Source organism: Nymphaea colorata, chromosome 2 (assembly GCF_008831285.2).
Source record: "Nymphaea colorata isolate Beijing-Zhang1983 chromosome 2, ASM883128v2, whole genome shotgun sequence".
Lineage (NCBI taxonomy): Eukaryota > Viridiplantae > Streptophyta > Magnoliopsida > Nymphaeales > Nymphaeaceae > Nymphaea > Nymphaea colorata.
In genome coordinates this window covers 21571879-21641199 of record NC_045139.1, presented here as the reverse complement: position 1 = coordinate 21641199, position 69321 = coordinate 21571879, and the positions used below count along the sequence as shown (strand labels likewise).

Below are 69321 nucleotides of genomic sequence, written 5' to 3'. Positions count from 1 at the left end.
CCATATACTTAAATGAAAGATTAACTAAATTAATCAACAGTTTAAGTGTAGAAACCTAAAACGTGGGAGCTCTAATACCAATTTTAAACAGTGGTACAAAATCTCTATTAAGACTTCGTACTTTTGGTGCATTCCATCTGCGGTCAGACACCATAATTTTAAAGGGCGGTACAAAATCTATATTAAGACTTCGTACTTTTGGTTCATTCCATCTACTGTCAGACACCATAATTAGAATGATGTTGATCTCTTAGCAGGGAGATTTTCATCCCGTCATGATCTTATTTCTTCTCAAAGAGACTGTTCGTCCTCTTCAAGGGATTGGTGTTTAAGTTCATAAGAAATAAACCTAATGAATTCTTGTCCATCTCTATTTTGATAGTGTAAAGCTTTTTTGGGAAGGCTAGTGGATGCTTCATCCTCTATGAACCTTCCTATTTCCCATTCTAATTCTGCAAGTTCCTCCGAGTTGTAGGATTTAGGCTTAATAAATTTAATACTTTGAGAGGCAACCACATCTACAATTCCGTCAATGTTCAAGTTATACCTAACCTGATCATTGTTACCTAATCTTCCTACTACGGCGATTGATACTAGAAGGTTGTCCCCTTCTGTCATATCTTTATACCCTCGTGTTTGGATTCCTACACAAAGATACTCATGAAAATCTCTAATACTCATATAAGTATTAGAGACCAGATATATGATCTCAGCACCTAGGTTGAGATCAATCTCCATTGCTCCCAAATTTGCTTTAGAAGCTTTACAAAAGTGTTTGTCAAGAATCATAACAAAACACTTGGCACTAGTTTCTTTCCTATGAAGAGGTCTAATCTTAATGGCGATTAATCCTATGTGAATTAGGTTATATCCCCTTTCTCTTATCCTATAAGCTCCTTCTAGACTTAATAGGTTTATAGTTTCTGTTTAATTACTCAACACAGGCATTACCACCTCTCTATTGTAGGTGTATCTTCCTTGCAAAGGCCTCCATTCCGTGTGCCTATACAAAATTTCAGGGTTAAGGATTTGCCTAACACCCCTTTCTTGCTGGTCTTCTGGGATCTTAGCAATTTCCTCTAACTGCATGTTATGAGAATACCTTGAAGATATTCTATCTCTATATTTTCTAATTGTTTCTCCTAAAAAGGTTAGGCAAGACTGATTTCCTAAGGAAGGACTTTCTCTAAGGGTTTTGGATCTACCATAAAATGGTAAAGTTCTGGTTTCACTCATGATATGAATCAGATAATTACCCTTCTCCTGTCTTCAAAGGGTTCGGAGTTTCTTAAAGATATTAAAATCTTTGAACAGTCATATCTGCAAGACTTATGCTTCTTTTCCTATTTCCTTTCTTATCGTTGTCTCTTTTATTCTTCTATTTTATCTTTCTTATCTTAAGACCTATCTATAGATTTTCGATAGGCTTTAGGGCATATACTGTTATTCCTTGCCTGAGGTTAAGTTACTGGTTTTTAGCTTACTTCTACTAACTGCGATGACGGGTATTTTCCCTAATGGCATTCTGTTGCCTTGGTGGTAGTTTACCCTATGGCACTTAATTTCAGCATAACCAATAGGGAACCCGAGACTGAAAGAAATCGAAATAAACAATGTTCATCATCCCTACAAAGAGTTGTCAGCAAATGCTTAGAATTCTCTATGCAAGAATATGGTTTTGATGCAAAATGAGAATAAAAGAAAGCGTAGAAGAAAGGAGGAAAGACTTACAGATACAAATATGTTTGCAAAGATTTTACATCTTATTGAACTTTTAACATCCTTCCCTCAGGCAGAAGGAGGTTACAACTCCTTAGCCGATCATGGGTATATGATACATATGCCCAAAAGGGCGACTCTCATATTCTTTATTCTCTCACACTAGAAATAGAAAGACTTGATCAGGCGAAAGGCCTTCTCCAGTCAGACTCTTCACTCCCTGTTTTCCTCTATCTCTCTTTTCTCTATGTTTCTTCTGACCCTCCTTATTTATAGGTGGAGGAAAGATACTATTTACATGATTGAGGGTTACAGGTTGACCCTCACCACTTCACCACTTAACTTTTATATTAGGACATTTTTGCTTTTGTGTGTCGCACTTACATTGGGCATCTTTATAGTGGGACCCTCCACTATGTTTCTTATTTCATCTTTTGGTCCTTGTCTTTTGCAATGATAAGGCTCCATTATTGTACTCAAAATCTTCTTTTTCTAAGTGCGGTTGGTGATGTCTTTTACCTTTATTAGTGTGATAGCACTATCCATTATCCTTTTCTAGAAAAAGTAGTTTTCTCTTTTTCTATTTGTTCTCCACATAATCTTTATGAGGACATGCTTTCTTCAGATGAATCTGGAAATGAGTTTGAGTGACATTTCCCTTTGATAGAGATGTCGCCACGTTTTTGGATGGTACTGGATCCTGGTGCCATTTGTCTAATTTGAAAGATTTTTATCTTATCATTTTCAAAATCTGTTTGCATGGCTTTTTCTCGACTGCACATGTAGCATGTCTTCTTTTCATTCTTCATAAGATTACAATAAAATTTTGCAGTTTCCTACGAACATGTATGGTCTCTTGAATCAATTCTTTTTTGGAATGTCTAGAGACAGGCCAAAGAAGAGGGATCCTTTCTTCTAGCTGTACTCAGTAAGGCACAATGGCTACTAGAGGCATTACGCCACCAAATATTATTGTCATTATAAGCTTTGCTTTGACTACAGCCTTGAGACCTATTGCTCTTCTATAATGGATTATTTCCATTATATCTTTATTGCAAGGGTACGCCTTTTTCTCCTGGGTCGTATCAAAGGTTAACTCATAATTTTTTCCCACAATTCCAATATGAGTCAGATGTAGGCTAGATTTTCTCTCAGGGGGGCGTTTTCTTTTTTAGTTATTTCAGGGCTTGCTGAGAAGAATTTTAAAGAAATAACATTTTCATTAGAAACTGCTAGATTATTGTTGGCAAATTAAATTCTTTTACCGCCTTCATAACTTCAGGAGGTAAAGGTTTTATTTCTTGAAAAGAAGGGGATATATAAATATTTCTAATTGATCCAAAATTGAACCATTTTGAAATAAATTCAGGCAAAGTACCTTGAAGGCAAATAATTCTAGGATAGATTCTTGAAAAATTTGTTAGAAAATTTCTTTGTGGGTCTTCTACAAGAGTTTATATAATTCTAAAAGATTTTGACAATATAAATCCACTATTTTAGGATTTTTTTGGATTTTTTTCCATTAAAACACCTGTTGGGTTTTGAATTCTCGCAGTTTAGGGTTTTAAAACTAGGTTAGTCATTGTAAATATAGAGGATTGTCCTTTATCTTTCTTAGTTTCCCGAGTCAAATGAAACTTTTCTTCAGCTATTGGAATCTCAAGGGTTTGAACTCTTTCTTTCCCAGCTCTTTGGGTCAGATGCATCTTTTGATCCTTAATGATTTTATCCATTGAAGGACTAGGTTTTGCAACCATTGTAACCACACCAGTTTTTATCAGGGAGGTTGTTTCTTTCTCCAAACTATGGAGTGATCAGTTGTAATGTCTTGGTTATTTAAAATTCTAATTGTTTTTCAAAGAATTCTATCAACAACTTTTGCTGTTGTTTTCTAAGCTTAAAGAACATATCAACAACCTTCAAGATTTCTTTAAGAATGCCTTCCATCTTTGTCCTGCAAAATAAGCAATCTGGATAAGATATCAACTATATTATTATCTTTTACTTTGATGTGCTCAAAGGTACATTGGGATTGGGAAGAATACTGAGTTACAATATCTCTAAAGTTAAGCCATCTTCTTACAGATGATCTTTTATGTGTTTCGTGTCATTTCGAATGAAACTTAAAAATGGTTTCATGATTAGTCTGAATTGTAAAAGCTTTTCTTAAAATAAATAATTCAAATGCTTTTAATCCATAAGAAATTGCTAATAGTTCTATATCTATTGAAGATATATTACCCTTTTCTTGAAACTTGCCAGAAGCATATCTGCAAATTTTTTCATTTGTCTTAGGATCATATTTTGAAGGTTTACCGAGTAATACTACTCCTCAACCAAGATACGATCCATCTGTTTGGATTACCAAATAGTCTGAACTATGTAGTAACCTTAGCGGTTTTAGTTGTTAAACTAATGCCTTAATTTTTTTAACCTGATTTACATCTTCTTCGTTGAAGAATAGGATACCATTTGGTCTTAATTTTGCATAAAGACCTGACACGATGTTATGCATTTGGGATGTAGGGTCTTGCATAATTCAAGATACCTAAAAATTGTTGAAGCATCTTTTTATCTTCAATTTTGTCGGAGAAATGTTTTATGATTTTCTCAACTATATGTGGCTGGAGTTTTATATATCCATTACCAATTTCTGTTCCTAAGAATTTTATGTGAGTTTTCATTAACTCCATTTTTTTCTTAGAAATGATAATTCCATTTTTCACAAAAGCTTCAAATACCTTTTTGAGATGAATAATATGATCACTTTTTAGTTTTTGAAAAAACTAAGATATCATGAATATATACTATGGAGAAGTCTTTACAATGTCCACAACAAGGTCCATATTTCTTTGAAAAACCCAAAGGGCATTACAATTCATTCGTAATGTCCTCGGGGGCATGTGAATGTTGTCCACTGTATTGAACTATCTTCCATTATAACTTGCCAAAATCTTCTTTTTCAGTCAAATTTTAAGAAGTATTTTTTATCCTACCGCTAGATCAAGGAGTCTTTGTGTGGAATGTTATAACCATCATCTCAAGTATTATCATTCAATCGCCCATAGTTAATAACCATTCTTGATTTTCCGCTCACCTGTTCAGAATGTTTATTTATTATAAACGATGTCGATCTGTGAGGGCTAGAACTCATCCTAATAACTTTTAAGTTAAGCAGGTCTTTTACATGGTTTTCCATATCCTTTTTTCTCTTCTAAGGAAAGAATGATATTAGTTGCTTTTTTCCTTAAGTCTGGATTCATTATGTCAAGTTTGCAAGTTACTAGAAGACACACAAGAGGATTTGGTTCATCAGGTATCTAAAACATACAAAGTTTATTTGTATACTTTTAGAAAGTAAGAAAGGTTATACTCTTACTAAACCAATAAAATCCAAATTACAACTTGGATTAAAAACAGAGAAGTTGGAATGAGGCACCAAAACTTGGTAACCTCATCCCAGACCAAATAATGAAAAAAATTGATTTGATGAGTTATATCCGGATCGGCCTGTAGAAAATTTTTTACTAAAGGGTAATCCTCTTCATCAGAAGTTAGATCCTTAGTAAAGTCATAGTCTTCTATGAGACAATTGAGTAAATAGACTTTGAGTCACTACCATGTTCATCTATGTTAATGAGCTCTTGATTAGTGGTATTTATTAATATCGTCTCCCCGGAATATGTATTGATTAATTTAGGATAGTGGCTGCTTAAATTATCATTATTTTTGCACATGATGCAACTTAATTTATTTTTATAATTTCGTTTTTTTCATATTTTTGGACATGTTTGTCCTTATTTAAATATGGTGTTTTACTTTCTGATTTCCTCAAAAAGTATTTCTTACTCGGTTTTATGGGTTTAGACTTTACTATCTTTTTGCCCTTTCTTCTAGTAGGCTTTCTCTTCTCAGGATTACTTCCATAATTCTGAGATGTGTAAATATTTCTACAAAAGGAATGGTCTCCTTTTGACTGTTTTTTTATTTTAATTTTTGTACATTTCTTCCCTAGAAATCTATAGATATATCCAATCCTGAATGCAATATTTTGCATAAAGGCAAGTGCTCTTATATCTTGGAGATAAAGGGGCCAGTTACAACTATTTTTTTGCCCAAGGATCTAGGCAATTTTCTAAAGAGCTTATCTCCTATATTATTATCATATGCATTCTCTGATATGGATGTGTAATAGTAGTAATCTTTTAGGAATTGCTTAATATGACTCCAACTTGTTAGAGTAAGTTGCTCTAACCTGTTAAGGGCATCACATTGAACTTCTATAGCTCCCATATTAGGGCTAGATCTTGTCAGAATAACTTGAATTCTAAACACGAAATTAAAAGGGTTAATTCCTAAGGATAATTCCTTTTCGTACTCTATAGGGTGGTTACATTTGTAGGCTCCCCACATTGCTCTAGCTGATTCACCTAAATATGTTTCCAAATAGGCAATCATTTCTCTGGAATCTGTATGGCCTACATTTGCTTTGAGTTAATCTTTTATTAAGATTGCACCCCACTGGTCAATAACCTGAGACCAAAGTTGTGGGTCTTGGGCCGCCTTGTTCAATAAGTTTCTTATGATCAGTGATTTCTGGAGGGAATCTCTTTCCCTTAGGTTTAAATTTCCACCCCTTCTCTTATACTTGAAAAGGGTTCTCTAGGAGGATAACCTATTGAGGTTCCAGTTTGCACTACTTCGAATTCTCTTGTTTCATCCATGACTAAATCCATAAAATTCTTCACACTTCTATTTGTCAAGAAGCTTTCTACTATAGATTCTTCATCTATAGTATCCAGGTTTTCTAGATCCGACATACCTTTATATCTTATTCTAATGTTATCTTCTTCGTCTGTATAGATTTCTTGGCTCTCTTGGATCTGTCCAAGAGATATTAAGTGGTTTTGAAGTTCTATTACTTGAAGAATGGACTTAATCCCAAATTCTAATTCTTTAGGATAGAGAATTTTATCCGGATTTGTTTGTTGATAAATTTCCATTTATCTTGGCTGTTCCATTAGTCTGTTCTTATTCTGCAAAAAATCGGCTATAGTATCAAATATTCTCGTATCTGATTTATCATTATCATTTAGGTTTTTGCCTAAGGAGTTTATTAGGTCGACTATTGTACTTAGATGAGGTTCATTACCATGGAACTCATGATAAAAAGTGTTTTCAAAATAACACTTATGGGAAATGTTACTTCGATTATTTCCTACTTGTCTGGAGTTATGAGGTAAACTTAGATCCAAATAATCAATTTTTTTCATCAGTCTGGGAAGAGGTTACCAAGTTTTGGTGCGTCATTCCAACTTCTCTATTTTTAATCCGAGTTGTAATTTGGATTTTATTTGGTTTAGTAAGAGTATAACCTTTCTTACTTTCTAAAAGATACAAATAAACTTTTTATGTTTTTGATACCTGATGAGCCCGATAATATATATCAGACATCTTATAACATCTGTATATATATATATATATATATATATATATATATATATATATTATATACCTGATGAGCCTGATAATATATATTAGATATCTTATAACATAATATATATATATATATATATATATATATATATATATATATATATATATATATATATATTACATATGTTTTAATATAATTACATATATGTTATATACATATGCATATAATATATGTGTTATATATAATATATAACATATGTTGATACATATATATGTATATTATAACATGTAACATATAGGTATAACTATATATATATATATATGTTAGGTATGACATGTATGTTATATGCATGACATATACATATACATATACATATACGTACATGAATACACATATATATGTTAGATGTGATATGTACTACATATTAATATATGTTTTATGTATTATATACATACACATATGCATATATATGTTATATTACATATTTCTAAATATATGTTATATACATATGTCATATTTTATATATATATATATATATATATATATTTATATATATAGGTATATATATATGAATGTATACACATATATACTATAGTATTACATAATATATATTAGATACATAATATAATATATAATATACATTACATACATGTATACATATAAATATACAAATATAATTCATATGTAGATATATGTAAAATATACACATATATATTACATGTTTTATAATGTATGTCGGATAGATGTCATATTATGTACATAAATGTAATACATATATATTACACATACATACATATTATATATACATATATTTTATGTATATATATAATATATACATAGTACATTATATATATGTTATGTGTGTTAATATTACACACACACACACACACATATATATATATATATATGTGTGTGTGTGTGTGTGTGTGTAACATATGTGTGTATAACATATAACTATAGGTACATTATATGTGTGTGTACATATTAACAAGTATATGCATATACAGATATGTACATCCAACATGTATTCATTTATACATATATGTGTAGGTCAAATTTAGGCAAATTCAGGTAAGTTTTAGAAATTCTGAGTTTATGCACCCTGTTATCAGAAAACATTACAATAAGAATTTTATAAGTTCGGTCCAAAAATTCTGAAATTATGAGGGTTTCAAGTTCAATACCCAACTTTGACCCACAAACCGGACAAAAATTGGTTCCTAGCATGTACAAAATCAGTGTTGGAACTGGAGGTGTTTTGTGCCAGCTAGAGGAATATAAACACTCAATTAAACAATCAGACTCAAATAGACTATTCTACTCTATCTCCCCACCTGCCTAATGGCCCCTTCTTGCATTTTAAGCTCTATCATTCAAGAATTCAAGCCAAAAATGACAACTTAAAATCAGTAGGAATGGAAACACATTGAAGAAAATGAAGAAGTGAACCCTATGCTTACAAACTACAAGATATACAAGCTCACACGCACAAAAAAAAAAAAATCCAAATCAAGAAATCAAGAAAAGTACAAACTACAAACATTTCCACCAGTGCCCCTGCATGGTTAATGAGAAAGATTACAACTTCTAAAAAAGAAAATGAAACTAAAAAAGCATGAATATTAAACAAGGTTGTAAATTCTACCTAAGAAGCAATAGAAGTAATATACTTTCGACATTCCCTGAAAATGGCAACAAAAATTTGATGTGATTTTTATGTTAATTCTCTTAAAAATGATATTTTTTGACAAAAACCAGTGAAGTCCACACACCAAATTTTAAATTTATAACCAAAATCCAATAAGTAGGAAGTCTACATCGAAGACAAGAAACAATCAAATATTATGATAGACCAAAAAAAGAACATTTACTACCTCAAATAGGAACAAGTCAAAAAGTTCACGAAATAATATTCAAGAGTGATGCTACTAGTTTAATTACAAAAAAAAAGAAAAATAAACAATTCCAAAACTATGGTTGCTCGGAAGGGCAAGTTTGTGCCAATTTAGATATTTGATTTGTTCTCCACCTCCTCCACTGGATGCATCCACCCTTCAATTTCTCCAAAAGTACCTGCGGCTGTAATCACAAACTTGGAAAAAAAATGACACCAAAGAAAAACAATGGCAATAACCTAGAGCTTAGACCCACTCACGAGCAAGAACTCTAAGCTGGATTAATAAACACTTTAATTCTAAGCCAATGGTTGCGCCAAGCATGGTGGTGCACCCACGTCGGTGCGGGAGTGTGTGCAGGTGTAGCCCAACACAGCACCTGACTCAGTCAAATAGAATCAGGTGCAGCTGACCCCAATCATTTTTCTTTTCTCTTATTTTTTTCCTTCTCTTATCTTTCCCTTTTCTTTCTTCCCTCTTAGCTCTCTCCTCCCCTATTTTATTTAATAAAACTTTGAATTGTATATGAGATTATGGTAACCTTGATTAAAAAAAAGTTCAAAAATGTATACAAATAAAATTACTTATATAACAAATAACATATATATATATATATATATATATATAAAATTACTTATATAACAAATAACATATATATATATATATATATATATATATATATATATATATATATATATATATATGTATGTATGTATTTATATGCTCTTACTGCACTCACACCCAATTTTTTTGGAACTTGCTGCATCCCGCACTGGGGCCCGCACCTCACACCCATGTGACATAGCTTTAATTTACTTCTAAGAATATACGTGAAGCAGAAAATAACCAAAATAATACCTTATTAGAAATCTATGCTCTTTAAACTAATTGGACCTGAATATAAAGAAATTTGAAAAACTGTGAAAGAAGCCTACACGATTCTAACTTAAGCTGTCACATCACACCTAAAATCCTAATCCATTCAAGTAAAAGATAGACCAGGTGATTGCTAGAAACTCATTTGGTTGCAGCAAGCAATCTAATTTCTGCATATATATGTAATTTTCTTTAACAAAAATTCTCTATTTTCAACATAAATTTTGAAACCACTGGGACAAATAAAATTAAGCTAAACCCAAGGGACAATAGGTCTTGGGAAACAACACAAATCAATTATCAAAGGCCAAAGACAACCAAAAATCCACAGTTTTGGAATAAAATTCTACAGCAATGTCTACACTTGGAGGAGATTTCTGGTTTATAGGGTGTGGTTTTCGAGCTCTCGTGCGAGGTACATACATAAGAGTTGGCTTCCTACCAAGTATGACAAGCTAATAAACATTAGACACAAATAAACAATGACACTACTTGCCTATCCTTGTGCAAGTCAATGTGACTTTTGCAGCCAACATTAGTTTCTCTTTCAGCCAAAATTTATGTAACTTCACGCAAAATGAATTGGATAACACAACTTTGTTGGGAACTCAAATAAAAACTTGATTTTGCAATAGAAAACAAGATCAAACTCTCATGCAACAGAGGAAGGTACAGCGTTTTGAGTCAGCTTTTCCAAAGCCAATGTACAATCACAAGAACACTGATGGGTTGGGCTGGCTTTAAACTTTGATATCAGGTGCATGAAGCAGAAGACACTCAATGTAAACAGGAAAAAAAATACTAATGCTAAAAAAATAAAAGATAATGACTCTTTCAAACCCTTCCCTAAGCAAATCTTAAAAGGACAATTAACAAGAATACTGCCTAGCCATCAAAAGAAAACAAATTATGATAAATTAGTGACCATGAGGCAGCAAACTATCATACGCTACCCTGAGGTTTGAAAATAAAAATAGAACGAGCTATACCAGAAAGCTAAACAAAAAACAAAACAGTGGTTGGCACAATTCCTAAAACATAGAAAAGATCCAACTCCAACTAGAAACACAAACAACAATTATTTTTTTTCTTTGGTGAAGAATATGAAAACAGCTTGTTCCTCACAGCAACTTATTTGTTTTTGTTCTTTTTCAATTAAAACAGAAATAATACATCAAAATTTCTATCTACAATGATCAAAAACTATAAAAATTATGCTAAATATGATTCCTACACTACAAAAGAAGGTACTTCCACCTTGTTATTTGGGGAGAAGCATGATGCTTCACCTCCTTCAATGAACACTCTGCTGCTCTCTTGGCTTGGGTGGAATGCACGAGAAAGATTGAATGGAACTAAGTTAAAAGGAGACATTGCAAGTTTTGGAAGAAGCCTCAAAGGGAGGGAATGAATCCCATGTCCCCTTTGAGAGATTCCAAAGCACCATGGCAATAGAAACCTACTTTTCACCTAAGTTGGACTTTGTTTGTTTCTAAATTTTAAGATTATCGGTGGATCAGATGACACTAAAGTGAAGATCTGGGTGTGATAATGACCATTTTACCCCTAAAACCCTACTTTCACCGTTTTGAACCTATTTTGGTATTCTAATTCGGATTTTCATAAAATTCAGATCATGGCTCCATAAAACCTATAACAACATCAACATGGGTGTAAAAGTACCAAAACGTGGATAAAAACATCCAAAGATGACAAATATTACACATTTCATGTATTACCTCAGCTTGGCCTTGTTTGCTTATTGTGAAAATGGAGGTGTTCAAATAAAGATTTGACAATATGACTTGAGTTGGTGCAATCTCTATTCCTACGGTTGCTAAAAGTAATGCAATCTTAAGATTTATATTTTTCACTGATGGCCCAATCATGTATGTCAAGGACAATGAGACTTCAGCTATTAAGGTCGATATTATGCTTTAGAGGATATCAAATAAGCTGGTGGACCATAAACTCTATTACCTATCACATGTAGGAGAACTTTTCCTGTTAAACGTGAGCTGACCAATATAAGCTAATTTTTGGTTTCCTCCAAGTTGTTAAGGACTACCAAGAAGGTATAACAATTTGTAGCTTATTAAACCTACTTCTTTCTAATGCACTCCACGGAGGAATATTGCCACACATCTAAAATTCCAAGAGAGTCAAAATAAAAGATATAGAAGATCAAAATCAAGCCTTAATGGCTCAGGAGGCCACTACAGCAATCACCTTGGAAAATGATTTTTTATTTTTGTTGTTGCCTGTTTTGTGGACAATGAGTCGATGAAAACACTGGATGCGAAGGAATGCCTATATATGCCTCATAGATTCTTCTTTCAAAATGCCAAGGAATGAAGACTCCATGCTTGCTAGAGTGTTTGCCCTTCTAATTCATAGGCACTAACAGAAGAGCTTTCCCTAGCATTTTCAAGGACAAACTTGGATGTGATCTGAAGCAATGCCTGAGCCACATATGGGCTGGCTGGTGTAGGCAATTGCCCTCACCACCCCCTCAATATTTTCACATTAACATCTTCGAATATTTGCTTTGTTATATATATGATTGCCTTTTTATATATGGAAATCTGTGCATGAGTGCCCCTCCAGAAAAGTTTTTTTGGCACCACCACTGATCTGAAGAAATTATGGGATCAAGTCACCATAGTAAGTGGACATGCAAACCAAGTGAATATGTCCATCCTTTGGATCCTAGTCACAATTTGGATTCTGGTTGGATAGATAGAACTAAGATATTTTACTAGACAAAATTGTTAATAAAGATTGTCATGTTACAACCTACTTGAGCATCCTGATTTGAGAAACACCATAGGGGTTTCAAAACAATGAACAAGGCAGCAAGAGGATGAACCATATGGATTGTCTGGTGAAGAGTTCGGATAATAGGGATAAACTAAACCCCATATAATCAACGACATCTGTTCTCCCCATATAATCAATCATATCTGCATTGTTAAGAGCAAAATCAGTCCACACCCTTCTTTGAAACCCAGGATAATCTTCAAGAACAAGCAAATGACAAGAAATGGTGACACTACATCTGGTCTCCAAGAGTACGTTTGAGATCTCACTGGATGATGTATATGGTATATAACGGAAAATTATCTAAATCATAAACAAACTATAAAGGTTATTCAATTGCTAATAGACGCCCAATTTGTGATTCAGTTTAACATCTAATATCTTCTGCTCCATTAGTAGTGCCCAATATTACGGAGTAATATCTAGGACATGTCTTACCAATTCAAGTTGGCCTGCTGTGTGCATAGTCGCTTAAAAGTTTAGTAATTTAAAATGTGCAGAATTACATGAGGAAGAAACTGAATTATGCGCCTTCAAACATGGATGGTTTTTGGGTTATCAGCTTGCCTCTAAACAAGGTGGCAGAGCAGATGCAAATAGATGCTGTAAAATTAGACACTGATCTACCTGTAGAAGAGAGACCTGGTTCATCAATTAAGAGGGATTCTGGAAGTCATAGCAGATGTAAATAGGTACCTTATTTCAAGTCATATCTTAGAGAACAACTGCAAATTTGGTCAACGTAACAAGCAGTGGAAGGAGAAACCTCAGAGGCCTCCCGGCTGAAATAAAGCATATATGTTCTTGGGGTGTTGGATACTATCTTTAATTTTTGTTGTGCAATAAACAATTAGGGCCATGCCTCTAAACCCAGCCTACCATCCAAGAAAAAAGATAGTTATTGGATTGCTGGACAATAACACTTCCCCTATCATATGGCACATGGACCTACCATGATCTAACACTTCGTCAAGATCTCCAATAAAAGTCAAATCATTCAAAGCCCATGAGAGGTGTTTATCTGAGCAAAGGAAACTCACTACCCAACTGAAGGCCAAGCCCATGTCTCCTTAAGGTACAAAGTCTGTTGCATCAACCTCCCAGGCGAGCTGTTTAATATTTATTGTTGTAAAATTGAGAATAGATGTTGTAAAGATCAACTCGTTGATTTACGTTTACTATATGAATGAAGGTGGAGTTCAATCAACGGCACGACCGTCCAACATGATCGTAGCTGGTTTGACAGCAAGAAATATGCAGGGACTCAACCACCTCGGCCATGGTGAAGGGTCATACGTGCTTGTTACCAAGAGTATAGACTAATCAGGAACACAGCGGACAGATGAACAGCAGAGGGCATATGTGCTTGTTACCAACCGCAAGGAGGATATCACGCAGTCAGACAGCATTTGTACAAAATTTCTTTAAAAAGGTCTATGACGACTAGCCTCTTTTTTCCCCTTTTATAGGCGACCCAGTGAGGATAACCATGGTTTAATTCCTACGGAGAAGACAGGAACGTATACATAGAAGGTTTAATCACTTCCGCAGAATGTTTGTATCCTGAAATCGTTCACCAACCGTTAGGGATCATCAGCGCATTCACGAAGCTATTGTAAAAACTCCAAACTAGTGATAACACTATCATATGTAACAGTTACAGGTTACAAGCAACTTTTTATTAATCGTTCAACTGAATGGCCATTTACTTACCTCAGCTCCTCAAAATCTCATTTTTACATCATGATGGGATACCATATTGCTACAATTTTGTTTTCTTCTCAAATATCTGGCTATAAGATTCACGTACTAAATTACCTGATGTATCTAACAAGAAAGGAAAATCTTCCCTGTACACGAGAACTTCCAGTCTCTCAGTTGCTGAGTAAACCTTGAAGTGCATCTTTCCTCCGCTCTGGTCTTTTTGATATCTCCTAACAAGAAACAATTCCTGAACTGGATCCCCAATCTCTAAAACTGACAACTTCGATGCTGGATTGGACCAACCAACAGCCAAGCCAATGTGTGACCTCAAGTGAGGAAGCAGCAACAAACTCTTTGCAGTTTGGTCTTCCACCAAGAAATCCACTCCGTTATAGCTATCGCATGTCTTGGGTGAAGAAGCTTGTTACCTGCAAATGTTGCTGTCAGATATCTTGAAACACACACGTGTGCTTGCACATGCATACACACAAACATACATGGGACTATTTAAATTACACTCCAGAAAACCTTTATCCATAGCCTAAAGAGACCATATCAAAAAACACTTCTCACACTAAATTTGACGGCATGAAATGAACAGAAAAAATCAGATAATAGGGAATAGAGTTGCTCACATGGACCCAGGAATCAGTCCACGAAAATGTGAAGAATGAAATGTGAAACAGATTACATGATACCAATGATTGGCCTGGCTTGGAATACCTCTGCAGCTCCAAACAATTATGAAGTGCATAATGTAACTTCTATCATTGCCCAATAGTTAGATATGTAATATAAGGTAAGAAATCGTAAATTTATTTCTTTCATATATACTAAAATTACAAAAAATCAGAAAAATAGGAAAGATATTCTTTCCATGAGAATATGTCACACAAATAAACTCATCAATGAACCATCATCAGTTTAACAAAAATTACAAAACCCATCAAGAAATAAGCTTAAAAGTATATATTGCACCAAATAAACTTGTTTAATGGAAATGACAAATGAAATGATCATTCATCGTGGTTTTCAACTTCATCTTCATTTCTAGAGCTGAATGAGCTATCTCATACACCCCGGCTAAATAAACTATTAGTCTATTACACACAAAACAAGTGAAGGCCCTCCTTCAACGCTAAACAATCTCCTATGCACAGTGCAAAGGCCTCAAATCAATGGAGTTGAAATGGCAAGAACTCCCTGACACCACTCCTAAGAGTGTCTGGAAATTGGGTGTGAAGAAGCCTCTATGTCCAAAAATGAAAAAATGAAGTTCTGCTCCCCTAAGATTTCCACTAATCCAGTATCACACGATACGGGCCATAATGCATGTAACCCCTGAACTAGTTTCAAGGGTGTAAGCAACGTACACTCACAAAATTATGTTTCAAAGTTACGTTACACTTAACATGCATTACCACTGATATACACAGATTGGCTGCAAGCTCAAAAAAGACCCCAACCTGACTTAACATATAGGTTCAGTCTCCGATACAAGTGAGAATGAGTAAGATGGGGGATGGTTTGCCCACTCTATAAGTGAGAATGAGTAAGATGGGGCCTGGCTTGCCCACTCTATAGTGACTGGGTCTACAAAGGTCCCAATCCATGTTTCATGAGTCATGCAAAACCAAACCCGACATGTTCAGAGTTACCAAAGGATCAACAATACAGTAATACAGGTATGTTGAGGTCCCATCAGTGTTCAAAATAGGCAACAGCTGTTAATTGACACCATATAGAGAAGTGACTATACATGCAATATCAAATGATAGCAGAGAGGGGAGAAGACATCAAGAAATAGAATTTGAAACAAGCAGGGAGAACCATACAACACAAAAGAACAACAAAAAAAAATCAATTTTGAAATAAATATCCAAGGAAGAAGCAGGTCAACTGACAGGAGGAATTTAACGGAACAGCCTCAGTGTCTTTTCCAGAAGAATGGATGCTGACGAGCTAAATACCCCTTCCTGCTCCAGATAAAGGGATGGACAATGACTTCAGGAGTTGCTTGCAATTATACTGATGACCCACGTCCAAGCATCTTCTGTAGACACATAATTGTTACAATAAGTATATCAGGTAATGTTCTCAAAGAGAAAGTAAGACGCCACAACAGATATCTGCAACAAGACAGTCAACCTGAACAATCTCAGCATGGAGGAACAATTGAAAATTCCTGTCAAACATAAAACATGGCACCTACCTGTAAAAACACATTGATCGGTCCATGGACATACTCTTTGGATAAGCTTGAGAACTGAAAAGACCAACAGGATTGCAAAGGTAAGAACGACCTGGTTTCAGATTTGGCCTTCACAAAATGAAAAGCTTATTGATAACTGTAAAGGTAGCATGTGGGACATTTATATGGATTAAAACATGGAAAACGTAGATCAAGACGCAAAATCTCCTTACAGCAGCTCTCTGCAAATGCTCACCAAATAAAGGTGGGCTTATTGAAGGGAGATAATGCATGGTTTCCTTTACTCAGGGCCATTAACGCACAATCTCCTTGAGCACCTTTGCAGGTCTTTGAATATGTTATTTGCTTTAGAAAGATATAAATGACTTATTATATGATAAGTTTACTCATGCAGTCAACCACCCTTTCAATTAAATGCTCCATTACGCCCACATATTTTCTGGTACCAGCGTCCAGCCTACTAATTACTACTGCAACATTAACAAGAAGACTACAATGATAAATCATTAACTCTTCCGAGCAAAATTTCCCAAGAAAAGTTAGTTTCTGCTTCAAGGAAGAAGGAAAGCTGAATGAATTTGAAATCTCAACATCACTAATGCAAGAAAAACAAATATTATCAAATAAAAGAAAAGGAAAAGGTATCTTCCCTCCTCAGACTGCTCCCGTACAATCACGAGTCATGAGACAAGGATTTAGTGCCAGAATATCTTCACCCAGCTGTATTCTAAAACTTATTCATGCAAAAACCACTGGCATCTGCAAGGTCATCAGTTTTCCTTCCCAACAACTATTCATTCTGCATCATCATGAAGCCCTCACGCATTACTTCTGAACCATCTTGATAGCTGTAAGCTTGAAAAGTAATCCTCCTGCAGATATTTGCCTAAGATAGGTACCATGAAATGATGGTAGCTGAATTTCTATCTGATTCTAGGCATCACTAGTTGTACTGATCATCTTCTCTTGAACAGCAATGAAGCTCTTCAGCCAATAACGACTGCAAGTTTTCCAAATTTAAAACTGCAGTAACTTATTGTAAATTCAATAACCCACTCACTTGAATAAAATTCATTAACCTCCACAATAACTCATAAGTGCTGCAACTGATTTACTCCAAGCACAACTTGGTTGGCATCAGCATCCTTATCTCTTTTACCTAGTAGCGTCCGATTTAATAATTTAAAGTACACTTGTATAATGATTTTTAAAGATACAGATATCAGCCGGCCTGCTGCCCGCCCAGGCCCCCACACAGCCCAGGACCCCGGAGGTAGGGAGAATTGGGGGCGGGTAGTGGATAACCTCTCGCTCATGCAGGAAGATACAGATATCAGCCAAAACTGCAATCGTACATGCACAACTCTGGTGCGGCATGGGTATATCAAGGTCTTGAGAAATAGGGATAGCATAATATACAATTCCCAATTATCCAAGCCATAAAGTAAATGGCATCTAATGTAGGAGATTTATGCTTGATCTTGCACTCAGTATCCTGATCAATTGAACTTTGCTAGTCAATTGTGCTTTATTGATATTTATTTGTTTGTGCTTCACCAATAATTGTTTGTTCCCTCCATTATCCTGCCTCAATATAGAACCTATCCAATGAGCTTTGCATGTGAACTAGTCTCCAGGAAAATAAGATACACGCTATTTCTGCAGCTGGATGTTCTCGAAAATAATGATACACATTATGCAACAAGGCAGAAAAGATAAATGGCTAATTTAGAGGATCGGAAAAGCTCGACAGCAACTTTGATAGACATTGCTCATTTCATTTCTGCCAATTCTTATGTAGACAAGAAACCATAAGATCACCAGAAGAACGATAAAGCTTTCTGGTATGGATAAATTATAGATGTCTGCATAATTTCCAGCATCCTCACTTGCAGGCACAAAATCCAAAATATCCTCTTACCAAAACCTACTACCTCAATCTCCAGAGCAAGGTCACAGTATATCAAACATATAAAAGGGGCAAACACTTCCAGTAAGACAACAGAAACTTCAGCACAAATGTTATACTCTTGATTACTTGGATCAGAGTCCAAGTTATCATGAGAAGTACCTTCAAGTCAACTGCAAAGCCAACATAATAGGGCTAGACACCAAACCCAAGAGAAGAAACATAAATTCCTAAACAGAAATACAGGACTTAAAGCATCTCAGCTACAAATATAAAAGATATTTAAACACTTAATAATACACAAAACATCATCCCAACAAATCCTTTGTTATAGGGTACTACCACTTACTATCTGGGAACAAACAGGCAAAGGGCACAAAACATCCATGAATAAGTGAGCTTCTATTATCTTAACAACAATCATCCTCCACATGCAGGTACAAGAAAAATAAGGGTATACCAAAATCCAAGACACAGAACGCTTATTAGTAGTTGCCTACTAGATCATCTCATTTGGCATGTATGATGTATCTTCACAAGAATAATTTCACCATCATTAAACAAAATATGATGATCTCACGGCACATCAATGCAGGTCTCTTTCATTAACAAATGCAGGTTAACCAAGAACAGAGGTAACCTAGAATGCTTCCAACATGCCTAGAAGCAGATTGACCAGACATGAAATTGTGCTTCGCTAATCTATTAAATGCAAAAAAAAAAAAAAAAAAAAAAAAAAACATATTCAGACTCATTCCAAAACCTCTGATGAACTAACTAGAAATTACACACTCCAACATATGCCTATTACTGTGTACCTATAGGTTCATCTCACATCCCCAAAAAATGCTCCAGGTGTGCAGCTCAATTATAATAAACACCTCATCAACATTTCATCTTTAGTTCACCACACTGCAAAAGCTGAACCGTCCGTCAAAAATAATACCAGTGACACCTCAACCCGCTCTTAACATCAATCCCCACCAAGGGCCCCCAAAGTCAACTGATAACTCCACCTCAGAAAAATGACACCTAAAAACCCCTCTCGTATCCCTGCCCTATCGACTACAATAAAACATGGAGACACTGCCAAATGAGCACAAGAGGAAAGGTGTCTCCGTACTGCCAAATCTTTTAAGATCTTTTCATGAACCAATCTCCCACAAGTGACAGGAGAAAGGAAGAAGAAACTCATTTTATCCAGTCATTCCAAAAACTGTCTTGCCATCATATCAACCCAGGAAGCAGCAGCAACTTTAATGATTCAACTCCATATGTTTCCGGTTTGTCATCCTTGGTTCCAGCACTGAGATACCAATTACACGACTAGAGAATACATAACCAGGATCACATGAAAGCTGGTCATATCCATAGGAAGATCTAAAAATAGCACTAAGAGAATAGCCTTCCAATTCAACTCATTATTCAGGGAACAAAATTTTAGTGACCTAGACAAATAAATCATAAAATTCCATGTTGGATATTCCCATCAGAAGCCACGCAGAACACTCAACACTACATCCATATAACAGAAACTGAAGACAATCATCTCGTCCACAGTGATAGAACAAGGGAAAGCAAAAAGAGAAAGACCCACAGCAACTTTACAGCCATCAACCAGCTAATGGCACATTTCACAGGCTTGGCGGCCCAAACATCACAGTTCATTGGCTTTGCTGGAAGATTTCGCAAATTTCAGTAGCAGATTAAGGAAAGACGCACTTAGTGCCATCTTGAATGCACCCAGGTAAACCATTCACTCTAATTATACCGAAGAAATGCATTCATAACTACCTCTGGGGCCACCAATAACAAGCATCGAAACCAGAAGTCACACAGCAACTGTACACACATACTGAGTTTAACATTTGTGAATGATGTAATAAAGATCTCATTAAAAATACTATTTATGAGGTAATTGCTTTGAAAGCAAAATCACCAAAGAAAAATCAAGCATAACGATCACTCAGTCCAAACTTTGCATATCAAAGTCCAAATGAACTGCCAAGAGATCCACACAATCGTATTAATTAGCCAGAAACATGGACAGATTTGAAACAGGTTAACTTCCCTTCATGTTGATTTTAGGTCAGAACATCAATAACCTTACAGCCCAAAAGTAAAAATGACGCTCTATGGGAGTAACAACCTGTAAAGTGTAGCCATTCAAATCCATAATCCAGTAGGCCTCCTAGGCTCCTACCTTTACACCTCAAGTCTATCATGTTATAATCTCTTAAGATGACAAAACAGGTACAGGTGTGCAGCTTATGCAACTCCAAATTTAGGAACGCATATGCTAGTACAAATCCTAGCCGACCACAAAATACAACTTCCAGTCACTGGAAAAAAATTAAAGCTTTCAAAGCATTTACGTATCACAAGTAAAAAGAAAAAATGCCAAATGGAAATAGCATCAAATCCATCCAATTGTTGGCATTCTTTGAATTTCAATGGAAAAAATCACTAACAGAAAAATTGCTGGAGGATAAAAAAGGCCCCTCCAGTCTCAAATTATTTTATCAACAGCTCTTGTATGTGAGAGAGCATAAAAAAATTATGAAAGTTAAGACGAGCTATACAGAAAGAAATAGGGTTTATCAGGTTAAAAATAAAAAGTTCGGGCATGTTTTCGATAGCACATCTAGATGCAAAACAGGTTAACATGATTGATTGCATAGTGAATAACAAAGATCTACATGATGAATGAGGCTGCATACTCATATCTTAATGACTTGAAAGAGGAAATAATTAGACGGAAGCCACTGGGCAATGGGAAAAGAAAAGGCAAAACTCAAATGAAATTTAAGTAGCAAAACCTAAAAGAGGTTCAACTGCAAGATGATTACTCTGCCATGAACAATGGAGTTTTGCATAAGCAAATGGCGACATTATATACGAATAGGTGAACTTAATGTTCATCTGCACTGAACTAGAAATCTAGTGCTTCTACTATAACATCAGTAACCTAGAGCAACACCAAGCTCAAGCTCATTGAACATCAAGACAACTCTGCAGTCAGCGATGTGCAAGACGGGATTTGTCAAGTGCATATGAATTTGATCCAATCCCAAAACTGTGGCCTTTGTCACCAACAACCTGAATAAGTGAATATCAATGACAAAGAAACAACGTCAGGAAGGAAAAAGTCCAAACATCCATTACCACAAAATATGCATAAGCTAATAGATAAGGAAGTCAGAAGTACATGCAAGATTGCATACCGAAGAAAGTCCATATCCATCTCCATATGGACCTGCATAACCCATCTCTGGACTACCAACTTTAGTTCCATAACTTCCACCTGCAGTCAACTTTCCATGTAAAAACCCAGTGTGAAGGGATCACAGAACACTTTCTGGGACATATAGACTCATATATTTTATACAGATTTACTTAACAATCTAAACCTAATAAGTAATAACCTTACCCACCTGATGATGTATGAAATGAATCACTTTCTTAGCATATTCTGCATGTATTCATCTGCATGTTCATTATTTACATCTCATGTTTACATTGTTTAAGTATTAAGAGCTTGTGTTTCAAATTGCACATTAATCAAGGTTACAAATGAGTGAGACATCAAGTTTTTGGTGTTTTGGAGAGAAATCGCTGCAGAAAGAGATCCAGATCCATATCCAAGAGCATTCACAGATCACATCATAGACCCAAACCTCGGATCCAAATTTAGCTGAAGTTGACCTGCCACAGGCGCATCCAATGGATTCTTCAGATACTCCAGGATAAGTCAACCTTGCCTGAGGTCAATCCCTTTTTTTTTTGAACAACCTCTTCTGATCAAACTCAATCCAATTGACTTGAAGAAAAATTCAAAATGCCACTCTTGGATGGCATCTTGTTGTATGATTTTAAATTCTTCTCTAGTTGATTTGCAGTTTCATTGAAAATTATGGGTTATTATTGAACAAGTTTATTGAACACTTAGATACAAGCATAGAGAGACCTGCTACAGAGGTTGTGGCTTAAAGACCTCCTACAGTGGTCACTGATGACTTCCAAGTTCCAAGTCCTAAGAGATTCCTTTTTCGCCCCTTTCCAATATCCATCCGCAGAGGACTCTTGCAAGTGGATTGTTCTTCAACCTCCAGGAGGGTGATCTAGGCTGGAATATAGTTCCATCTTCATATCTTTCATTTTATTTTCTTGTGTTTTTGGCCACTTGTTTTGTTGGTTTTTGCAGGTGTGCAACTAAGAATGGGAGGAGGAATATCAGGGCCAAAGGAGATTATTGTGTCCTTTCCTCCCTTGGTCGAGATTTTATGCCAACTGCCACCTTTACCTCCTCTTTTTCTCCTTCCTTGCCGAATGGGCATACATTTTCAAAAGTAGCACTGAAGTGGTGACATATGGAACACCTCTTCAAAAACCCTACACTTGTCTTTCTGTAGTTGCTATATGACAAAGAAAATGGTGAAATTTACACATAATCATGGAATCTTTTACACAAATATCCAAAATTAAATGACTTTGTGCGTCTAATACCAATAAATAAATGAGCATGAGAAATAAAGCAATACTATTCCAGCCGAAATTACACAAAAAGAACTTAGAGGGAAAAATCCTAACAACAACTATCACTTCATTGTATTTAACATGTCATTATAAGAAATATTTCTTTCATTTGATTTTTGGAAGGATATGTGAAAGCAGAAAACCAGCATTTTAAACCAGGCACATGCAAGGTTGAAGGCCATACATTTCTGACTGCATTAAATTGGTTTAAAGATACGTACCAGCAGCCCAAGGCCTATGGTCAGATCCAGCAATATCTACACGAATTTTCTCAATCTCACGGGCCATAGAAACAAGATTTTTTTCCATTGCCTGCTTCTGCTCCATCAGCTCAATGCTGGCCTTTTTTTCTGCCTCAAATGCCATCCTACAATAATAAATAGCTTCATTTCACACATCTATCCAGTTTCAGTACTCTAACCAGAGGAAACCAATTGGTAGAGAAAGCGAATTCAATAATAATGTAGATCAAATATGCTATGTTGTAGTCGAAAGAGACCTGGCATGAGCAAGTTCTTGTCTTAAGCCATCTATGTCTGCCCTCAAATGCGGAATCTGCTGATTTTCAGCTTGTGCCCTTGCCAAGTCCTGAGAGAGATTTTGAACTTGGACACCAAGCTCCTGTCTTAAAGCAGTCAATTTTTTGACTTCTGCCTGCCGCTGTAAAACTTCTAGCCTCAAAGGCTCAGTAGCCCGAAGGTCAGCCTCTAACTTCAAACCTTTTTCTATCAACTCTCTAGCATGGAATTCTTTCTCCGTGCGGATATCTGCAATCAGAAAATTTAATCGGTGCAGTTCATCCTTGGTGAAAGCAATGTCCCGGTACATTCCTGCACGATCTTCAGCTAACCTTCGGTTCTCTAACAACAGCCTACGTATTTCCTCTGTCTGAATCTCAAGCTCTTCTTCAAGAATAGCAGGATGGGGTGTTAGGCGACGGCCAACTGATGGGACATCGCGAATGCCTGGGTGGAAACCCCTGCTGCCTTCTGCAACATGACGAGGTAGCCGACCTCTTCCAGCCATCCTCTTTTATCTTTCCCTGAGGGACGAATATCCTGAAAACAATAAAAAAAAGCACAAAAAGTGAGAAGAAGCTATAGAAATCCAAACTGTGGTAATAGCAGAACCTTAGCTAGCTTGTTCTGTTGTGGATCTGAAAGACATAAATACTTATGAACTCGACTAACTATGGAGGCTTGTGAACCTGTTGCGAATAAATAAAGGCAAGCTATAAATCCAAAGGCTGGATTTAAGATGGAAAGATTATTAGCATCCATCCAAATAAAAATTAGCCAATATTCGGCCCATCAATTTCTCACTGCCCACGCATCGACTACGTATTTTACCAAGGGCAGACAAACGACGTAGGGCTTCATAGCCGTCTGCCAAGCGCTGAATTATTGACAGGCTAACGGCAATCAGTAGCAGCAGTTGAATGCGCAGAATTTCCTAAATAGGAACAAAAACAAAACAACAGGCTGCCCATGAACGATCCTAAAGGTTTTCCAGGACAGCAATAAGCTAACTCTCTACCCTAGCAGATTGCAACTTTTTGAGAGAATTAGGGTTGCAGGTTGAATCCACGAACTCTAGGGACAAATGACCAAAAGAAATGCAGAAAATCCATGACAAACTAACATTAGAGGACAAGCAAGAGAGAAATGAAAAGCTGACAAACAAAGCGAACCAAAGGAAATTGTCCGTATGACGAAAGGACGGATAGATGGAGACGACGGAAATAAGAAAACTGCGAGACGAAGAAGAGGAGCGTACTACCGTCAAGCAGCAAAAAGAACCCTAGAAATCTGTAGTATAGGAGGAGGAACGCCCAATTCACTCCCTCTCGATCTCTCTCCGTCGGGGAGTCCTGCGGTATAGAGACCGGAGAAAGGGCAGATTCTTATTGGCTGCATCCTATTCTATGTCCTGTTCGGGTCCGAGTACGGACTAACTGCCCGGTTCGTATTCGACGTGTTCGTGTCATGGCGGTGGTTTCAGGGCCGCATTACCAGTTGTTCCATGATTGCCATAATCGGACTTTGGATTGCTAATAGCCTCCAAAGCTGGTTACTTGCTTGCAAAGGGGGTCATAATGTCCTAAATATCCATATTAAAAATAATAGAAAGAAACTTTTTCAAATGGTAAAAAAGGATTTTAAAAGCATAAAAAAATAAAATGTAAACTTCCTTTATAAAAAAAAATCAAAATTGTCCCCACCCCACCTTGGTGCACATTGTTGTGTAAAGATCTCCGTGCACGTAACTCAATCTAAGTAGTCTCAAGAGATGGTGCAGCTTATGGTTTTGGGCACTTGGGAGGAGGGACCAGTTGTCCCCTAACCAAATGGTAGTAGAACAATGTAACATAACGTCCAGGGTTCAAGAATTGGTATATGAAGAAAAGAAAGACGAAGAACTTGGAAGAAGTGGGGCAGGTCATATCTTCCATCTCCAGAAATATAATCTAGTTTTTGAATCCCTTCTATGGCTGCGAAGTCCCCTCTTCTTGCCAATTAAGCCTTCTTACCATTTTATGTGATCAATGACATCATCACCCTCATTTGAAGGGGGGTTTATTACGTTGTCTCCTTACTTCAAGCACTCCTCCCTTTAATCGTTCAACGTCCTTCAAGTATGGTCTTCCCTTGACCATTTCCACGATAGTGTAGTCAATGGAAGAGAACACGATCTCCATGGAGCTGGTTATATGCACCACACTTCTCAACTGACACCATGTGGAAAAAACCTGTGATGGGGTCGAGCAACTTAACTTACGTCCATGATTGACAAATTCAGTGGGGTTGTTGAAAGACATAAATGCATGCATCTATGTCGGCCCTGAATGGTGTTAATGCCCTCCCTTGGTGAGAAAGCAAAAGACCCTTTGTTGTGTCTCTTTAAGTTTGGAGAAGCATTTAGAAAAGCACCTTCACAATACAGAGAAAAGCCACTAGAATCCTCTTTCCTGGAAGTGCACCCAGTGTACACCAGAGCAAAGGCGAGTTCTTCTTTTGACCGTTTGATTGTTACCACTGCTATTGAAGCAAAAGAAGACTCCTACTATGGACCACCCAAGTCCTTGAAGAATGGTTGAAAACTTTTGGGTAATCTTTGCATTTTTCTTTTTCAACTAATTACTCACCCAATGTAGTAAAATTGTGTGACTTAGATTGCGAGAATGTGCAAATTAGTTTTTAATTGATTGTATGAGTGTTGATGTAAGCACAGGACAAATCAGTTGTTCACTTGTTTGCAAAAAGATGGCCTATTTACTTTGAAGTAGCTAGAGGGATGAATTAAAACTACTGTACGGGGTAGTATATTATTCTGACTACCTGGAATTCATGCACGTTTTTGCCAACACAATCATGTTATCTAGATGCTACAAACGGGTGATGACAAAAATGGTTGATTTAGTATTCGGCAATTAGTCCTCCGTAGAGGGTCAAGATAGTCTGCAATTTAGGTTTATATTTTATTATTCCTTTTATTTTTCAATTGCTTATATGATTTCATGTTTATTTGAGTGTGCAATTCAGTTTTTTATGTTTGAAGTAAAGGGTGAACTAGATGCCGCAACATGATGCTAGCTTAGTCCTCAAGAAAAGCTTCATGCAAACTTTCCAGCAACATTGGCATTAGCCTAAACTTGTTTGTGCTTAATGCATTGTAGTATGATGTGATTTAGATTGTTAAAACAAGTAATAGTGGAAATAGCTAGCCAACATTTAATGTAGCTAAATGATTGTCACAGACCTACTTTCTTTGGATTGTGAAGCCTATCGGTTGCCTATCTGCCATAAGCCTTAATAAGCAAAAGAATGCATAGATAAATTGAAAACAAAGAGTGCATATAGAAGTCAAGGACACAAAGGAATAGAGGGAGGAACTTGCAATGAACATAAATTGCATTCATCACAAGAAAAATGTAAGCAATGATATCTTGAAGAAAACTCAATTTTACTTACATATGATGGTAGAGACCGCTTACATAGGATTCAATTATCAACCACCGAAAGCATAGATCCTCCAACCTACACTGAGGCTAGTGGGAGGGTGCCCAATTACAAGTAACACAAGCATACACCAAAGACACTATACACAAAAAGAAAAGAAGACTATATAGATACAAATACAAGGGAACATGCTCTTCCCTTTAAATCATGTGTCACCCTCAGTGTCAACTGCTGCATGATAGGTTGAGACTTACTTTGGGTATTGTTGCTTCATCCGAAAGACATACTCCCACGTTGATTGCTCCTTATATATCCACTTCACAATATACTTTTTTAACTATCTAGATAGTTGATTTTATGCCAAAGAATCTGCTCTATTTATCAGTCTATGCTCGCTTAGTTGATGATGCACTGTGTAAGATTGACTCATATTACAATGTGCTCATCTCCAGATCTCTACCATCGGCATAAAAGGGCTTTAGGTTGCAGACACAGAACACTGAGTGTATCTTACTAGCATATGATTGAGCTTGTATGCTAGCTTTCCGTTCCTTTGACTACAGTGAATAGTCTCTCACACTTATGAACCAGCACACAGTGTCTCCCATGAAAGATTCACATGCAATCTGCAACTTCACAAGGGCCTAATCTCTTACTTTGAACTCCATAGGTCATCATTTCTTGTTGGCCCACTTTTTCATCTTCTTAACAGCTTTGTGTAAGAACACTTCTGATCACTTTGTTTGCTCCTATTAGTCCCTGACAAATTGGTAGGTGAAGGTTGGACATCCATTCTCTGTTGCTGCCCAGTGGCTATTTCAAATGGATTGTGCCTCGAAGGCTCCCTTTTTTTTGCAAGTTGTAGCAGAATTAGACTATGTCTAGCAATTTCACTCAATTTTTTTGGTTCATGCTAACAAAACACTGTAAATATTGCTCCAACAAAACATTGATGTGTTCAATCTAAGTGACATCTATGGATGAAAGATTGTTTAAAATAGCCAGTTAGAACCCACAACCGAAACATTTCACATTAAAACTTACTTGTGAAGCGGGCGTCATGGTCACTTACAATATGTTTTGGCATGCCTCAATACTTCACTATATTCTTTACGAACTACTTCTCCATCTTTTCCATAGGACACTCCTTTAAGGCTCAGATAAAAGTAGCATATTTGGAAAATTGATCCATAACCACAAAGACAAAGTTGAAGTTGTCTACTTTGGAGAGATTCACAAAAATAGTCCATGAACAGGTTTTCCATGGATGCTCAGGAACATGAAGAGGTTCCAAGAAGCGAGCAGTCTTCTTATTTGTCTCTTTGTCGTGCAAGCAAATGAGGCATGTTTTCATATAATCTTCATCAGCGTCTCACATCTTTGACAGAAAATAGTCATGTTCAATTAGTGCTAAGGCTTGCTCCTAGCTAGGATGGCCAACCTACAATGTGTCATGGAACTCCTTTAACAACTCCTGTCCAAGATTATCCCCCCTTTGCATGAACATGTGTCGGCCCTTAGTGAGGAGAAGTCCATCCCACAACTAGAGTCTCTGAATCTTCCCTGCCTCGGCCAAGGTTACTCAATGCTTGGCCATGGAATTCTACAACATGCTTTGTGAATGCGCCCGACGAGAACACCCTCTAGTTTTTGCTTTGAAGGCTTCTGCCTTAACTACCATGAATTCTGCTTTCCAACTTAGTGCATCGGCCACCACATTGGGTTTTCCTACCTTATAGTCAAGTGCAAAGTCAAACTTTGCCAAAAATTCTTGTCACCGAGCTTGTTTCAAAGTCAGTTTCTTCTAGTTTTTGAAATAACTTGTGGTCACATTGTCCACCTTTACAATGACTTGAGTTCTCAGTATATAATACTTCTATATATGAAGGCAATGCACAATGGCTATCATTTTCCCTTCAAGCATAGAGTAGGGCTACTCTGCATCCCTTTAGCTTCTAGTTCTCATAGACAATGGAGAGTCCCTCCTACATGAATGCCCAACCAATAGCAAAATCAAAGGCATTTGTGTGGAGTTAACTTCAAGTGTAAGGACATATTTAGCATGAGCTCCTGTAGAAAGGCCGTCTTCAACCTATCAAAAACATCTTAAACTAGCTCCATCCATGCCCGTGTTTGGTTCTTTTTCAGCAAATTAGTGAGGGGCACAATAATGAGTGACTACCCCTTGATGAACCGCCAATAATAGCTCACCAACCCAAGGAAGAAATGCAACTTTTGGACTTTTAGTTGGCAAGTTCCACTCTTGGACGGCCTTCACCTTTTATGTAATATTCTATAGTTGATCATGCTTGACAACATAGTCAAGGAAGCTGATTTTTCCCTAGTTGAAGAGGCACTTTTCCCTCTTGGAACACCATCTACAGATGTCCCACATGTTCTTTCAAGTTGTTGCTAAATACCATAATGTCGTCAAGATAAACTACTACCAACTTGTTTGGATAAGGGTAAAAAATCTCGTTCATCAATGTTGAGGAGGTGTATTTGTCAACCCGAATGACATAACCAAAAACTCATAGGATCTGTAACAAGTGACGCAAGTGGTTTTCAGTTCATCCCCTTATACAATCTGGACTTGCCAATGACTTGAACGAAGGTCCAACTTAGAGAATGCTCATGCTTCGCCCAACTGATCAAAGAGGTACGTTATCAATGGTAAAGGATACTTAGTCTTTACTATCACTTTGTTCAGTGCTCGTTATTCCACACATGATGTTTTAACTGAAACAACACATGTGCATCATAGGGAGCCTTAGAGGGCCTAATGATCCTTCCAACAAGCATTTAATCCACCTGATGACGTTGAAGTTTTTCCAATTCTATAGGGCCTGTTCGGTAAGGTGCCATGGCTGATGGTTTTGGATTGGAGATCAATTCACATGGTCCACTTATCATCATGGTAGCAATTATTTTGGGAGTTTTACATGCATCATTTTTGTGAAATCCTTCAAGACAAGTGTAAGAGCCTCTACGACCAACCAAAAAAATCATCAAACATTCTTTTATTACCACCATGTATGCTTCATCTTTATGTTTTATGCCCTTCTTCAACTGCATAGCAGACAACATCACAGTCTTGTCCTTATTTTTCTTTACTGCCAATACTAGAACCATGTAGGGAGACCTTTTTGTCTAGGATGCCAATAGCTCATAGCATTGGGATTATCTTTACCAAAATAATGACCATCATGCCTAGAATCATCGTGAAATCATCCATCGATGCCACCAAAAAAGTTGGGTTTTTCCAATTGACTCTCAATCTTCACAACCACACCTCAGGCTACTCTGTAGAAGGGCTTTGCCTTTGAGTTTACTGCCTTCATGCATAACTCTTCATTCTCAAGGTTGAGGCCCAATCTTCTCGCCTCTTCTTTTGTGATTAAATTATGTGTTGCACCTATGTCTACCATTGCCATCATTGACTTTTTGTTATAAGAATGCTTAAGTACATAAGTTCAGTAGTTGTCACCAGTGTCATCTTTTTCGTCAAGTTCAAAGCATTGAGAAGCTGGAATGCTCCCATATGTAGGCCTTCATCTTCCTAAGCATGCACAAGGTAAGCATATTGTTTTGAGAAACTTGCCTAGTTGCTCCCAACATTTGACACTTTGACACAAAGTGATTGCCACTATAGTCCCAACACTTCAATCATGGAGGTGGCTAAGAAGGATTGTAGCTGTTGTCATCTCGCCTACTCCCGCCACCACTGTTTTGCATAGTCATATTGGTGTTCCTCTTGTCTTGTTGTCTAATTTTCTTATTGTTGCCACAATTGTTGTAGTTGTTGTTCTTGCTTTTCTTTGAATTGTAGGGCTTATACTCTAACTTGGGTCATCTTGATGTGTCAACCTAATCTTCGATAACTGGAAGGGCACTACTCCAAGTTTTTGGGGTCTTGCCACCGAAGTTCATGCTCTATCCAAGGTTGTAGTCTATCCATTAAGTAGAATAATTGAACTTCATTAGGCATTTTTGAGATCTCCAACATCTTTGTTGTGAAAGCCTTAACATAATCATGGATCAAACCTATTTGCTTAAGTTCCATAAGTAGTTGTCATATCAAGAAAGGCCCACACATTTCGTGCTCGAATTCATCCCAAGTATCAATGGTGCAATGCCTCTTCTTGACGTCACTCTCTCACCTTTGCTTTTCGTGTTTGATTCTCATCTTGTCATCATAAATCAAGTTTACCTTGAGGTACTTCTACATATGATACAAGAAGTTTTCAAACTTTGTATCTCGAGTACCATTGTATCTCTTCAACTTAGGGACTTCCATATGAGGCATGACACCAATAACCTCTGGCTCCCCCCATCATGGTAAGACGATTCTCCATAGATCTGTTCCGCATCTTGAGAACCTACATCTCATACTCTATAGCTGCCAAATGGGCCAAAACTTCTCTCAACTGAGATTTCTCTTGGTCTAAATTCTGATTAGTCCCTATGTTGTAGTTCTCTAAGCTCTGGGCAGCTTCAGTTATTGAATGATTCAATGATGCAACAGCTGTCTCGACAGCAGCCAGTCGAGCTTCTACCGATCAATTGGTTCCACTTATCCCTTGCTTTTTCTACTGAAAAGTTTGTACTCCCTTAGTTGAAGAACCTGTCTTGTCTCCAGCCATGCTACCAGAGACAACCAGTCATCAGTTCACTTGATGTCGACTTAACTCTTCACATCCCATTGTGTCAAATGCTTGCTCTGCCTCTGATACGAGTTTTCATGGGCTTACTTTCTTCTGACAATGAGGCATGATGGTTGCCTATCCACCATAAGTCATTAAGAGGCAAAAGAGTACACATGTAACACAAAAAGAAAGAGTGTGTACGAAAAGCCAAGAACACAACGAAATAGAATGAGGAACTTGCAATACACATGGATTGTATTCATCACAAGGAAAATATAAGCAAAGAAATCTTAAAGAAAACTAAACTTTACTTATATAGGATGACTGAAGCCATTTCCATAGGATTCAAATGTCGACCACCCAAAACACAAAATACATGCACGTGGGGCCAGTGAGAGAGTGCTCCATTGCAAATAAATACAAGTATACACCAAAAATACTGTAAATAAAAAAGAAAAATAACTACACAGACACAAACATAGGAGAACATGATGGTTGTGTTGTTAAGGTAAAAATTAGCATTAAATTGAATGTGCTATTTTGAGGCAAATGAGGATAGATAGAGGGCTGACTTAGTTATGGCACAATTTAGTTTATAGAGTGGGAGCCAGTGCAAGATTTGATCATCAACATGGTACTTACATATGCAACTAAGCAATTTTATTTATTCTAATGTAAAATCATAAGGTCGATTAGTTTGTTTTGTGATTTATTGATTGTTTCATGTGATTCACATAAATGTGTGATTAGTAATTATTTTTAAATTTTTATTTTACGCAGATTCGACCTGTTTCCATATGAATAGGATACTAATCATCCATTTAATATGACTGATTGGGAGTGAGTTGCCTAAGAAAATAGGTAGAACCAAAATTGGTACAAGAAAGGGATAGGTTGGCAGAAAAAAGAAGAAGAGAAGATTGAAAATAAGGATAAAGCTGTGAGAAAATGAGATGAGGGTAGATGGGTTAGGAAATTGAGGTTAAGAAAGATGAGAAGGTTGAAGTCAATGGTGTAGTTTTAAGCAAAGTGGGCAGATCTATTAGGAGATTGAAGCAGAGGATATAGCTAGGAGCAAAGGAGAGAATAGATGTCAGGTGATTGTAGTTGAGGGGGATGAGAAGATCGAAGCCAATGGTAAAGCAAGGCATAGAGAAAGAGGGCAAAGAGCATAGATGATTGTAGCTGAGGAGGGAGAAGTCATATTGTACCGATCCTAAATTTTAACGACAATTTTGCTTGAAAATCTAAATCATTTTAAATTAAAATCAAAACACCCAAAAAAAAACTTTTCAAACATCTAATTTCTAAAATCATTAGGCATTGTTACTGTAAACTACCAATATCAAATAATAGGTTAACTTAAACAATCAACAATGTTTCATTAAAAGTAGAGAATACAAGTCAGATAAAATTTCTAAATTACACAATTCAAATGATGACATGGACCGGTTGGGCAGCATTAGTTCATCGCACAATACAACAACTTCATCACCATCTATTCAATTCACAATCACCTGAAAAATAATAATAAATGGGAAAATTCTCAGTATGTTGTCTATCCTCATTCAATGTAGTACACAAATGGCAATCAACTATTCAACTAATTCCAATTCATGGAATCAAGATAGTCAACAACATAATTTTATAATAAAAATAAAGTGGTACAACAATTTAATGTAATAATCAATCATGCGTACCAATCCAACGTGTAGTTTACCTCATTTTCACATAAAATTGAAAGATCTAATGCATGCATTTAGTATCAGTTATGCATACAAACAATAAAGCATTTAATAGTAACAAGTATTTACAGTGACATCATCATGAATTTATGTATAGAAGATGCATGCAATATTAATTATCTGTTGACATACTTGCAACCATGATTAAGTTTCTCTTGTCCATAACTGCAGCCACTATGCAGGTGGTGATCCAACCAATTTTGGTTTTATTCACACAACAATTTTTTTTGTACAATGGCCATAAGTAGAACAAAAACATCATCAACATAAACAACTCAGGTGTTAGTATTAGACTTACTAATTAGCTGTTATCTTCTTCCATTAAACTGATCCTTAAAATTGCAAGTTGGAGGGCTGTTCCCCAAATCTCATGGAGGGGGAACGGGTCATCCTTAAATAGGTATGCCCAAATAAATACATAGCAGAAACAACAATAGCAAATAACCAAAAACCTACGTGACAAGTATTGGCACTACTCAGCCTCACCTAGGTGGGAAGCGCAACCCTCACATCCTTCCTCATGCCATGAGAGATCATGCCACCTTGCTCCTTTGAGTAATTCAGATCATTTAAGGTCAGGCCAGATATGCATTAAATCATTATGAACATTCATTGTTTAGTTCAGACATTTAAGCATATGTTCGATGCATATATTATTTTGCTCATACTATTCATTTGCTGCATATACTTAATTACTTGATTAACATCATATATATCATGTCTGGACTTAGATAAATGGCACGATATGAGTTTATGGCCACCAGAACAAAATTCTTAATCATATGTTCACAAGCACATGTATTTCAATCATTAGCACAAGAGTCTAGATGCCACCTTGCCACTATCAATCATGCAAAAGCTTACACTCAATCAAAGCAAACACAACAATTGACATGGGCTATCATACAATTCATATACATAAGCTAACAAAGTCACAGTCATATATATGTGCATGCAAAATTTTAAACAAGTCAGATCCGTATTTATTTTTCTACGATCATGCACAAAGATATATGTTTCTAACAAATCAATTTGAGATCCACATGTATGCATGACAGCAACTAGTTAAACTGATATATGAGAGACGAATTAGATCCAAATTGATCGGATACAACTAAAACCTAATGAGGTCCATACTTTGTATTCTTGAAATTAACTTTTTTTTTTTAAATTTATAACTCACAAATAGATAACAAGAGATTACATTGAAACACGTGTGATTTAACTATCTAAACGAAACTAGGCTTAAGTCTAGATCCACTTTAACAATTAACTTCATTAAATATATGCATTTTCAAGTAATCCTAATTTGAAATTATTGTACAGCTGCTTATATAGATTTATTTTCAAAATCACTCACTGCAAATAAAATATCCACCTTTTAAACCAAGATAGATTCAAATCTAGATTTGTGCACCACAACTCAAATGTCTTTAACGCAAGATAGATATATGTTGAAGTCTATTCATAATATCTAAAATATTTTGAAAACAAGTTGGTTCTATATCCAAATCTCTTGTTTATAGCAAATATTTTTTTTTCAAATAAATTAAACCCATATATATAAATCCACTTTCAAATAAGTCGAGTCTAAATCCAAATCTAATGTAAATTACATTCAATAATTAAAATATATTTTTAACTAAATTGGAATTATATATATATTTTTTCAATTAAATAATTCCAGGACAAGATAGCTTCATATCCAATTAGTCTTCTATAATTAAAATATATGTTTTCAAAACAAAATGGATCCATATTTGTTCCTAGTTAAGTTTGCAGTCTACAATCAATCTTTTGCAATCGCAAAAAACATCAAAATCATTAAATTCTCAAACTGTGACAAATATATCGCAACCTCTATGAATTGAGTTTCAAATTGTTAGGAAACAAATAGGACAATTTGGGGCAATGAAATCTGATTTGAAAATGTAAAAGAAAGTAAAACTTGAATTTTTGCATAAAATCAGTCTGAGAACCCTTTTTCAGAATTTTACAAACGTAAAACAGGGCATAATGAATTTTCTGAGTTTCAAAAACCGAATCTCCGAAATTTCTAAACATGTACACGTCTAGAAACTGCAAAAAGAAAAATTAGAACCTTTTTCAACAAATACTTCTATGAAAAAAGTCGGCCGACATGAATTCTCCGGACTTTGAAACGCCATTTCTGGAATTAATAACATTCCGTATTGCAAAATGAGGGGCTAAAAAGCAAAAAACTCTCTTTGAAAAAGAAAAACTTGAAAGAGTGAGGCAGGATTAACATTTTATGATTATAATAGCAACTGTGAAAATAAACCAAAATCTTGGTGCAGATTAAGAAATTCTCTTACAAACGTTAAAAGGCACTCCCACTTCATACGCCTTTCCCATTTTTCATCTATTCTTTCTCTTTCCTTTCCATTCTCATCTCCATCCGAGATTTCCATGGCTACCTCCGGCCATCTCCAGTCTTTGACGGTTTTCGGTGGCCTCTAGCCCCTAGCGTCATGGCAATAGTGCATCATTGACTCAACCCACGCTATTGGCCTTTTTTCACATACCTATTTCACCACTTTTTAGATTTTAGTTTTCATTAGGGTTTTTAGCCTTCAGGTTCGGCCTGAAAGAGCAGTAGTCATCTCCACCCCCGGCAAGGCCATTGCAAGCACGGGGCAAACTGAAGCCTAAAGTTATGCTCTCTTTCTTTCAAGATTTCCCGTTCTTTGTTTTTCCCTTGTGGTTGATCCCACGACAGAAGGGAGGCTCTAACCATCCCCTTTATTTTGATATTATTTTAACGTTTTATTTTCTATATGTTGCAGGTTTGAAAGTGGCTTACTAAGAACAGCTTTAATAAAGAATACAAAAGCATACAGTTTAATAAATCAACACAACAAAAGGGGTCTTCGATCTTTTCCTATGTTGGATACCAACATCATGAAAGTTATGAACAGAGAAATTATGTATGCATGTTTAGTCCACAAGAGAGACTTGCGCATGGTTGTAAAAATCAAAGCATGTACAGGGCATCATGCAGTGTAGGCATACTCGATATCATGCATGATGCATCATAACATCACGCTGTCATGCACGAATGGATGTATGCATACCTCAGCCATACACAAGTATGCGATTGAACTAACAAGTAAAGATTAACAGAGCAATTGAACACTCATAGCACACGAGTAAACATACAAACCAACTCTCACACTCACCATTAATAAGGGTGAAAGAAGATAGGGAAAAGTTGTGGCTCCTTACAGCAAATGATGCAATGCAATAGTTCAATAATAATTAAATATTAAAAAACAATATCATTGTTTTCTCTTTATTATCATATAATTGACTAACAAACTTGATGACTTACACACAAGGGAGTGTAATAGGAGCTGAACAAGGGACAAAAGAACTCTTAGTAGAAGCCAAAAATGAACGAGATGCAAGGAGATTAAAGGAAAATAGCAAAATAGATGAAAGTATTGGTCAATAAAAGTAATCAAAGTGACAAAATGTGAGGATAAGAAAGGAAATGAGGAAATAGCTGATCAATTGGTAGTAATATGATATCTTGCTAGGTAAAAGTAATGTAGGCAAGGTAATGAGAGAAAATGAGGGAAGGAAGCAGATGAAGTCTCATTAAGTGAATAAGACAGCAGGCTAGAGTAGGTAATAAATGATGCATTGTTTGGTTAGAATAATGAGGGCTAGAGAGTGAAAGGAAATAAGCAAGCAAGCAAGTAAAAAAAAGCAAGTAGTAGATGATATCTTGCTAAGTGAGAGTAATGAGGGCAAGGAAAGGAGATGAAGGTAGGAAAGAAGGAAGCAGATGAAGTCTTGCTAGGCAAATAAAGAGGTGAAAGTATTGTCATCAAGGGGAGAGGACTTGTCTAAGGGAGGAAAGTAGAAGAAGATAGACATGAAAAAGAATCTTCGTGAATGACAATAATATAGATAGTGAAAGGAAATGAGAGGAAATGAGCAAAGTGAGGGAGAAGGAGATGGATAAAGACCGAAGGAGATAGAAGAGACAAATATAAGCAGAAGACACAACACAAGAAAATATCTATGGTAAGTGAAACAACTTTTCACTTATGTAACATAGTGCATCATTATAATGCTTCATAACAAACATATATATATCATTTTACGTAACAAGGTAGGCATGAACATGTCAATAAAAGGAAAAAAGGTGAAAAATATCATTTTGAAATATCAAAAGACATGATATCTTATATATACTGAAATATGTTTTGTGTAACCGTTAGTTTTATATATTGCTTATGACGCCTTTTAGTGTGGTTTGTCAATACTGAGTCAGCAAAAAAAGGGAAGTAGGCTGACATAACATAATAGCTATGTCATTAGCAAATGTCTGCAAGTGGGACCTATAAATTACAAAGATTACTTAAACCATGATAGTGCTAACAGAGTTTAAAACGAATTATTCATCAAAGTAAAGCTTTTTTTGAAATATGACGTAATCCATTTTTATTGAACCATATTTTTTAATAAACAGATTGGGAAAACATCATATAAGAAAGGGAAACATGAGAAGGTCATTGAGGTTGCTACGTATTCATGTAGAGATATTTGATTCTATGCACGAATGAGGTCGAGATGCAATACGGTAGCCAAACACTTCTGCAAGCTAGAATTGAACATGTAGTCGTTCCTGAAGCTGTCTGAGTCATAGTAGAATAAAGAATGGGGCGCAAAAGCAAAATGCATTATCTTTTTGATATGCCAAGCAATTCAAAGACTCAGGCCAAGGAGGTGTCAGGTTAGACAATACATTGGGGAAGGTTTTGCACCCAATAGTATTACTATGTTAGGTATTGGTGATAGGTGCATTGTCATATTGAAAGTGATAATATGATGGTTTCCCAATATAAAAATCATTACTAGTAAGGGCATCCTCATGCTAAAAGTGATAGTATGGTGGTCTTCTAATATGGGAATAATTGCTAGTGCTCCACTATCTCTTACATTCCCTCCCGGACTACAACTTAGGCTCACTGTTGTACTACATCTCAAACTTCTCCTCTAATTGTAGCTCAAATTCCCTTGAGACTGCTCTTGATGTAGACAACATGAAACTATAATTACCTTAATTTTTAAGGCAATTTTCTAAAAATATTAGGCATCTTTACCGGGTAATTTTAAACTACCAATACTTAAATAATGAATTAATTAAAGTCATTCAAGTCAATGTTCCATAAAAGTATAGAATGGAAGGAAAAGATATAAAAGCTTTTTTTTTTTTTAATTTCTAACAAGACGTGGACCGGTTTGGACACAGATAATTCCAGGAGTATAATAACCACAACACCAATTTTCCAATTTGCGATTACCTAAAAAAGGAAATGGACGTGAGGACTTGGGGAAGTTCTCACTACAATATCTACTATTAGTCTATTCTAGTTTATGTTAACCAATCTGTAGTCAAACTTATCTTACTATTAAGTCAATAGAATCAATTTATGGTGTGAATATTAAATATGAACATGGATGATGAAAATATTTAACAATAAGAAATATTAACAAAAATAATATCATGAATATATGTTCACATGCATGCAATAGTTATTATCTATTGGCATGTTTGCAACCATTTTCTGTTGCTCTTGTCAATAACAGCAAGATTATACGAGTGGTGATTTAGCCGGCATTTGTATTTTTGCACAATAGTTTATTAAACTGTCCTGGAGTACAACCAAACAACTACACAAAGCGCTAGCTGGTCTTAGACTTAGAGAGCGGTCCTTGTCTTCCTTTATTTAACCAACCCTCAAAAGGACATGTCAAAGGGTGTTCCCCAAAATCTCGTGGTGAGAGGAACAAGTCATGCCATAACTGGCATGCCCAAATAAAGTGAAAGGAGTTACCAACTATGAACGACCAAAACTTGGACAACGAACATTAACACTGCTCAGCCCCACCCAGGTAAAGTGACAACCCTCTCCTCATTTTTCATGTTAGGAGAGATCATGCCACCTTACTCTTGTGAGTAGTTTCAACCATACACGGTCAAACCAGGTATGCATTAACTGCAATGAGCAATCCTTGTTCACATCAAATAATTAAATATGATTTTAATGTTCATGTTATTTGCTCATATAATTTATTTATCTATATATTATCAATGTATATAAACATTTCCATGACATTCTTGAATGATAAAAAGTGACATAATAAAATCTCCCTCCATCATGGAGAATAGCAATCTAGATCTCAAATATGAATTTAAATAGAAAATTTAATAAATCAACAATTACAGACATGAGCATCCTGCATGCATATATATAATTTAAAACAAAATCAAATCCAAATCTGTTTATCTGAAATCATAACATGCATAATGGTTAATGCTTTTAACAAATCAATTCCAAAATCACATACATTTACAATAATTAATATGCAAACAGGAAAAGCATGCAAATCAATGCAATTAAAACACATAGGAGATGTATCCATTTATACTGATTCATTTCAAACATGCTTTATGTTCTCAAAATTTCCTTTTATTTCAAAATCCTAATTCATAAAATGAAACATAAGAAAATAAGTTTAGATTCATGCATGCTTTATCTATATAGACTAAATAAATTTGGAACTTGATCCTTTCAACAACCAAGCTATCAATTTCTATACATTTTAAAAATAAATTATCCAAATTCACAATTGATGCACAACATCTACTACATATTTGTTTTCAAGAATATATGTATATGTGTGTGTGTGTGTGTGTGTGTATATATATATATATATATATGAAAATTGAATGGTGACTCTAGCTATCTAGAGCCACCCAACCTATTCACGAGTGATGTACAATCTATCATGATAGACGGTTTAGAGAAAAACTAGGAGAAAAAATTGTTGGACATCTTTGTCATATAGTATTGGTTCACACATTTTTCTCCTTGTTTTTCTTTCAACTGTTCATCTCACGAGTGAGCTGGGTAACTTTTGCTAGGGGGTTGCCTTGGATTTTATTAAGATAAAATCAAGAGAGTATTTACTGCAAAAAAATTGGATAAGTAAATTATCCTTGCCCTTACAAAATGTCCCAGAATGACCACTACTCAGGTTGTGGCTGGTGCTAGATAGGGGTGAACACAAGCTGATTGGAGCTCAAGCTCGCTCTGCTAGACTTACAAAGCCTCGTGCTTGAGTCAAGCTCAACAGCTGGCTCGAGCTCAACTTGATGGTACAATGTCAAGATCTACTTGATGGTACAATGTCGAGCTCTACTCAATAAGCTCGTCTATTTCATGTTGTCAACTTCAGCTCGACTCGTTAAGCTCGTTTGAAACTCATTTAAAATGAACTCAATAAAGCCCATTACAAGGACAATATAAAAAAGGTTTGTTCATAATGCAATCAAATTTCTTTGGTCAAATAGTTGATAGTTCATAAAGAAAACACCATGTTAAGCCATTGTGCGAAGTGACTAGATCAGACTATATCCCCTTGGATCACTGACCTCCCAAAAGTGAAACTATAAACCAAGAACCAGAAGACAATGAGAAAGTGTAAATTGTAATGCAAAACTTAACACAAAACATCCATGAGGTTTGCCTACAATGTGACCCCCCATTCATGTGAAGAATGAGTTGTCATTTGAGTCATGCATCAACAATAGCTGCCCTACATAGTTATCATCATTACATGCAAGAGGCCAAAGATTGATATTCTAGAGAAGAGAAGGAACAATCACATAATAAAAATCTAAAAAAAAAAAAAATCAAATTCAAGATCATTTGCATAGGAACTCTTAGTCAAGGGTTTTAGTTTTCAGACCCTAGATCAAGCGATCGAAGGGGTTCTAAAACTCTCACTTGAAGGTTCCAGAAACCCTTAAGGGTTTCACCTAAAAACTCAACGCTTTATAAAAATCCTCTCTTGTGCAAGGTGAAACCTTCAATCTAGAGAGGATTTTTGAGTTAGAAAACCTTGCTCATGCGAGGGTTTTAGAAACCCTTGCTCAGTGAGGGTTTTTGAAAGCATCACTTGTGAGAGAGGGTTTTCAAGAATCCCCAATGGAGTGAGAGATTCACCCTCAATCAAAGAGTTTCAACTGTTGCTCAATCGATGGTGTTTTAGATTGCGAGAGAGAGCGAGAGAGAGAGAGAGAGGGAGAGGGAGAGAGAGAGGAGTGGTACCTTTTGCTGCATTGGCATCACGATTTGTGCTATACCTGAAGGAGATAGCGGGCTTCAATAGATGGAGGAAAAAGTGAGTGAGGAGAAAGAAAATGGATTGAGAAATGAAACAAAATTGATGAAAGAAAGATTAAATACTCATTGCCTGAGCCAAGTGGCATTAAACGAGTTGCATTCAAGGAAAAATGAAATAAAACCGATGAAAGAAAGATTAAATACTCATTTCCTAACCCTAGTGGACTTAAAAAAGTTGCATTTAAGGAACTTGAACTCTACCAGATAAAAAAGCCAGCTCAAGCTCGAGATGAGTTTTAATGACCCAAGTTTGAGTTGCTCGAGTCTTTGTCCTGGCCTACCACCAGATTTTATAATAGAAAGATCTGTCAAAAACATTTAACAAGTGAAAGGTTTAGGTGATGGGTCATCTATAACAAACTTCACTCTGTTTTCCATAATATCGCTATGTCCTTCAAAAAAAATTCAATCAAGGGTTTGATGGAATGACTTACACATTCTACTTATCCATACTTTGTTGTTGTTCACCACTCTAATATCACCATTAAATATGTCTTTTGCTTGGATGGATAAAAGGCAATGTTGTAGCATCCAGTTTTCATCAACAATCCTTCTTCCTTTGCTCTAACAGTCTGCACCAATCTTGCAGTTTCATTGCTATCTTTGACAAACTTATCTCATCTTCAAAGTTCCACACAACAATGTGGATATTGTAGCATATAACATACTCCTACAGTGCGACCTATTCCAAGGATCCCTAGTTGCACTCATCGTCAAGTGAGAATAATTACACAATTGTCCTCTTTGGACAATCTCCAGAGCAAGAAATCTCAAGTACAAGGCAACTTATGCTATCTATGAAGGATTCAATGCTTTCTCTACGAGTTGGATAACCCAGAACATACAAAAACAAATGATTGATGAAGAATACTGTGTATATATGACACTTCAACAAGAGAAATTTGTCATTATCTCTCTATATATTGATGACATTTTATTGACTAGTAATAATATGAAGTTAGTCAAGTCAACCAAGGATTGACTATCTTATCATTTTGAAATGAAGGACATGGGCAAAGCATCAGTTCTATTGGACATAAAAATTAAAAGAAATCACTCAAAAAGTTAGCTTACTCTCTTAATATGCAATACACTATGCAATACGCAAAGTTGCAAGTCAGCGGATACTCTCATGAGTAAAGGCAATAGTTTTCTACTATAATGTGTCTAGAAAGACCAAAAGAAAGAAAAAAAATGTCAAATGTACCTTATCCAAGTGTGAATGGCAGTCTAATGTACTTAATGATACTACATGACCTAACACATGCCATGCAATTGGCATGGTCAGTAGATATCAGTCAAATCCTAAACAAGTTCATTAGAAAGCAGTTCAAAAAATCATGCAATACTTAAAGAGAACTGAAAACTTGGCACTATGCTATCACAATGGTGAACTGCGGGTTAGAGGTTACACAAAGGCCAATTGAGGAGGTGACCCTTATGAATGTATGTCCACATCTGAATATGTATTTCTACTCAATCATGGTGCAATATTCTGGTGTAGCAAGAAACATATGTGTGTAGACCTATGTACCATGGAAGTTGAATTTGTAGCTAGATCCATAGCAGTACAAGAGGGTGTCTGTTGAGGAGATTTTTTTCAAACATCCTGATATTGTCTCAATAGTGAGTGCACTTGTTAACATTTATTGTGATAATCAAGTTGCAATTGCATATGTCAAGAACCCTAAATTTCAATTGTAAAACTAAACACTATATGCAAGTGCCTGCATGATGTAATACAAAAAGGAAAAGTATAGATGAACTACATTTCTACCCACGAAATGGTAGCATATCCTCTTACTAAGCCGATCACTGTTAATGTATTTAAAAAACATGTAATGTCTATGGGACTCGTAGAATATAATCTTTCTTTTAATGAAAAAATCACAAGACTAAGTCACATATGTCGCACATCTATATGTAAGTATGTAGCCAGGTTTAGGTTATTTTCTCACACAAACAGATCGCCTAGACACTAAGTGTCAAGTGAGCTAGATGAGATGGACAAAACCTAGAAATGTTTTAAAAAGTGGTATCATTTTGTAGAACCTAAATGTCATTACATTGAAATATATAAATAAAAAAGGTATGAAATGATAGCATTATGGGAGCATTATGTGCAAGTTATCTTTTGCCGTCCTCTTAATCTTTTCTTTTTCCCACTGTTTGCCACCATATTCCTCTCCCACCTTTTGCCATACCTTCCTCCCTCACTTTCAGCCAATGCCCTTTGTGTAATATCTCTATGACACCTTCCCTTCTTCATGTTGCTGCAATGTATTGGTTTGAGATATGGCAAATTTGAGAGATGAACTGCCAAAACCCACCATCCTTTGAGAGGCTGTAACTATTGAGGAAGGGATGGCTAGAATTATTGTTAACCCAACCAAAGTGAAAATAAAGAGGTCTTTTGGAGGGATTGTGTCTAGTGGTGAAGCTAGAAACTTTTGGTAGTGGGCTACTAATACATATTTTATGAGAAAACTTCCAAATTAAAATAGATATTAATAAAGTAACCATTATAGTTATCAACAAATTTACAATTGGTCCCAACAAGCATTTCAAATCATTATAGTTATGGACAAATTTACAATTGGCCAATGACCTCAAAAAAGTGAATTAAATAACTATAGTCATGAACAAGTTTGCAGTTAGTATCAAAAAGTAAATCAAATGACTATAGTTGTAAAGAAATTTACAATTCTCCTCCAAAAAACAAATCAAAAAATTGTAGTCATAAACAAAATTGCATGTGGCCTTATCTTCTTTTCATATTCTGAAAAGGATGCATGATAGATTTATCACCGATATTGTCAAATGTGTCCCTCTCAATGTAAGAAAACAAAGCATCATTAACTCATTCATTTCTCATTTTATTGTGAAGCCTAGTTTTGTTAATGTTCATAGCTGAAATTTCTCTCCAATTATTGTTGCAATTGGTAAGGTTACTGCCAATTTAATCAAAAAATACATCAGAAGAAATACTATGTCTTTTTCAATTGTTTCATCATTTCAGAAAGATCAGTCTAAGATTTTAAATTTGAAAACTTTTCAGTGGTTATCATGTCTTCATATATACACATCTAATTGACTTTCAAGTCCAAAGAAATTTGCTTCATTCAAGCCTTTAGGATAGAACTCAGCAAAACGAATCAATTTATGTTTATCAAAAACAAAAAAACTATCCTTTGGATTTAAACATGTCATGAAAAGGAGAAGCTCTATATTTGCCTCAGTGAAATGACTGTACAACTCTTGAAGTTATATATCAATTATAGTATAAAACACTTCAACACAATATTGATGCAAAAATGTAATCCTTTCAGTTACACGCCTGGATCATCCTTGAGGTGTAGACCCATTATCTTTCAAATTTTGAAAGCATGTTTTTGATAGAAAAACTAAATTCATGGTATTTACAACATCTGCAACTAAATCTAATGCCTTAATAACATAAGGATACATGTTGATTAACTTGACTAAAGCATCATAATGAGAACTCCAACGAGCATCACGAAGTTGTTTGAGACTCATCATGTTTAAAGTTCACCTAACTTAAGTGCTTTAGCAAGTCTCCTACATTCTACTTCTCGAATAAGCTCAGATATTTTGCATTAAATAGAGAAAAAAATTTACAACTTGGATAATATTCCAAAAACAAAACCCAATTGCTAGATAATGTTCAACAACAACAACTAGTGCCAATTAGAGTTGATATGCAAAACAATGAATATAATGTATAGATTCATTCTCATTGAATAGAAGAGTTTTTAGTCTATTAAACGCACCTTTCATATTGCTTACTACATTGTGACTCTGTTCACACAAACTTGATATGATCAATCTATGCTTGCAAAGTATTTCCTCTATCGTTGCCTTTAATAACATGGCACTCGTCTCTAGAACAAATATAAGGGCAAGAAATTACTCAACTACTTGAACCTTTTCATTAACAAAGTGTAACACAGTAGTCATTTTTTCTTTACTTGATATATCTCGAGAATCATCAAGCAATTGAGAAAAACGTACCTCCAAGTTCTTTCATAGTAGCATTTTGTAGTTTCTATCGCACATGCTTTTCCAATACCTTTTTGTATATTGGGAGATATCAACTTGATATTCTCTAGAGCATTCTTCAATACAACTTTATCAACTTAGCTATTGATCTTTTCAAAATATTTCAATATCTAGATAAATTTTCCTCTATTAAAAGTGGCGTCACTTTCATCATGCCCTTGAAATGACAATCCTTGCCTTAATAGGATCCTTATTCCATTGATAGTTTGCCAAAGATGAGTTTGATATTCATTTTTTGTTTATCACTTTGCTTCTAAAGCATCATTAATATACTTTTTTTTGCTACTTCGAAATTTTACACTTTCGCATTCCATTATGATGGCTGTGAGGGCTCCCAAATGTAAATCAAATCACTTATTTCCTTTTCAATTATTAAACCCATCAGACACAAATACCTCTGTAATGAATCTATTTGTATGTTCTGGCCTAAAAAGTAGTAATATTGACAATATGTTCTATGTTTTCTTGAATTATACCCCAACAAGTCTTATACTTGTCAACCAAGCTAGATTAAACTTTCACTTTTGACGGTTGGGCTGAAAATCATAGTTACTAGGGTGACAAGGACCTCACACAAGATAAGCTCTATGGATACTTTTCTCAAACATTGAGATGATAGGCAGACATAGGAGATAAAGTGCAGAATCTGCTTCGTCAAATTGTATGCCATTTTGCTTTTGATTATTCTTCTTTCTTTGTTTTAATATCTTTTCATTTTGAAGAATTTTATCTGATATAGGCATTCTCACCACAAACTTCACAGTTTTACTTATTTAATTTTCTTATAATTATATTATCAAGAGAAGACATCTGTTAACAATTCCATCACTGGTTAAAATATCATCACAGTTTAGATGCTTAGTCTATCTTAATTTTCTCATGTACTAAACAATTAACTTCCATAAAGCATATAAAGAAAATAACTTCCCATGATAAGCATACATCATAGTTACAAGCTTTTGGCTTGTTTGAGCTATTTCTTGTCTTAAACAAATATTTTATAACAAAGCATAGGAAAAATATAGAGCAATACTGCAGGCTCTTAGTTTGTCTTAGTTATCTTCTACCCTAAACAAATAACTTCTACTAAAGCATGTAAAAAGTCATAATTGTAGGCTTTTAGTATGTCTCAATTATCATTTGTTCTAAACAAATACCTTCTATTTAATGGATCATATATATGTAAGAAAACAAGTACCCAAATATTCTTAACATCTTGGGGAACTTATCATGAAAGTCTTCAAGTTTTCTCTCGTTTGTCAATCAAACTATTATCAAGACCCCTTTTGTCTTGTTCATTGTGAAAACTGTTACACGATGAAAAAGAACGAGAGAGAGAGAGACGAAAAATATTTGAATCAATTATCGTGACCTAGTCTTTTCTTAATGAGAGATTAGGGCACATCTAGAGCTGTTACATAAGGGAGACTCATAAATTTGTAAAACGACAAAAGAAGACTCCAATTTTTAAATAATAAAAAACTACTGCACTTAAAATAAACTTTTTTATTTCAACACTTCCCCTCAAGCTGGAGCATAGATATCAACCATGCTCAGCTTATCACAACATCTAAAGAAATCACCAATTGGAAGAGCCTTCATAAACATATATGTTGCATGATCTTCAGAAGCTACATGAACTGTAGATACATAAGATCACGAACATAATGACAATCCACCTTTATGTGCTTAGTTCTTTCATGAAATACTGGGTTATTTGTAATATAAGTAGCAACCTTGTTATCACAGTACATTTTCGTAGGAAGAGGAACATGAATATTCATATTTGTTAGCACAGATTTAACCCACGTCACCTCAATAGCTGTTTGAGCCATTGCTCTATCTTCAGATTCCGCACTAGATCTAGAGACTACATTTTGTTTCTTACTTCCCATGATATGAGATTGCCCCAACAAAGATACAGAAGCCAGTGGTGGATTTTCTATCATCAACAGACCCTGCATAATTAGCATCACTGTAAGCTATAACTTCTAGAGATTCACATTTCTTAAAGAAGAGGCCTCTACCCGGGGATGACTTTAGGTATTTCAACACCATCAACGAAGCATCCCAGTGGACTCTTCTAGGTTTTTTCATAAACTGACTTAATTTCGCAACAACAAAACTAATGTATGGTCTTGTTACAGTAACATAAAGAAGGTTGCCAATGAGAGACCTATAAGATCATGAATCTACTAGATCCGATTGATTATCATGAAGATGAAGACATGGATTCATAGAGAGATTAGCTGGCTTAGTCCCTAACATCCCTGTATCTTGAAGTAGGTCAAGGACATACTTCCTCTGAGACAATACTACACCTTATTTATTCTGCGCAACCTCAATCCCAAGAAAATATCACAAGGGACCAAGATCTTTCATGACAAAATGCTTTTGAAGGAAAGCCTTTGTAGCTGATATTTCTTTATCACAATCACCTGTCAAGATAATATCATCAACATATACTACCATAACAACTATACCTTTGGAGGTCTTCTTGATGAATAGAGAATGATCCAAAGGAGATCCTTCAAACCCACATTGTGAAACCACTAATTTGTGGAACCACGCCCTGAGACTTTGTTTGAGTCAATAAATAGCCTTCTTCAGACGACACACTTTACTACACTCCCCCTGTCGCTTGAACCCTGGGGGTTGCTGCATATATACAGTCTCCTCAAGATCACCATAAAGAAAGACATTCTTCACATCAAGCTGATGCATAGGCCAGTAAGAGTATACCGCAACAGAAATAATGAGGCGAATAGTGCCCAACCTGGCCACAGGAGAGAATGTCTCAAAAAAGTCAATGCCGTATGTCTGAGTGTAACCCTTAGCCACAAATCGAGCCTTATATTGCTCTACTGACCCATCTGAATGATACTTGACCGTAAATACCCATTTGGAGCCAACAATGTCACAATTTTCAGGTGGATCAACCAATTCTCAGGTATCACACTATATGAAAGCATCCATCTCATCTTGCATATCTTTCAGCCATTTACAGTCTAGTAATGCCTATTGATGACTAGTTGGTATAGTATGGAGTATGTCACCGAGGTATGGATACGGGAAAACGGGCACGAGTACGGCGTTTTTTCAAATCTTGGTACGCGGTATGGTGATAATATTATTTTTTTAATTTAAAAAATTGTAAAAAAATATATATTTCTCAACATACAATCTCGTAAAGAAAAAGAAAGCATAATAACCTGAGATATAACAACAACAACAATCATCCAGAAAGTGCATTGGATATCTATTTTAAGAAAGAAAAACCAATTCAAGGTAAAAATCGCACATCACATTAAGACAATAGTGTTTTAGTTTTAGAAGACTGACTCGCTCAAGGTAATTCAGATATATCATATTTGCAACTTGTATAACGTTTTCTATTTACAAAATCCCAATGTTCATATTATAAATGAACAAGACAACTACTTAACAAAAATTAAACTACACACTTTCCAGCCGTATTATATCCATCCTTGTTAGAGCAAAGAGCAAGAGACTCCAATAAGGAGTTGGGACTTGGGAGAAGCACTCACGGAGGAGTATGAAGGGCATAAGAAAACTCTCTCGAACCCAAGTTCCTCAACAACATCACTAGTTCGACTTGTTTCTAACAAAAGAGGGCACAAGAAAAACAGACAAAACAGTTAAGAACCCCAAAACCAAACATTAATAAAACAAAGCAGCAATTTTTAATAAAACAACTCAGCTTCTCTCTAATAAAACAAAGCAGCAGTTTTTAATGAAACAACTCAGCTTCTCTCTAGTCAGACCAACCCATGCTTCATGGCTTCCAGTACACCCAAAACAACAGAAATCATCATCATCAAACAAATGGAAACAGACAAGAATCTCAACCGATTGACCAAATACTCTTAGGGATTCATCGCCTCCGTCGCCGTCCACCGATCCGTTCGTCGCCTCGTCGCCTCTGTCGCCATCCACCGGTCGCCCGTCGCCGTCCACGGGTCGCCTGTCACCATCCACTGGTCGTCTGTCGCCATCCACCGGTTGTTCGTCACCAAATGAAGAAACTCAAAGGCGAAGAGGGAGAAGATGAGCGACTTGGGGTTTTAGGTTTTCGTTTTTTTTTCTTTTGATATAGTTTGGATCTGGTTTCAACCCGAAACCAGATCCAAACATACCACCACATACCGACGTACCGATACTGCCGTACCGGCGTACCGGTACGAGTATATGGGTGGATCTGGCGTACCACGGTGACATAGGTATGGACTGACATAGCCTTAAGAAATTGCTGTAAGTTGTCATCAAGATGGCCAATGGAAACAAAGTGAGAGATAGGATGCATGGTACACTGTCTCTTGCCATTGTGCAGGGCTATAGGAAAGCCCTGTGAAGGATCACCATCAGGTATACTTACTTCAGTGGGGCTCACATCTTGAGAAGAGTCTGATGGTCGACCATGAGAGGGATCCTGTCGTCGAGTGTAGACCAATGGGTCTTGAAACCTATTCGTAGTTGAAGTAGGAGAAGGAAATGGTGAAGGAAAAGATTGCAACGGGACCGGAGGAATAGGTAGAGGAATAGGACATGGCATCTCAGACGACACTGAAGTAGGACTAAAGTAGGACTGAGACTCCAAAAAAGTGACATCTGCACTAATATACTTTTTTTGAGTTACAGGGTCAAAGCACTTGTACCCATTTTGGTTTTTAGGATAACCAACGACACACATTTAATGGCTTGAGCAGAAAGTTTATCATGTTTAGGCCCAAGATATGAACAAAACAGGTACACCCAAAAACTTTAGGTGCAACAAGAAATAAGTTTTGATTGGGATAAACAAGTTTAATAGGTACTTTGTTCTCCATGGAGGACGAAGGTAAATGATTTGTTAGGTAACAAGCCATGAGTATGGCATCACCCCACAAGTTTGCAAGTACATGATTATGAAGCATTAGGGTACGAGCAACTGTTAGAAGTTGCCTATGTTTTCGCTCGGCGACTTCATTCTGTTGTGAGATATGAGGGCATGTAAATTGAGGAGAGATACCATTTTCAGCATAAAAGGTCATTAAGATAGATGATTTGAACTCGAGAGCATTATCAGTGCGAATACACTTAACCACAGAACCAAACTGAGTTTTTATTTCAATAATCAAGTTTTTGAGAATACAAATTGTTTCAGACCGTTCTTTCAAAATGAATACCCAACTAACTCGAGAGTAATCATCAACAACGACCAGAAAATACCTAAACCTAGCTCGGCTAGCAACCCTGCTAGGCCCCCACACATCAACATGGAGAAAATCAAATAACCCTTGACTTGAAGGACTAAGACTCGAAGGAAAACTACTACGAGTGTGCATGCCAAGTTGACAAGCCTCACACTGAAAAGACTCTAGGATTGAAAGATTAGGTAGGATAGAACGGAGCTTGGACGTTGAAGGATGACCAAGCCTGAGATGCCATTGGAAGAATGTAGACTCTGATGTAGAGGAAGAAGCAGCAAGACCCATAGGAGCCGACAGGATGTAGACGCCCCCTTCTTATAGCCGCCACCAATCATCTTCCCAGTTTGTAAGTCTTGAAATGAGCATGAACCATGGTAAAAAATAATGCGCAGTGTAAATCAATAGTCAACTATTTGACGGAGAGCAGATGGGATGGAAATTCATGAGCATATAAAACATGTGGAATAGTCATGGACTGAGAAAACTTCACATCTCCATAACCCAATATGGGTGACATTCTACCATCTGCAATTGACATGACGTAGCTGAGAGAATCTATGTAAAATAGTAAAAGAACCAGGTCTACTACAAAAATGTCTCGATGCTCCTAAGTCAATAATCCAAGAGATACCTGAATCAGATGTGGACGTATCCATTGAGAAGGCTCGATCAATCAAAGCTGTGGAAGCTAAATCCTGTGAAGCTTTGTATGCCAAAAACTGCTCATACTCAGATCTGTCAATGCTAATTGTAACTGTCTCTGATACTATGCTAGACGATGGACCATCCATAGTAAGAGTGGCAACCTGTGTAGAGCCCATAGGAGGATGATTAAGACTCTTGCCCTGTTTGGTGACCATACCTCTTCCCTGTGACATAGAGGATGGACGACCATGTTTATCCCAACAACGATCCTCCAAATGTCTCATCTTTCTACAATAAGTGCATTGGAACCTCCCATGACCACCAGTTCCACAGCCTATACCTCTTCCTCTAGCACTATAGGTGGTGCCCTGACCACGACCACCCCCCACAGCAAGTGCAGAAGCTGGCATCACATTAGCTGGTTGGGACAAGCTAATATCCAGTCGACTAAGTCTGTTGTATGCATCAGAGATATCAGGAATTTCGCTCTCACTGAGCATCTGATCTTTGGCAGCGGCATACTCAGGAGAGAGACCAGCAAGAAACTTTGCAACTATGGTAGGTTCAAAGTGTGACTTGTAACAAGATTTGCATGGAGGGCGCGGGAACTTCAATCGCTCATAGGTAGCTTTAACTATTGCAAAGTATTGTGATAGATCTTGATTTCCCTGTCGGAGATTGTGTAATTCTTCTTCAACTTGAAGGATTTTATTTACATTTTTATCTTGTGAATATGTCTGCCTAAAGAATTCTCACATCTCCCTAGCAGTAGTATAATAAGTAATAGTAGAAGCTATTTGTGGTTGGATGCTATTCATAATCCAAGACATAACCATGTTGTCGTCCTCTTCCCATGTCATGTACTTCCCTGACTTGTCAATAAGTTCATCCTCTTCAATTATGTGTTTCTTTTTATGTCCTTTAACTGACAACATAAAAAACCTGAACCACAGTTCATAGTTGTGTCCATCTTAACTTAATAGTAGATCCATAGGAGAAGGGACTTCTAGCTCCTTTATGATCATTGTCACCCTCTGATTTGTTGCTCCCAGTCATAATGAACCACAACAGGAATTAAGAACAAGAATACCATGATAAAATTATGCAGCAGCTAAGGCACAGGAAATCAGTCCTATTTATAATCAGTCAGTCATGCAAAGGAGCTGATAAACAAAGTAGAAATCAATAATATCACATGCACATCAATAACCCACAGAAAATAATCTTGCCCTTCTTCATGAAGACTTCAACAAACCAAAACAGCAAACAACACAAACCTCCTTCACCAATCTGCCTATTGACTGTTACTATTGACTGTATTCTGTAGCAGTAAGCTTCTTCAACCACGACACACCTTCAACTTCATAATTATATATAACAGAAATAATTACTAGAGGTAGAGAACATCAAACCCTAGTATCTAGGGCGTAAACTTCTGAAGAATACAAATCAGTCATCCATGAACCACAAGATCATTGAAAAATTAGTCTACCTTTGACTACAACAGCTGCGTTTGACCGCAACCATCACCCACAATTCTGAAAAATGTGTCTTCATATCTCAAACGATCTTCAGACCTTGCAATGATCAGATCTAGGGCATCTAATCACTACTGATCATGTCTTGGCAGTGATCAGATTCCTGATCTCCCATACGATACAGCCCCTTAGGGCAAACTGTTACCCACGGTAGGTCTGGACAGAATAATAGAGTTGAAGAGGAAGAGGAAGACGAAGAGAGGAGGAAGGAAGGCAGGAGGGTAAGACAACCTGCAGCTGGTCAGACAGGTCCAAGGAGATGACGCTTTGATACCATGTTACACGAAGAAAAAGAACGAGAGAGAGAGAGAGAGAGAGAGAGAGAGAGATGGAAAAGACTTGAATCAATTATCGTGACCTAGTCTCTTCTTTAAGATAGATTAGGGCACGTCTAGAGCTGTTACATAAGGGAGACTCATAAAGTTGTAAAAAGACAAAAGAAGACTCCAACTTTTAAATAATAAAAAAACTACTACCCTTAAAATAAACTTTTTGATTTCAACAAAAACAAAACATATGAAAGTTGATAAGCACTTTATAGAATCTAAGGCAAGTATAAGAGAAAAACACTTTATTAGCTTAGTCATATTGACCTATGATCCTATGTTGAAAAGTATAGAAAAGCACATTGTTTGAATCTATTTGTTCTCATTAGTTAATAAATAATCAAATAAAAGAGAGATTAGAAAGTGTGTAATCTTAGAAAGCTATTCTTGAGCCCATGGTTTGATATTGAGATGATGGAAGCATTTACCGAAGCTTTAGACTCTAAGAATATGTTATAGTTGTATTGGTATTAGTCAATGGTAGGCATGATGGAGATGTTAAAACTTAATCTCTCCATTTATTCGTATCACCAGATAATTCATTATTAACATTTATATGCAATGTTTCACAATCTAACTAGATGTTTAATCTTTTAATTGGCAGGAAACAGGAGGCCTTAGAAAGTGGATCTGTGTGGTGATTCCCACATTAGTAGTAATATGTTGTGGCACTTTTTCCTATTTTATGTGGAGCCATACAAGGAAGAAAATATGTATTGTTGTTCTTTCTTCTGCTAATTTTCTTTCTATATCAAAAGTTAAATTCAACCATGATAGAATTTAAATTGTCTACATAATGTTAAACATTTTTCAGAAAAATAAAAGTAAGAGCTTTAATTGAACAAAACCCCACTAAAATATGGATGGTAAAGGGAATTTTCTTTAGGTAAGTTAAAAAGAAAAAAATCAATAAAAGAGGAACAAATAAGGAAATGTTATTGGGACCATTTCTAGGAAATTGATTTTGGAATGGTATCTTTAAGGTCTTAATGTCATTCTCAAGGTTTGCGCTTAACGAGAAGATTGGAGACACAACTTTCCTCACACATCTAATCTAAGTGAGAAAATTAAGATTGGCCACTGGAGATTATGTTCAAGACCATCTAATTAATTTTAGCATAAACATAATCTTAAGGGGAAACCAAAACCCTAAAATTAACAATCAAAAGGGTAAACTGAAATCCCCAAAACAGTAATAAAGCTTATATAGAAACATCCAAATCAAACTTATCATAAGAAGAAGAAGAAGAAAAAGAGAGAGAGGAGAGCCTTGCAGAGCATCCATCAGCCATCGCCCTTTGACACTTGTGGCCTCATTGCTGACTGCCCAGTGCCCACAACCACATACCCCACATGATGACAAAAATGACTACGAAATATCATGAACCAGGTATATCAAGAACAATCTAAACATACAAGAATTAAGAAATGAACTTACGATTCATGAAGAAGAAGAAATACTCACTCACGGCATCACCACCTCATCACACTCCATAGAAACTACCACAATCATTTGGGGCCAAACCTTGATTGGCACCCACTGCCGATGGCATAGCTATGTGATAGATGATGTCTCAGCAGCGAGTTCTGACGACAGCCAGAGCCCTTAGGCAGAGCCATGGAGTGATGGAGTGGTAGGGGGAGATATTCCCATTTCCGAAAACTGCCCTAGTGCCCTTGCCCCTTTCTGATTCGTAGGAAGGTGGGGCGGGAAACAAAATTTTCAACTTTGGGAGTTTTAGGTCAACACTGGAGTCGTCGAGTCAACCTTTTACTTTGAGGCTGAGCCACTGAGGTGCTTTACTTTGGGGATGAGGGGCTATGCGGCACTGACCCAAGTCTGTTATGGGCAACACATGTCATTGGACTTGGGTCGAGCTCCTTCGCAATGGGAGTTTTAATGGGCTGGCATGGGTAGTGGCCCATGCATGCCAGTCCACATGTAGCTCCCCTACTGGTTGTATGATTAAAGGTGAAGGAGCTTTATTGTGAATCCTATTCAATTGAAAATGGGAGGTCATTATGACCTAGCATATCATCAAGTCATCAAGGACAAGTGAAAACAAAGGGACATTGTGAATTAGAGTGTCATGAAAGGTGGATGTGATTTTCATTAGCATCATTTGGACTAGTGATTTCATTTGGACATAAATTTGACTAGTGATTTCATTTGGACAATGCCCAATTTGTATTTTAATATGAAAATGAGCAACGTTTGGTTGCATAGATGTCCAATTACTATCGGAGAATGACTTTTTACTATACAAGCAAGTGATTATTTTTTGCACAACTCAGCCAATTACTCCTTTGCCTGTAAGAAGATGGAGTGATCACTATTTTTACATTGATCCGTGAAAACAAATGGGTGATTGTTTTCTAGATACCTATATATATATATATATATATATATATATATATATATATATATATATATATATATATATGTATACACCTCATTTTTTGTAACGTCTAAAGTTGTTGAAATGTTATTGAATGATTTACACCTGCCTTGAAACCTAAATACTGCGATCATGTAGTTGGCAAAAGGAGGTGGAAATTTAATTTTATAAAATAAAGATAATTTAATGCTTTAAAGTATAAGGGCAAATTGGTTGTGCAAAGTAATTCAGACACATGTAGGCAAGCATGCAATTTAAATGAATAGGGTAACATCATAAAGTTTTACATCTATTAGAAACATGTACTTGTAATATGTATTAACTGCCAAATGGAATTTAAAGCTTTCCCTTTTTATGGGTAATACGTACATAACCAACAAATGGAACATAAATTGCTTCATTTTTTAGGACATAAATTTGTTAAAATTCAATTTTAAGATCCTATAGGTGGTGGAATGAGATGGGTAATTTGGCCTCACAAATCAAGGTTAGCTGACAAGGACTGTTTAAAAGCATACATGCAATATAGCACAAAACCAATCTAAGTTAGTCATGAACCAAACATATGATTTGGTTATGGACAAATCGATTTCATTGAGCAATTTAGTTGCATATAAGTGAACATGTTCAAACACTAAGTATATAAACATAAACAACTTTCAATTCACAATAAACATGATTTTTTGTACCATACTCACTTAAACTAGGTAGATGACTACATATATTTAAATGTCCATGTGTAATGCCAATGGTACATGAGTAATGGAACGAGGGTTTGATCTTGTACTACTTCAAATAAGGTTGTCATGGACTCATGGTCAAGCGTGAATAACGGGTATGAGAGAGAAGAGCATATATTGGTGGCATGTAAAGCCTCTTGGTGTGAAGATATGTTGAACAATCAAACTTCAACTAGATGGATGGAGCCCTTGGAGATTCCAAAATTGAGGAAGCTAGACAAAGCTGTTATAATGGGCCAAAAGGAAAATTGATTGGGACATTATGATAGTTAAGAGGTTGGTTGGCAATACGAACAGTAATAAATTGTTCCATAAATTTGCCCTGAACATGGGGGTAGATTCATGGAGTGTATGTTATATAATGTTGAACAGTTTGTTATTGTTTCCAATTCCAAATTACTTCTCACTATTAATCCTACCAGGATAATTTGAGCTCTCAGATCTAGTTTCTAGGTCTACATGGTCTAGCAGAAACCATGTTGACTTTTAATTTCATAATGTAAGATTTCATCTTACATTATGATCAAAATGAGAGTTATGTCAAGTATCATCATTTTATTGTGGTTTTGCTGAAGTCATCTCGGTTCATTGACACTTTGACTTTATAAAACATGTATCATTATCTACATTGTTCCTACATCGTTCCTAGGCTTTTGCGTATCTCATCTTTGCTTGCTTAGCATTCGAAGAGATAAGCTTGGGTGAGCAAACAATATAGCTGTAGTTGCATACTTATATACATATGTACGATATGCAAGTATTCTACCATGAGATTTCTATACTTCAAAGAAAAATTGTATTCTATTAAGTACTATAGACATTACATGTTTTTTAAATCCTTTAACGATTATCAGCTTAGTAAGCAGATCAGCCACCATTGTGTAGAAGTATAACTTAGTGACTTTTTCCCCTTCTATACTTATATCCTATAGGTATTTGCATCCTAAAAGACTGCCACACTTGCTCATATGAGTGTCTACTTGCTTATAGTTATGCATGTTGAATCACTTCCATACTTTCTTTATATAAAACTTTTGTGAGACAGCATGAAATCATTTCTAGCAATCTTCTTAAATTTTTATAATTAGTATTAACATTGTTTCACATGTGTTCTTCATCTCAAAATAAACACACAATCAATCCTTGATTGACTTTATTAACACTATATTATTTTCAGCCAACAATATGTCATCAACGTTGTTATCACTCCAAATTTTCCAAAAAAGACTGCATTTTATTTTCACCCAAATGAAATTCTCAGTTATTTGGTTTTAAATTTTTAGACCCTAAGCCCAATCCTAGACCCAAAACAAATTGTGGCTATTCGATCCAAATGAATCTCTAAATCCTATCTGAACCCAAACACAAAATTCAAAGTCAAAACCTAACTTTAGACATGAGTTTCAAATCCACAATTCATTTCCCAGATCCAAATTAGATCCAAAAACCAAGTCTAGATCCAAGTCAACCATTTCAAACTCAAAATCCAAAGCTGAGATCAAAATGACAAATTTAATGCTATCAAGCGTTGTGCGCACGTGCACGGACCTTTCCTTTGTTTTATGTTTCGTTATTGCGCGAAAATGTACTTTTGAGCTTAAATCACTCAATAGAACATGTTGGTGACCAATTGAACCCAATCCAGATCTAAAACGTGCTAGGAATCATTCAAAACGAAGTCGGCTCTGTTTGCAACAAAACCATTTTTACCCATTTTAAATACATATTTAAAAAATTTTTTTACGTTCTTTTTATTATTTTTATTCATTGAATGACCTCCGGGAGGCTAGAGAGGAGAAATCCACCCCTTATTGGTCCATACGAGACAATAAGGGGGGCATTTCGTCCCCCTTTATGAGAACTCGGTCTGGCACGCCGAGATCCCCTTTTCTTAGCTTAAACCGCCCCTTGGAGGCAGTTTGAACTTGTTGGGTGGGAATTAGCCCTGCCCACACTCTAAAGGGGTATTTGCAGGGTTAATGGTCAATCCCACTTTGTCAAAACATATTTGAAAAAAAATTAAAATTATTCAAAAATACTTGGAATTTGCATGAAAATCTTGTTAAATTAAAAAAATCAAATTTTGAGTTTTGACTCCAAAACACCCTAAACACCTCCACAATCTTCTCTCTTGGGCCTTCGAGAATTTTTAATGCTTCTTCACTTGAAGATTTATAGTTTTATTTTACTCTTCTTCTCCATTTCTCTTTTCTTTTCTTCTTCTTCTCCTAGTTCCAACTCTTCAGGACAACATGAGAAGATGTTAGAGAATGTAATCCTTATTTTATTTTCATTTTTTGTTTTCCCTTACTACTTCTCCATGGCCGTACAAGAAAGCTTTAAGACCTCCTATTCGAAGTCGAGAGCTACTTTTGAGTACACCGGGAGTATGAGCAAGGTGAAATAAATCTCATTCTTTCATTTATTTCTAAAAATATGTTTGTTATATAGTTTTACTCATCATTTATTCTTGCGATGATGTATATGCTTGATAGATTAATTTTTCCTTAATTAATGAGCAAATGCATTGTAAGAATGAGTGTTTGGGGTTGGGATTTTTTCATTTTTATGCTGATTTTTAATGTTGAGATTTGTTTAACCCAAAAAATCCATTCACAAATATGTACATGTTAAAATATATTTTCATATTATTTTTACGTTTAGTTTCTTTTTTAATCACCTGATTAAGGACCCCAATGAGTGGTTTATTAAGTTGCTTGTTTTTCTTCCATACTTAATGGTGGAAGAAATATATTTTATTGTAACAAATAAAATAATAATGCTTTTATGTTCACATATAAAATTATTTGGAATCATGTTTTTCAAACGATTTTCAAAAGCAAGAACCCTCTTTAATGAGGCATTGGAATCAGATATATTGCATGAGTTCAAGTTCCTCTCTGGCCTACATAGAAAATTTGAAGTAAGATATTTTCAAGTCATTTATTGGTTTTAACTCTCATGAAGGCATATACATATATATATGTTATATGCGTATACGTGCACATGACTATCTCTCTTTGTCATTTTCTTTTTATGATTTAACACATTCTTTTACAAATTCTCATATACATATATATGAATATATATGCTTGCGTGTGTGTGTGTGTGTGTGTGTGTGTATATATATATATATATATATATATATATATATATATATATATATATATATATATATATATATATATATATATATCGCTAGAGTCTTTTTTTCTCTAAAAACCTCTTTTTTTCTAAAACCTCTCTTTCTCTCTTTTTCTAAAATATTCTTCTTCCTCTCAATTTGAGTTAATACATTCTTTTAACAAATTTTCATATATGTGTGTGTGTGTATATATATATATATAAGTACATATTTGTATACGTATCTCTCTCTCTTTCTTTTTAAACATCTTTTATTTTGTTATTTTAAAATCTCTTTGTCTCTCTCTCTATTTCCCTATTCCTCTCGGGTTGAAATATTTTCTCTTTCCTATTCTTTTGAATATTTTTCTCTCAAGATCTTTCCATTTGCCGACTTCATCAAGACCAAAACTCAAGTAATGACCAAATATTGGAATCATGTTTTATGGTCCACAACCTCATTCCATTTTTTCAAAAGTTTTTCTTTTTTCATAAAAATATTTATGACAATTATAAAATGAGAAACTTAGATGTAGGTGATGGTAGGAATGCTCTTAAATGAATGTTATGGAAGGAATGAATGATTTACTTCTAACTAGGTAGTAACCAAACTAAAGCAAAATCACAAACCTACTTAAAATCTTAAGAGAACACTAAAGTGATTTCAAAAAGTGATCTTCAAAGTTTTTTCAAATGATATTTGTAAAGATTTCTCAATTCAAAATCTTTCAAATCAAAATGTTTTACACTCTCAAATGATTCTTCAAAACTTTCTCAAAATCTTGAAATATCAAATCTTCAACATTTTCTCAAACATTACACCGCATTTAGAATGAAAAAGATGTTTAAGCCAAAGTGAAATGCATCAAGAATAAATGTAGCCCTTGGATTGATTACCCCTAGTAAAGGCGCTGGGAATGATCAATCCTCGTACCAATAGATGAGTCTCTTTCTCTCTCATTTCAAAATAAAACATCATTTTTTGGAGCAATTCAAAAACCAAAATATATTTTTGAGGATAAGAACAGACATAGAGAGAGAATGAAGAATTTCATATTTTCTCATAATCATATATATACAATGTCATCAATTATGTCAAAGTTGTTAGACATAATAGTTTGATGAAATTTTACATACCACATATTGGACAACTGCTTAAGTCTATAAATAGGCCTTTTCAGCCTGCAAACTTTATGCTCAAAGCTTTTACTACACATTCTTCAAGTGTTCGATGTGAATTTCATCATCCACTTCTTTGATCAAGAATGTTGTCTTGATAACCATCCAATGCAGGTTCATATATGAAATATAAGCAAGAATAAAATGAACATATGATGTTCTAATAACTAAAGAGTGTACCTCATCATAATCAATGTCTTCCTTTTGTGTATATTCTTTTGCAATAAGTTGGACTTGAAATCTCTCAGTGGATCCTTTTCTTTTCTTTTGACGTTAGAACCCATTTATTCTCAATGGCCTCCTTTCCTTGACAAAGATCAAGATGTTCCCAAACATTGTTCATGCTTATGCATCTCATCTTTTCTTTCATTGTTTTCTTTCATTTTTCCTTTTTTGAACAAGAGATAACATCATTAACAAATTTTAGAACGTTAATATCGTCAGGTACTACCATCATTACATAACCTTCTATTTCAAATTTGCAACATGCTAGCCTTTTCCTCATACCTAAACGAGGTACCATATTTAGATTCTGACTCACATGTTGTTCAATCCCACTATACCCAGCTAAGACAATGCATCTTCTCCTTCAATATCTTCAACTTTTTCCTTTGCATGTTCTTGCACTCATATAGTTCAACATCTTTCTCTCTCTTGATGTCCCTTTTTTTTGGAGAAATCAGCTTCGAAAAATGTAGCATCACAATAATCTATTTCAGTCTTATTTTCGTCCATAATTTCTTCTAAGAATACATAATCCTTGAAATGTTCACAGTATCATATAAAAATACTTTTTTTTCCTTTGTCCTAGTTTACCATATTAGTAAGAATGATCGTGAACATATGTGCATATGCTCACGTCCTCAAATTGCTACTGTTCATAATTCATACAAGGTTGACGAAACTGATTTTATGAATATATTGTTAATAATGCATGTTACAGTCAGCAAGCAATCACCCCAAAAGGAAATTGGTAACTGCACTTGCACCATTATAGACCTGACCATATCTATCAATGTTTGATTCATTCTCTTAACAACACTATTCAGTTGATGTGTATGATGTGTGGTCAATTTTTTATCTATGCATTTTTATTCTACATTTCCTTGAATTGTTTGAATAAGTAGTATTTTCTATCATGATATATTCAAAGACTTTGATTTTTTTATCAAGTTGGTTCTCAATCACATTCATGAGGTGTTTGAAACAATTTAACACCTCATACTTATGGTATATGCATAATCGAATTGATTGTATGCATTAAAAAATAATGAAGTATGATGCCCCATATTTCGATGTTACACTCATGGGTTCAAATATGTCAATGCATTATTGTGATAGAACAAAAGCCTTGACAACTTTGCCAAATAGTCTTTGAATTGCTTTGCTAGATAAATTGTACTCACAGACATGCATGTCAGTATTTGTAAGTGATCCTAATAACCTTTCACAAGTAAATTTATTTAATCTTTTTTGACCAATGTGCCCCGGGCAAGTATGCCACGTGGACATCCACAATTATATATACATTAAAGCACTAATGACTCGCATAATAAATATTACAAACAATAGTTAAAAACCACTTATTAACACACTAGAACATAAAGTTGAAAAGTTAAACAATATCATAACAAAATTGTCTTTAATAGTAAGTCCATAGCTGAACATCAAGAAAGTTAAAGTAGAAACTAGATTTCATAAAGAAATATGGGATATACAACACATCAAGCAATAGTAGTTTTCATCCACTCGCGAAAATAAATTTGCACACATCTTCTACATGACTATTATTCCCTATGAATAACTACTTTTCCTGACTAGGAACTTCTGGTATTTGATAAATGCACTATAATTATTCATTATATGATATGTCACTCATGAGTTTACAATCCACAAACAATGAGATTCCATAATTAGAGCACAACTTGAAACAAAAGAATAATGATATAAAGTCTAGAGGTGTGCACATTATTTGGTTCACTATACTCAAAACAAAATGACCAAGCTTCCCAAAGTCAAAGCACTTTAACTTATTCTTGTCCTTCTTTCCACCATGCTTCACATAGTATTGTTGTTACATTCTTGTTTTTATTTCCTTGATCTTTCCTTTGTTTATTCTTGAACTACTTAGAACCATCACCCATTTTCCTCTTATGACTGAGAGCATTCTTGACACTTTCAGCAATGAAGGCCTTACCACTCACTTGGCAGCTTCTAAGCATTCATACTCTATATTAAGGTGTTGAGATATGTCATCAAAAGTTTTGATGTTCTCATTATGTATTATACTAATTTTCATACTCTATATTATTCGGCAATGATTTTATCACCGCGTGGATTTCTTGTTTATCAGTAAGGGTATATTCTGTAGACTTCAGCTCTCTTATCATATTTGCCATCTCCCTGGGATGTTGACTCATAGTATGTTGGTTTTGTTTACAATATGAGTTGAATTTGATAGTAAACTTTCTCAACTTAGTGGTTGATGCTCCTTTAAACTTGCCCTTGAGGGCTAGCCGCAATTGTTGGGTAGTAGTGTGTTGTTCAAACAGACACATGTTGTCATTTTGTATCGAGCACAACATCGTGACTCTTGCCATTTTTTCATTTCCATGCATCATAGGCTTCAGAGTCCTTTTGATTTGCATACTATTTGGCTCTAATCTAGTTATGTTATGGTTCAATGCATCAAAATATTCAACTTTCTAAAGCAAATTGTAATTTCCTATTACATATATCATGTTATCCTTAATCAACTTTTTCAAGCAGGCCAAATATAAGATCCACTTGCTTGACATATTCTAAGTCAATCGGAAGGGACACAATCATTATAATTATTTAATTGTGTACCGCTAATGCATGCAAAACAAAACTCATTGCACATCTATAAATAATTAAGGTACCATAGCTAGTGGTACAATATAATCAAAATGTTACTAAGTTCAAAATCAACTCCCACTATCATAGTAGTCTAAACTATATAACTAGTTTGTCCTCTTCAATTTTATGATCTACCAGAATACATACAAATCACACACAATCTTCACAATAATTACCAAATTAGACCAGCATTATAGAATTGGCCATATATAATAAAAAAAACTTGTCTAGTATTAAACAACAAAAAAGTTTACCATATTGTTCATACAAAATAAAGAAAACAGCATTATCCATAAACAAGAAATTAATCTATTGTGACTATGTGCAAAGACTAATTGTACAGCTCAACAAAGTCGTGACCAAGAAATTCTTCCCTATAATTGAAAACACTTCCACAATGAAGAAGACTATGAAGTTCATTCACTTATTATTTCAACAGTACTGCCCCCTCATCCCTTGGATGCAAGCATTACACCATTCCACTACAAAGAATGGAGAAATCCATGCGGTCCTCTTGAGCACGAGCTCACCAAAAGTCGTGCTTCATTCAAAGTTCCACCTCAAACTCAGGGTCTATCACCATGTTTCTAAAAGTTAGGGCAATGTTGTATCTCTTCAGGCATTCTTCTCTAGATTCTTCTATTCTTCATTGGGAAGGGAGCATACTATCGTTCTACCTACTTCTAAAGTCCATAGATGGATTCCAAATCCATCCACAATCATCCATAGTCTATGATGCAATATGTCTATAGACCAAGTATGTGAAACACATTTTTTATTTCATGAAGTCATTCCTCCATATGTACTCTAGGGTCATCTTTACAATTATGAACCTCAGTTCGATCCACTATACCATCCACTGACTGCACAGATGCCAATAGAATCCGGATCATTACTAACAGTGGCAACAGATTGCTTTGCATCCATGGGGCTTGACATGGTCGCTAGGGCATATGCATTAATATGAATCAGATAGGGACCTACACTGACCATCATGGATCACATTCAAAATTTATATAGCATTTTCAAACTCATCCAAACGAACGAAGTAGATCTCAAAACTAGAATTGAGATCTGAACGTAAAACCATAAATGTTCATGAATCATATATATATATATATATATATATATATATATATATATATATATATATATATATATATATATCCATGCCAAGTTCATGATGGAATTTATAATTATATTATATTCCACATGAATAAAAGTATCGCTATACAACACAATAAAACCAAAGTAGGTTTGGTACATGCATAAGATACAACTGGATCAGATCAATATTTTCGAACTCTTCAACTTAAAAAAAATGTGAACCGTCATATGGATCCAGCAAAAAAATTGTTAAAAATTCATATTATTTTGCATGACTCAGGTATCAAATATGAAAAGAAAAAACAGAATTAATACTATTATGCAAGACTTAGATATGAAACCAAGAACAATATAACTAATACTTCTAATCATAACTCCGATCTGAAATTTGAAAAAAAAAAGAAAACTAATACTATTACGCAAGACTCATATTTGAAACTAATAACATTCGAACTAATACTTCTAATCATAACTCAGGTATGAAATTTGAAAAAGAACTGAACTAATACTATTAAGCATTACACAAATCGGAAATAAGAAAAAAATTAAACAATGATCTTCATCATCAGACTTATATATAAATGCAACCGGATCTAATAACATATTCAGATTACAACCGAGTTTCAGACGTGTAAACTGATGGGGGGAAAAAAAACGCCTCACTAAACATAAAAGCATATTAAGACTTATAATTATTTGGGTAGAGCAATCACTACGTGTTATGTATCATGAATTTGAAAACACAATAGAATAAACCATAGGAAACATATTTATATATAATATTTAAGGTTGCGTTTGATTACCTTGAATCTCAGATCCAGGGCAGATTTTATAGCCTCGGGTCTGAGACTTGAGGTTTTAAAATCTTAGGTTTGAAAAGCCCATTTTTGATTCACTTCCTCAGCCTTCTCTCTCTCCTCCCATCTTTACCTTTATGTGTGGATCTGAAATCCACACTTGAAGTCAGCCTCCCCATGAGATCCATAGATTTCAGCATTCTCACTGATCTGAAATCTACGGTTCTTAAATCTACAGTTCGATAAACTTCAGATTTACATGTACAGCAAATCCTACTTCGGATCTTAGATCCAAGGTTATCAAATGCAAACTAAAAGAAAGAAAATAAACTGTATAACAGATTGGGGTCCACCCTTAGCCAAAACAAATGGGGAAAAGTTATAACAACCCGACCCACTCCTGGGATCGGGCCCCTGGTTTGGCGGATCCCAACCCGCCCCCTATAGTCTTTTCAGGGTTGGAACCGAAACTGTTAGGGGGTGGGTTGAGACCCGCCAGACCAGGGGCCCGAGCCCAGGAGTGAGTCAAGTTGTTATAGTGGTATCAGAGCCGGTTCAACACTCGGACCTGGGGTCCTACACGCACGAACGCGTGTGCCTTAAGGGGGGTGGATTGTAACACTCCAGAAGTTTAGTCCCGTATTGAAGATCGTGAGGGATCTTCAATGGCTTATAAAGGGAGGCCATTAATGAGATAATTGTCTTGGTTCTTATCTTTTTTAGGATTGGAGGCGAAACTGCTAGGGGGCAGATTGCGAACCACCGAACCAGGGGCCCGAGCCCAGGAATGGGTCAGGTTGTTATAAAAACACGTTAGGCTATTACCGCCTTCCATCGGCCCTGCTTTTAACAATAGAGGGAAGGGAGGTCTCTATAACCATCCTCAACCTCCCACTCATAATCATCTGTTTACACCTAAAAAAAAATATAGCATCCTGTATGAATGGTCTTAGCCAGTGGCAGAGGTTCGTGGGTCTATTTCCCACGAAGCTACTTTTTGAAACTTTAATTCAGTGTTGAAACTTGGGTAAACATGGGTCCCGTTATATGGTGTTCCTTGGGTCATTATTTAATGGTCAATTGAAAAATTGTTAACCATACACTTAATGCTCTATTCAAAAAACAAAATTGGTTCTGCCCCTAGGCCGTGCGTGCAATTGCCCACATCAGCTCAAGAAATGTTTTAATTCTATGTTACACTTTCTTAACTTTTTATTTGTTTCCATATAAATGCCACAAATTGTTGATTCCTCTTACTAAGAAATTTTTAGCTCCAGCTTTATAGCTCGACATGGGCACTCCTTTCTCACATAGGAGAACCTCAGTTCCCTATCCTCACTGCACCAGAGAATACACTGTTCTTACACATTCAATACCTCTTAAAATTCTTCATTCATTTCCTACGTTAACACTTCCTTTCTGCTTTGCGAATTTTCTTTCCGTTCATAAGAGAAATCATGAAGCAACTATTTGCTTGTGCATAAGGATGCATTACGACATTTAATGTTTGAATCTAGACTCTGCCCATCATGGGCGGATCCAGACCTTAGAGATCCAACATGGCTGCAGCAGCGCGAAGGACGTGCCCACATAGGGTGTTTAACTACGTAGAAAGTTTTTATCTGTCATGACATTCCTCGCCGATATGGAGTACAAATTGTCCCCCGTATGGACCGCCTTATGTTGTTTTATCGTAGTGAGCCCATAAAGAAAATTTTGAGATAGGGAGAGAGAAAAAGAAAGATGAGTTCAAATCTGCCTGATGCCATTAAAAGTGTGTAACTAAAAACAACTGAGCTAAGAACATTAGTGACAGTTTATGATGCACCAGCGTTTGGTGTTACTTTGATAATGGTTTATATCGCTTTCAGTTTCAGCAGCCGTTTATATATATATATATATATATATATATATATATATATATATATATATGTGTGTGTGTCTTAAAATTGGGTGCCAATATTTTTTTTACCATTTGGCACCTCTTAAACTAGTTGTTGACATTATGAATGAGTCCAAACGACTCAAATTAATCTACACATTTGAGAAAATAAAAGTCACTATGTTCAACATCTGATTTTTATATCATTGAATAAAAGCACAGCCCTGTCAATTGTTTACGTGTTATTATTCTGGGATCGTGCATGACAAAAAACTTATTACTCACGAGATCGCTTGTCCAAAGTGTCGTTGCTCTTGCAAAATTGAGGCCCGACTTCTGGTTGTATAGTTCTAAATACAAATTTCATCTGTTTTTAGTGACATAAATTTCACGTAAAATCATACGTAGAATAGAATTGAGAGGTAACAGTAAAGTTGAGCCGTTATTTCGTATTTGTTACGTACGTATGATGTGGGAGATGAAATGCGTATTTAAGATTATAGCTGAAAGGCAAGTTTCATAAAATAAAATTTTTTCTTTCTTTTTCGAGTGCAGTGCAATATCAAGCATAACGACTCAAGCCAGATGGCATAATGCAAGAGAGAAAGCAAGTCCGTTATCCGGAAGGGGCACGTCGCAGATCGACGGCTGCTTTTCTCTAGGACAATGACCACGACGAGACTGCGAGCGTCGGAAGAGCGGCAGATCAAGAGAGCGACAGTCCGGAAATGAACGACACGCCTGGAAAAAGCGGGAAAAGTGGAAACCGACCCCCAGGACGCCGTATTGCATAACCACCTCGTATGCTGGTCCACGACGGTTCTCCCAGCGTTCTTCCGGCAGGCGACGGCAAGTCAAAGGCCGTCCTACTTTCTCGTCCCGCCGTGTGTGGGTAAGGCATCCAGGCGCCTAGAAATACGGGCAAGGCCTTGCCCCTCGCTAGCGGTGTAAGAAAGGGAGAGAGAGATATTACTCTGTCGTTGTCCGGATTTGGAGAGAGTGTGTGAGAGGGAGATAAAGAGGCAACGAGTCGAAACGTGTTGCCGGGAATTCGCGAGTTTTTCTTGGTTTCGGGATCTTCTCTGTTACACGTCTTCCTTCTGTCATTTGTTTCGGGGTTGTTTTTTTATCTCATACACCAAGGTTTTTTGTTCCCTGTCTTTTGTTTTTCCTTCCTTTCCTAGTTCCGAGTTGGTCTAGAGTCGTCGGTTTACGGTGTCGACGATAGGATCGGCGCGTGTATATCGTGGTTTGGTTTACGAGAGGTAAGGACGAGAATAACTTTGGAATTCGTCGGCTAGGTTTTACTTTGCGTTGTTCTCATTGCACTCTGGTTACGACGAGCAAGGAAACGGGTTTTCTGGCTGAGATGCAGTGCTTGTGCTTCATTGGATCGCTTCCGCGTTGAGTGTCTCGGTTTCGACTCTTGATCTCCCGGTCAGAAGTTCGATTTTTATAGCGTTTTCGAATTAAGGAGGAGGACATCGGGATTAAACTTGATTTCTGGCTGGTGGTTTTCTGGTTCGCTGAGTGAGATCCGGGCGGTCTGGGGGATTATCGCGTTCCCTTTGCATGATAGGGCGACCGAAAGTCAAGTTGCGAAAGTCGCAGGCTTGGGATTTGGACGGCGATGGAGCAGAAACGCATTCTCATGTCCGCTTTGGGCGTCGGAATCGGAGTTGGTGTGGGTCTGGGTCTGGCGTCCGGACCGAAGGTAGGGAAGTGGACGTCG

General features: G+C 35.9%; 2 protein-coding genes across 19 annotated transcripts in view; one reads left to right on the top strand and one right to left on the bottom strand.

Moving 5' to 3' along the window:
* Positions 1-14360: 14360 nt before the first annotated feature.
* Positions 14361-55181, bottom strand: LOC116248282 (protein FLX-like 3). Of its 17 annotated transcripts, none has more exons than XM_050076396.1 (10): positions 54921-55181; positions 41609-41660; positions 33945-34007; positions 33140-33230; positions 23608-24166; positions 23330-23475; positions 21797-21876; positions 16664-21671; positions 16356-16504; positions 14361-14879 (listed from the first exon to the last, which is right to left on the bottom strand). In XM_050076396.1, the coding sequence occupies exons 5-8, from the start codon at positions 24132-24134 to the stop codon at positions 21591-21593; spliced, it is 834 nt and encodes a 277-aa protein (XP_049932353.1). In that variant the 5' UTR covers positions 24135-24166; positions 33140-33230; positions 33945-34007; positions 41609-41660; positions 54921-55181; the 3' UTR covers positions 14361-14879; positions 16356-16504; positions 16664-21590. The 17 variants fall into 17 exon arrangements, with proteins under 17 accessions (XP_049932353.1, XP_049932352.1, XP_031476840.1 ...); XM_050076395.1 differs by lacking the exon at positions 33945-34007 and adding an exon at positions 45475-45585 and having other exon boundaries at positions 54948-55181; XM_031620980.2 differs by having other exon boundaries at positions 54948-55181.
* Positions 55182-68307: 13126 nt separating this feature from the next.
* LOC116248940 (uncharacterized) overlaps positions 68308-69321 on the top strand; it is a 6753-nt gene continuing 5739 nt past the window's right edge. Inside the window, exons 1-2 of one of the 2 annotated variants that reach the window (XM_031621980.2) lie at positions 68308-68854; positions 68938-69321. The exon at positions 68938-69321 is cut by the window's right edge and continues 107 nt beyond it. In XM_031621980.2, the coding sequence (XP_031477840.1) occupies positions 69220-69321 (102 nt within the window). In that variant the 5' untranslated portion in view covers positions 68308-68854; positions 68938-69219. The other variant, XM_031621979.2, reaches the window with a different exon arrangement.

What these genes read in the sequence shown, in the direction of transcription:
- LOC116248282 (XM_050076396.1), bottom strand. Translation starts at nt 24,134, where the DNA reads ATGGCTGGAAGAGGTCGGCTACCTCGTCATGTTGCAGAAGGCAGCAGG. An exon ending in CAAGAACTTGCTCATGCCAG is followed by an intron (nt 23,476 to 23,607) that starts GTCTCTTTCGAC and finishes TTATTATTGTAG; the next exon opens with GATGGCATTTGAGGCAGAAA. An exon ending in CCATAGGCCTTGGGCTGCTG is followed by an intron (nt 21,877 to 23,329) that starts GTACGTATCTTT and finishes AGTTGACTGCAG; the next exon opens with GTGGAAGTTATGGAACTAAA.